Below are 72,089 nucleotides of genomic sequence, written 5' to 3'. Positions count from 1 at the left end.
TAAGTAAATACAAAATAATTTTAGTAAGGGAAAGGCACTACCAACTTTGGGGATCATGAGAGACTTCCTAAAGAAGATATAGTCATCCTTTCCATATCACAGGAGGTGGAAAGGGGGTGGTTAGAGGTGCGGTGCCCCGTGATCTGGAAAATTCCTACAAAAGCTTTTGGCCCTTCCTTCACACCAGAAAAGTCTGAATTTTTTCATTTTCTTTTATGGGGTGTTTACAGTATTAAAAGATACAATATATTGATATTGTACAATACTATACATATGTTTTATGCATTTCTGAGTTTCTAAACTTTTTCTGTGTCATCTGCAGCTTCTGCAAGACTCCCCCAAGATTCCCATTTAATTTCTTACACTGACCTGCCATGTACTGAAACCACAATGGGGAAAGTCGCAATGCAGAAGGGAGAACTGTAGTACCTTAGTAGATGGTTGAAGGAGGCTAGGGATTCTTAGAAGCAGCAGTGGGTAGGAGGTGCCTCCCAGACAAGGGAGTTGACTGGTTGCTGTCCATTCTCAAAGAGGACTGAAATGACATCACTCTATTGGGGTCAAGGTACAACGTGTCCGACTGTGGTTGATCAGACTGATATGAGCTTGGAAGACTCTACCACAGGTTGAGCACAAATAGTCCACATGAACATTTGGAGTGGAGATGTCTAAATTTGCACAAGGGGAACAGCCCATGCAAAGGTAGGAAGGTAGGAGATTGAATTTTATCGATGGGGATTGAAAAGGGAATTTCTGAATACGTAACCCAGGTTTCCAGTCAACCCTGAAGTGTTTTGCACAATTTCCTAATTGGAGACAATGATGACTTCATGATATTTATGCCATCTCCTTTTTCTAGATTTTTTTTATTCCTCCAAATGAATTTTGTTATTTTGCCCAGTTCTATAAAGTGACCTGGGGCAGCCAGGTGGTGCAGTGGATAGAGTTCTAGGCCTGGAGTCAAGAAGACTCATCTTTGTGAGTTCCAGTCTGGTCTCAGACACTTACTCAGACACCGGGGCAAGTCATTTAACCCTATTTGCCTCAGTTCCTCATCTGTAAAATGAGCTACAGAAGGAAATAGCAAACTACTCCAATATCTCTGCCAAGAAAACCCCAAATGGGGTCAAGGAGAGTTGGACATGACTGAAAAATTATGTAAACTGAAGTCACTACATCTTGAAATTAATTTAGGTGATATTATCATTTTTATCATATCTGTATTGGTCAATCATGACAATAAATATTGAATATATTACTGTTTGTTTTCAATTCATTTCTGTGAAGAGTATTTTAAAGTGGTATTTCTATAAGTCCTGAGTGTGTCTTTACAGCCATTTTTTTTGCTAATTTTGTCAGTTTTGAATGAAATTTATTTTTCATTTCCTCCTAGTTTTTGTTAGTGCTGTGTAGAAATACTGATAATTGCCCGTGATAACTCAGGTTGTTTTATATTTTGTATTTTAGGTGGTTCCTAGTACAGACAAATTGTGACCACTGGATCCCATGTCCTCCCCGTGATCACCGAAGGTGTGCTTCTGTGACGCTTTTGATGTGGTTTTGGTTTTTTTTGTTTTTTTGGTTAAAACAATGTTCTCCTCTCTCAGATCCCTGGGGTGGTTCATGGTGTCAGGTAAGAAAATCCTCCAGGGTTATGTATCTATTTTCCTTTGATAATGACTTAACCAACTTAAAAATGACATAGAAATGTCCCCCTGAGTGCCTCAGGAGCATTGTCTTGGTGGGTTTGCTGACAGTGGTTGTAAAGAATTTGTGGGCAGTATTCCTTGGAAGTTGGATAATACTTTGTGTTATATCAAACATCTCCCATGTACATTTTTTGTCTTTATGATGTTAGACCATCCATCTAGGGACACTTTATATTTCTCCATTATTATTTATCACTAATAATTCTAGGCCTATTTAGAAAACTCATTTTGGACTCAGTGTCTGTCTATTACAATGAATGGGGAAAATTAACTGGCATTACAGTTGTGATTTAGAACTTGTAATGGTATCTCAGGGATTTCTAAAATGCTAGCTGACTTCTATTGGTTTCCCCCCAGAACACCTGCCATAAAGGCTATGAATGAAACTGGCCAGGCAAATATCAACTTGGATAAACTTTATGAGGTAAGTGGTACTTTGTTTCCATTGAAATGCTCAGCTTTTGCACAAACTATTTGGGATGTTTTGAAAGAGATAGAAATTAATTACAAGAATTGGAAAGAATTTGCAGACCAAATGTGATTCTAAGAGAGGGGCAAATGAAATCGTTAGGTTGGGATTTTTGAGTTTCCTTTTTAAGAAAAATGACTAAGATTTTCGGAGTTTCTTTTTGTATCTTCAATCATAAAAAAAGACCCATCTATATTTCATTCTCTTCTATTCCTACTATTGAACATTTCTCTAAATTTTGTCAATTTGCCCATTGGTGTTTTGGAACTTTTTTTTAATAATTTAAGTAATGGGACATATTTTTATTTTTAATGCAGATTTTGACCACATGTCCCATTCTGAATCAGTAAGTACCATATAATGGAAATACGTTTTGTGTGATTGCACATGTATCTGTTTGCTGCCTGAGGGAAGGGAGGGGGAAAGATGGGAGGGAGAGAATTTGAAACTCCAAATTTAAAAAAAAAATGAGTTAAAGTTAGAAATTGTTTTTTACATGTAATTTGGGAAAAAAAAAGAAAAAAATTAAAAAAGAAAATAAGTATCATACAAGTGAAACCAGTTTGTTTCTTCACCTCTAGGGTAGGGAACATACTCATCTTCTCCTAAGTGAGCACCAGAGATTTGCAGAAAAACAAACAATGAATCTGTGTTTGGTATCAGTGGACGTGACTTACATTTCAACAATTCAACAAGAATGTATTGAGTGTCTTCTTCGTGAAGGAAATGTGACATAGTAGATAGGGAGCCAGCTTACAAGTCACAAAGACTTGAATTCAAGTCTTGCCTTTGACACATATTGGCTGTTTCATCCTGGGCAAGTCACTGAAGCTCTTAGCACTTTAAGCCCCGCCTCAGTAGCAGGACTTACCTCATTTTGGAGTTCCACATACCAATGAAATCAAAGGTCCATTTAGAAATGGGCAAGGCAAGAGAGCTTCTAAGGGGACAGAGACAAATCTGAAACACGTCCTGCCCTGGGAGAACTTTCATTTTATTGGCAGATACATACACAGAGAAGTCAACATAAAAGATGGACAAAGAAAATTTGAAGTAATTTCTGGGGTGGGAAGGCACATTTTTTGTTCAGACCAAACTAAGTTCCTTGTTCCCACGGATGACCTTCTGTCCTCTGCTCCCTATGGGTGGAATACTTTCCTTCCTTCCCTCCACCTGTTGGGGTCACAAGCTTTCTTTAAGACCTTTCTCAGGTGCCACCTGAGTACAGGAGGTTTTTCCTCATCCCCTGTTCATTCCCCACCTCCACCTCAGGATAGGGGGCTTGGCTTGAGCCCACCAGTGCAGAGAGAGGAGACCTTGGCCCTACTCTCCCAACGTGTCCAGCGCATCTCTCCTCAGTCCTTTGCCCTTGGGTACTGCACGTCTGTCCTCTGACCCCCACCTATCACCAATCTTCTTCTGTCTGTGTCCAGACCCCATGTGTCTGCCCCCAGATGTGTTCTTCCTCCCTGTTCTGGCCAGGCCCCATGTGTTTCTCCTCCTGCTCTGTCCCCAGGTCCAACATGTCCTCGAACTATGTGCTGGCTTCCTCCCTCCATGGGCTCCCTCCTTCCATGGGCTCCCTCCCTCCATGGGGTCCTTCCCTCCCTCTTTCCCTCCCTTCTGAGGGCAGATACACAGTAAGTAAAAATTATTTTATGTAGAGAGAGGACTGTGGAATGGTCCCACTTATGTAAAGTGAGAACTGTCTATATATAAAAAACTTGCAAAGCACATGACAAATATGATCTCGTCTGATCTTTACAACCACCCTGGGAACTAGATGCTATTTTTATCTCCACTTTATAAATGAGGAAAACTGAGGCAAAGGTTAAGTGACCTGCCCAGATAGTAAGTGTCTGATGTGGGATTTGAACTCACATCTTTCTAACCCCAGCTCAGGTGCTCTATCCAATAAGTGCAATTGGTCTCTCTCTTTTCACTTGATCAAGGAAGATAATTTACGTCTATAACTCTACTTCTTTTTTTTTCTTTTCAGAAAAACAGTTTATACAACAGTAATGAGTGCAGCAGACCCAGACAAGTATGCAACTAGAATCAGAAATCCAACTGAAATATGTGAGTAAATGCAGGAAAGAATTCAGCCAAACTATGAAGATTTTGTTGGAAGAAGTATCAGCTGGTCCATTGACTTGGTTTTGCCCCTTCAAGGAGAGAACGTTGTAAAAGTAATGACCTTGTTTGTGGCGGCTTTCATTATTTTGTAATTGCTGAACAGTTGGATTTTGGTCATAAAAATAGGTCACAATCAGGATGTTAAGCTTCCCGCTCTTTGGGTATTATTAGGATAGAAAGCTGACCCTTGCAGATGATTAAGCGAGGGGAAATGCGTCTTTCTTGCCTCCCCTGTCTGGTTCTTCAAAATCTAGCTCAGCTTGAATTTTGGATAATCAAATATTAAAAAGTGTGTCTACGAAATATGTTGCTGCTTAACGAACCACAGAAAGGCTAACGACGATGGTGTTTGATCAAAGCGAATTAACTCCAAAAGTTCTTTTACTTTCCCTTTCCTAATAATGGAAATAAAATTTGTAATTTCAACAAAAATTGAGTCTCCAAAAGTGAATGAAGCAAATGGGACCCATCTTCTTTTTTGTGAAAGGATCTGTCTACAATAGAATTTTCATCTGGGTTTGATGAGAGTGTCACAGGTAAAGGACATAATGGGAGATGGAATGCAGTTGGGCAAAAAATAAGCAAGATTGGCCAACTTCTTCAACATTTATCCTTCTACCCCCTGTCCCAATGGGTTCACCTTGAAAAACAACTATTTTCATGATTATCACCATGGCCCAACACTACAAGTTTTTCTCTTGTGATTATGAAGAAATAATAATAATCATAATTGGCATTTCCTTAGTACATTAAGGCTTAGAAAACACAAATATATCATTTCATTTAAACTTTATAATAGTCTGGTGAGATAGGCACATCAGGAAATTGAGGCTCAAAAAGGTCCAGGGTCATGCAACTAATAAATCTCTGAAGCATGATTTGAACTCAGATCTTCCAGACTTCAGTTTCAGGGTTCAATCCATTATACCATGCTGCCTCTTCATTCCTTAGACTCCTCATCTCTAAAATGAGCTGGTGAAGAAGTAAATTGCTTTGGGAAGGTTATGATGGAAAGTGATGTACTTCAAGGAAAATTGGAAGCATGGAATCTGCCACTTATACCCTGGATAATCTTTTGTGTGTGTGTGTGTGTGTGTGAGGCAATCGGGGTTAAGTGACTTGCCCCAAGTCACACACAGCTACTAAGCGTTATGTGTCTGAGGCCGGCTTTGAACTCGGGTCCTCCTGACTCCAGGGCTGGTGTTCTATCCACTGCGCCACCTAGCTGCTCCCCATATGCAAAAACTCCTTTTATGGGCATTTTCTGTGTAATTGACCATTCTGATTGTTTCTATTTCTATTAATTTCATTAATTTTAAATTTAATTTAACAACAAATTTAAAATTAATGAAATTTAATTAATTTCTATTTATTTCAGAATTCTGTTGTAACTCAATCCACATTTTAAAATATCACTGGCATATACTAGGCTTGTTGACTACTGCTTTTGGAAAACAACTCATAACCCAATGATCATATCAACCAATATTAGCAGTAATAATAATGAAAGGAGCCATTTATGTAGCACTTAAAAGCTTAACAATATGTTGTTACACATATTGTCGATTCTACCACGCTTGAATAAAGATCGTTCATTGTAGCTTTCTTATTTTCATTTCATATATCAGAAGCTCAGAACAGTCCCTAAAGAACATTCCTTCATTATAGAAATTTCCATCGACTCAAATAAAAATGTTTGCCAAAAATTATAAAGCAGATATGTGAGAAGACACCCTTACCCCACTCCTCTGCAAGGGTGGGAGGCTTGAGGCTATGGAACCTTGCTTGTATTTTCAGAGAATTTCAATTTATTTGCTTTTGCTTGGGTTTTTCCTCTTCTTCCTTTTTTTCCTGAAAAAATATTATTTGCTATATAGGATAGCTCTCTGGAAGGGGGGATACTAGGAAAAATTCTGGTGAGGTTAAAAAAACCCCACAAGATATGAATAATTTATTTTCTAAAAAAAGAAATATTTGCTGAATTGGTTTTGTCAAATTGAACCCCTAAAGGATGATACCAGGAAGCTATTTGGCTCCTTTGATAAATTTGTGAATGTCCCATGTATCCCCAATACTCCAGCTAGGTCTGGGATCTGATCAATGTCGGTACTTCAATATTGATACAGATTACACCTCATCCATATCTGCCCATCCTCTTTCATTTCCTCCCACAAGTTGATCACAGGGTAGCCACTCAATATGCTAGGAATATGCTTGCATTTTCCTTTGAATATCAAGGCAGAGAAACATTTGTTGGCAAGGTTTTTCCTTCTTATATCCATGCACACAATTTTCTACACACACACACACACCACACACACACACACACACACACACACACACACACACACACACAACACAAGCACAGATAAACACAGAGCTGATGGACTTTTGCAGAGCATCAGCCAAAATGCTTATTAAGTTCGCTAAACTTCACAACAAGCTTGTTGCTATTCCCAATTTGGTCACTAGATGTCGCCAGAGACCGTTCTATATACACAGAAACAGACAAGTAGACACAGGTCTGTGATAGGTCTCCTAAGAAATTTTTTTTTAAACTATAATTTGGTTGCCCCCTTTTTCCTCAACTACGAAGATGAGATGCCTTACCCTTTAATGGAAATCATCCTTCCTGATTTAATATCAAGAGTTCCCTTGAGGAAGGAATTCTTTAAGGTTCAAGCGCCCAGAAGTCCTCTCAGAGAAAGTAAATTCTCTTAGGTTTAAGACTTCCCAGAAAGAGGGATAATCCCTATATATAATCCCTATTGCCATAAACCAAGAACCCCTTTGAAGAAGGAAAGATTTCTCAAAGGGTTTGAGGCCCTCTTCAGCATAAACTAAGAACACTTCTTGAAGAAGGAAATCTTCAAAGATTTAAGTAACATAGGGGCATTGTCCGGGCTTTACATGGCCAATTATTTCCAAATTATCACATTGAACACAAAACAATACCCCAAGGCAACTGAACAAAATTGCAGCTTCCTCAACAATGCAGGGAAGGGCTTACCTTTAGCTCAGAAAATATTGGGGCTGAGAGGGAGAGTCAAGTTTCTACTTGTACTCCTTCATGGAAAAGCCCCAGTGAGTGCCGTTGGGGTTTGTCCATGGGGGGCTATTTCAGAGACTACTGTCCCCCCTCCATCCCTTCATGGGTCACTCATTTTTACCTTTGAAAATTAAGGCAAACTGAGAAACAAGGCTCTGGGCATGATCAATTTATTAATTAGGCTAGCAGTAACCAATAAGTTGGACTGTGTCAATGACCAAAGACCACGAGGAAGGGCTTAGGAGCCTTTCTGTAGTTTTAGGAAGTACAGGAAAACAAAGAACAGAAGTGGGTAGGTGGGGAAGATAATGCAATTGGTTAAAGGACCGTGGGGGTGGGGACAACATAATTGGTTTCATCAACGAAAGCAGGCTAGCATCCAGGTGGGGCTAGTAATGATCCCTCTCTGTTTGTAAGGGATGCTTGATTGATTTATGGGACTTATCTGTATCCTGTTAGTGGACCAGAGATAGCAGACTCCCTGGCTCCTAGGAGGGTTTGTTAGAAAATAAGACCTTCCTTAATTGTATAAGGACAGGCAAAGATTGACAATATGCCATGCAGTAATATACCAGGACAGCTTGTAGGCTTTTAAAGATAACTAACAGTTGCCCTGGAATTTTCCCAGGAGCTGAAGGTATGGGAGGTAACAGTTTTCCCTGTTAATTATAACTTTAAACTAACTCAGAGGGAAAGCTAAATTCCTGAGCTCAGCTTAAGGGGATAGAAAGGAATCAAAGTAGTATTCATTTAATTTTCTCAAATTGTCATTCAAAGAGCAATGACGAAGGGCTGAGGAGACATAAAAAGATTGTGATACTCTACAAGCATGTTACTATACAAGGGTGCACTCACCACAGCAACTGCAATGAACAGAATGCTAGACCTAATCAGGAAGATTTGGATGAAAATCTAGCCTGAGATGTGTAATTAGCTGTGTGAGCCTGGGCAAGTCACTAAGCCTCTGTTTGCCTCAGTTTCTTCACCTGTAAAATGTGAATTATAGTAGCACCCACTTCTCAGGGTTATTAAGGATAAAATGAGATATTTGTAAAACTCTTTGCAAACCTTAAAGTGACATATAAATGCTAGATGCTATTATTATTAATAGTGCTGGAATAAGAGTGAGGAAAACCTGAGTTTAAATCCAACCTCAGCCACTTACTAGCTGTATAGCCACAGACAAGCCACTAACCTCCCTGTGCCTTAGTTTCATCTGTAAAATGGGGACGACAATAGTCACATCTCTGAGGATTATTATGAGGACAAAATTGAATAATGTTTGTAAAGTGCTTTGTAAGCCATAAAGTGCTATATAAATACTAGCTATGATTATTATTCCAAATCTTCTCTTCTCTCTGCAAGCCTCCCATACCTCCTGTTTTCTCACTGTCTTAGCAGCAGATCTTCCCTCATTTTTTTCTAAAAAAAAATCATTTACCCTGCACTCCCTTTTCTTCCCTAATCTACATCTTAAAAACCCTTTACATCATCTCCCATTTTCTCTTTGTCTCTAGTCTCTGATGAAGTGGTGGCTCCTTTGACCAAAGCCAATCCCCACTAGCATTCTACCCCATCTTCAGTGGATTGACCTCAAACTCATTACAGCTCTCTAGTCTTCATTCTCTCTCCATTCTCTCCTCATTCCCTGGTGCCTACAAATGCCCAAGTCTTTCCCAGCCTTAAAAAGTCTTCATTTGACACTACAATCCCTTGAAGCCACTATCTTATATCTCTCCTTCCTTTCACAGCTAACCTCCTTGAGTAAGTTGTCTACACCAGGTGCCTCTAATTACTTTCCTTTCACTGTCTTCTAAACCCTCTGCAATCTGGCTTTAAACCTCATCATTCCATTGAAGCCACTCTTTCCAGAATTACCTGTAGTCTCTCAGATGTCAAATCCTATGACCTTTTCTCATTTCTCATCTTCTTGACCTCCTTGCACAGAATTTGGCAACCGTTAATTACCTTTTCCTCCTAGATACTTCTCTCCTTTGGATTTTTGTGATGCTGATATCTCTTGGTTCTCTGCCTTATCTGTATTGTCATCCATATCCTGCCCCTAACTGTGGGTGACCCAAAGCTCTATCTACTCCCTCTTTTTTCAGAATTTTAATTTTTTTTATTATGAATTTGACAAACATGAAAATTTCCCTATGCAAAGTACAGAAAAGAAGATTGAATACGAAACCATACAATTTATTAAAATATTTGAATTTACTGTTATTCCAAACTTAAGGAACATCTATAAAGAATATTTCCATATGCAAAGTTGTGCAGAAATAGATGATTACATATAATACCCAAATATCTATTACATACATCCTGCTTTTTAAAAAGTACAAATTCAATACACTTCTTTCTGAGCTCTCCTGCTTGCCTGTGTTTCTTTTGAATTTCCTTCTGTTCTCTTCTATACATTAAAAAAATGCTTCACTGACCCTCTTCTTTCTTTTCTTCTTTTTGGACAACATTTTCACTAACTTTCATCTCCTCTCCAAATCTCCCACCTCACATAAAGGAAAATACAGTTAATCTTATAGCAAATAACCATACAGCTTTAAAAATGTCTAACTCCCCAAATGGTAAATGATTGAAGGATATAAACAGGCAGTTTTCAGATGAAGAAATTAAAGCTATCTGTACTCATATAAAAATGCTCTAAATCAGTATTGATTAGAGAAATGCAATTCAAAACAACTCTGAGGTGCTACTTGATACCTATCAGACTGGCTAAAATGACAGAACAGGAAAATGATAAATGTTGGAGACAATGTGGGAAAATTGGAACACTAATGCATCATTGGTGGAGTTGTGAACTGATCCAACCTTTCTGGAGAGCAATTTGGAACTATACCCAAAGGGCTATGAAACTGTGCATACCCTTTGACCTAGCAATACCACTTCTAGGTCTGTATGCCAAAGAGATCATAAAAATGGGAAAAGGACCCACGTGTACAAAAATATTTATAGCACCTCTTTTTGAGGTGGCCCAGAATTGGAAGTTAAGGGGATGCCCATCATTTGAGGAATGACTGAACAAGTTGTGGTATATGCATGTAATGAACACTATTATGCTATAAGAAATGATGAGCAGGTGGACTTCAGAAAAACCTGGAAGGAATTACATGAACTGATGCTGAATGAAGTAACCAGAACCAGGAAAACATTGTACATAGTAACAGCCATATTGTGTGATGACTGACTTTGATAGACTTAGCTCTTCTCAGCAATACAATGATCTAAGACAATTCCAAAAGACTCATGCTGTCCACATCTGGAGAAAGAACTATGGAGTCTGAATGCAGATCAAAGTGTACTATTCTCTCTCTCTCTGTTTCTTCTTTCTTGTGGTTTTCCCTTTTGGTTCTAATTCTTCTTTACAACATGACTAATGTGGAAACGTGTTTAATATGATTGAACATATATAGTGTATATCAGACTGCATGCCGTCTTGGGGAGGGGGGAGGAGAAGAAGGGGGAGAAAATTTAGAACTCAAAATTTTATAGAAGTAAATGTCGAAAAATAAAACAAAAGAAAGAAATGAAGGAAAGAAGGAAGGAAAAACCTGGAAGGACTTACGTGAGCCAATGAAAAGTGAAATGTACTATGTACAAAGTAATAGCAATATTGTAATATGATCAGCTATAAATGACTTAGCTATTCTCACAATGCAGTGATCCAAGACAACTCTGAAGAACTTATGACAAAAAATGCTATCCATGCCCAGAGAAAGACCTGAAGGTGTCTGAATACAGATTGAAGCATACTTAAAATTTTTTTTCTTGAGGTTTCTTTGTTTTCTTTCTTTCTTATTTTGGTCTATGTTTTCTTTCACAACATAACTAATGTGGAAATATGTTTTACATGACTACACGTGTACAAGCTATAATGAATTGTTTGCCTTTTCAATGAGAGTGGTGGGGAAGGAAGGAAGAAGGGAGAGAATTTGGAACTCAAAGTTATAAAAACGAATGTTTAAAATTGTATTTACATGTAATTGGGGAAAAATAAAATACTAAGTAAATTTTTAAAAAGAAAAAAAGTCTAACAAATTTAATACGTAACATACGATTTAAGGCAGCAGGGACAAACCTAATGCCAACAGTCTCCCAAGTGTGGCCAGGTCCAGATTAAAATGGAATTAGGAAATATTTGACAAAATAAATAAAAATACCATGAAACATTAGTATACTGCAAGATGCATATTAGGGGAAATGGGGAAATGATTTATTGATTTTATTCCAATAAATATTAATTAGTTTAGTGTGATTACACAGGGATAGTGATTATTAGTATTATATTTGTCTGTCAATATACATTTAGTCAGTCTAGTCAACTAATATTAGTACAGGAATTACATATTAACACATATTTTACATATATTATATTTAGGGATAATTAGATATTATTAGATAATTATTAGATAATTAGATAATTATTATAGGCCCCAAACTTTAAACTACAAGATTGTAAGTTCATTTGCTTAATCGCAGGAAGCTAGCTAGAGGACCTCCTTTCTTCCTGATGAGTAGGTAACTAGGCCCAGTGTGGCAAAGATGACCTAATGATATGGAATGTCCTCTGGCTATTTTTGATTGTCCTCCACCTTTATTGTCCCTTTGCTAGGGAAATGGGTCTATGGGCACTTGGCCAACAAGGCTAAGAGCACTTGACCAATGAGTGACCCTATCTTCACATTGCTAGAGCTGCTTACAACTCTCTTTTGTCCGACATGGGGCTAGAGAAAGACCATCAGCTTTGCCCATTTTTGGACAACCTCTACCAGTCACTGACTGTAAACATGAACTGAAGATTCTGGAGGGTCAAGATATAGGTCTATCAACCAATGAGACTGTATTTTACTTTACCTCTTCTGTATCATTTGGGTATCAAACACTATAAGACTAAAGTTCTGGAGATAGGAGGCATCTCAGATTATGAGGAAGATGTGAGATCCCATTCACTGAAGAGGGGATCCTGTCCTTTTAATAAATGGTTATTGGCTCGGAGCTCTACTTCGGTTGTTTTTATTGCAGATTGGACATTTTTATCTCACATCTGAGTTCTCTCTTTGTATCTTCTTCAAGGATATCCTTTATATGTGTATACATTCTTCCCATAGAATTTTTATATAAATGGGGACATAAGAATATAGGTTGTTTGCCAGTCACTTTATCTTGGTAATAATAAGATCTGAATTTTTTTCTGTATCTTTTATATCTTCCTTTCTATTAGATTCCTTAAGAATTGGTACCTCGGCACCCTCAAAGCTGTGTCACTTGTGTATACGTGCCTAGTGTATACTTGAGTCTATTTTAGCTACTCTTCCAATTTTTCTTTTTCAATGTCATTTCTACTTCCTCAGGTGATACGTCCAGGATGATGGGTCCAACATGTGGTGACTCCATTGGTTGGTGGTGAAAAGAGTTTGTTTTTTTAAAAAGTCTTCTAAATCTTGTGCATTTCTCATCTGCGCATTGTTTTCCTTCCAGTTACATTGCTTAATGTCTTGGGATGAGTTCTTGTCTTTGTTATATATATGCTGCTTTCTTTAAACTTATTTTTCCCTTGACTGCTTATGAAGCAAAGTCCCACACAGTTTTTGCTATCTTCCTCCACACAAGTTTATATTTTTCACCAATTTTTTTTCTTGGTTGCTGTTTCTGTTGGCTTGGCAAGAAGAGCAAGTCTTTACTGATTAGGATGATTTCTAGCTTTTTTTGTTTTTTTTTGTTATGCCCATTATGGCAATTGATTTACATCAGTTAAGCTTCTTTAGGCAATTATTATAATCAATGTTGATAATTGACTTTGTGCTCCATCATGACTCAAAATCATGTGATGATGGAATTAATTAGTAATCAAACATATATTAGGCACTTACAATGTGCCAGTCACTGTATTGACCTTGGAGATACAAAAACAAGATACAAATACAAAAACAATCCTTGACCTCAGGGAGCTTAAATTCTATAAGGGGAGACAGTATGTACATTTATAAGTGTGTACAAAATATATGCAAAATATATACAAGGTAATTTTGGTGAGGAGGGCAATGTCAGTTTGGTGAGAGATCAAGAAAGGCATCTTGTGCTGAACTTTTAAAAAAAATTTAACATTTTATTTTTTCCCCAATTACATGTAAAAACAATTTTAACATTATTTTGAATTTCAAATTCTTTCTCTCTTTCTCTTCCCTCAACCCCCATTGAGAAGGCAAACAATTTGATACAGGTTATATGTGTGTAGTCATGCAAAACATTTCCATGTTAATCATGTTGTGAAAGAAAACACAGACAGAAAAAAAACCCCAAGAGAAATAAAGTAAAGAAAAAGTATGCTTTGATCTATATTTAGACTCTATCAATTCTTTGGAGATGGATAGCATTTGTCATCATTAAGTCCTTCAGAACTGTCTTGGATCACTGTATTGTTGAGAATAGCTGAGTCATTCACAGTAGATCATCATGCAATATTGATATTACTGTATACAATGTTCTCCTGGTTCTGCTCATTTCACTTGGTGTTATTTCCTGTTAGTCTTTCCAGGTTTTTCTGAGAGCATTCTGCCCATCATTCTGTAGAGTACAATCATATTCCATCACAATCATATATGACAACTTGTTCAGCCATTCCCCAGTTGACAGACATCCCCTCAATTTCCAATTCTTTGCCACCACTAAAAGAGTTGCTATAAATATTTTTGTACATGTAGTTCTTTTCCTTTTATTTTAAATCTTTTTGAAATACAAATCTAGTAGTGGTATTGCTGGGTTAAAGGGTATGCATGGTTTTATAGCCCTTTGTCCATAGTTCCAAATTACTTTCCAGAATGGTTGGATCAATTCATAACTCCACCAACAGTGCATTAGTGTCTCAATTTTCCCAACATACCCTCCAACATTTGTCATTTTCCTTTTCTGTCCTATTAGCAAATCTAATAAGTATGAGTTAGTACCTCAGAATTGTTTTAATTTGGATTTTTCCAGTTAATAGTCAGAGCATTTTTTTTTTCATATGGTATAGATAGCTTTGATTATTTCATCTGAAAACTTTTAATTTTTTGATCATTTATCAGTTGGGAAATGGCTCTTTTTTTTATAAATTTGATTCTGTTCTCTATATGTTTCAGAAATGAGGTTTTTATCAGAGAAACTTGCTACAAATTTTTTTTTCAGTTATGATTATTAACTATGTATTTCCCTCCATCCTATTTCCCTCCTGTTTCCTGCTCTCTCCTTTCACTCTGTCCTTTCTCAGAAATGTTTTGCTTCTGATTTTTACCTTCCTTAATCCTCCTTCCCTTCCATCAGCCCCCTCCCTTCTCTTATCCTCTTCCCCTCCTACTTTTCTACATGATAAGATAGATTCCCTCTTTGAGCCAATTCTGATGACAGTACTTCCCCCATCTTCCCCTCCACTATAAAAGTTCTTTTATACCTCTTTTATGTCAGATAATTTACTCTTTTTTAAGTTATCTTTTCCCCTCCTCCCAGTGCATTCCTCTTTCTCACCCCTTAATTTTATTTTTTTTAGAAAATCATCCCATCATATTCAACTTACACCCATGCCCTCTATTTATGTATACTATGTTTCTAGAGTCTTCTGTGTATTTATTGTTTTACAGCAGAATGCTCAACACAGCTCATCATAACTGCCAAATAGTCAGCTGTGCAAAATATTATATATAGTGCTTAAGTTCAAGTGGGAGACATGATTTTTTAAAAATAAATACTTAAACACAAATTTATGCTTCTACAAAAGAGCATTTAAACTAGATAGCCTAAGTTGATCTGCCTCCTTGGACCCACAGTAACTGTTATTTCCCCAAAACCAATAGAATCAACATACTGAATCATCATCAGTTCCACTGTGTGAATAATGGATCACAATAAATGAATCCCTTTTTCCAAGAGCATTTCCTGGCTCCCCTATGAACATGATCTCACCTGGATAAAAATTTCTTGAAGGTCAATGGTCCAAAATGCTAAGTATGGTTGAGTATTCTACATGATCTATATTCACTGGTTCCTTTTTAGTTAGGATGTACTTAGATTACTTTTTTCAATTCATCATACAGGACAAGCATGAAAGCTCCACCCGTGCCTCAAGGAACATTGGACCAGGCACCCTTGAAGAAAGCTTTGGCACCCTCATCTTTAGCAATCTTCCTCAAGTAGTCAATTGTCCCAGTGTACCTGATATCGGCTCCTTTGCACCCAGACTGCATCATCATTTGCCGCCTTACTGTATCAAAGGGACTGCTACACCAGTCACTGTTTGGGTATTCATTCAACTTATCACAATGTGAGTGTTCTTCAAATCGAAGAGCATATCTTTTGCTGTGTCATAGATTCCAAAGTAAGCTGCTCTATAGATAATGATACCCTGCACTGAGACTTTGAAACACTGATACAAGCCATGAATTCCATCAGACTTGGTGATTTTCACAAGGCACTCTCCCAAGCCTTTGAATTCTCTCTCAGGGCCAGATTTCCCTACATCAGCAGCAAAGTGGGTTCTCACAAAAGGGTAGAGAAAGCAGACAGAAGTGCTCCAGCTGCACTACCAGAGGCAAGACTGCCAGCAAAATACCTCCAAAACAGCATGTGCTTGTCCACTCTGCCCCAAAACACCTGCTTATGCTTTTCCTTAAAGACAAAGTTAAGGGTCTGAGTGGGGAAATATCTGATGACATTGGCTAAGGTACCCTGCCAGAAGGAAAGGACCCCTTGTTCCTTTGGAATTCAGACTACACAATCCATTATGCCTCTGTACTGTTTATCTGCAGTAATTTGTTTCCTTGCGTGCTGCACCTGAAATAGCAGCTTAACTCTCTCAATTGGGGCCACCACAGTCTTGGAGATAGCATCGGCGATGCCACTGGCTAGCAAGTCCTTGGTGAAGGAGATAGCCGTCATGGTTATGGAGGGAGAAGATGTTGGAGTTGGAGAAAGGAAGCCGGTGAGAGAGGGCCAAAAGCTGGGGGACTCGTTGCCTGCACAGCCCCTTGCTACAGCTCAGAATGAAAGGCTGTGTATACTACTTTTGACTGCCTTGATGATGAGAATGTTTTTAGGAGTTAGAAGTATCATCTTCCCATGTAGGAATGTGAACAGTTTAACCTTATTGAATCCCTTATGATTTCTCTTTCCTGTTTACCTTTTTATGCTTCTTTTGAGTCTTGTATTTGAAGATCAAATATTCTATTCAGCTCTGGCCTTTTCATCAGGAATGCTTGAAAGTCCTCTATTTCACTGAATTGCCATTTTTCCACCTGAAGGATTATACTCAGTTTTGCTGGGTAGGTGATTCTTGGTTGTATTCCAAGCTCTTTTGCCCTCTGGAATACCATTCTTCTGATACTTTAATGCAGAAACTGCTAAATCTTGTGTTATCCTGCTGTGGTTCTATGATACGTGAACTGTTTTTTTTTTCTTTCTGGCTGCTTGTAATATTTTCTCCTTGACCTGGGAGCTCTGGAATTTGGCTCTGATATTCCTGGGAGTTTTCATTTTGGGATCTCTTTTAGGAGGTGATTGGTGTATTCTTTGGACTTTTATTCAACCCTCTATTTCTAGAACATGAGGGCAGTTTTTCTGGATTATTTCTTGAAAGATGATATCTAGACTCTTTTTTTGATCATGGCTTTTAGGTAGTCCAACAGTTCTTAAATTATCTCTCCTCAATCTATTTTCCAGGTCAATTGTTTTTCCAACGAGATATTTTCTTAAATTTTTTCATTCTTTTGATTTTATTTTATTGTTTCTTGATGTCTCATAAGGTCATTAGCTTCCACTTACCCAATTCTAATTTTTAAGGCATTATTTTCTTCAGTGAGCTTTTGTACCTCTTTTTCCACTTGGCCAATTCTGCTTTTCAAGGCATTCTTCTCTTCATTGGATTTTTTGTGCCTCTTTTACCATTTGGCCTATTCTGGTTCTTAAGGTATTATTTTTCTGCAGCATTTTTTGTGTCTCTTTTACCATGCTGTTGATTTTTAAAAAATCATTATCTTGAATCACTCTCATTTTTCTTCACAATTTTTCTACTACCCCTCCCACTTGATTTTTTAAATCCTTTTTGAGCTTTTCCATGGCCTGAGACCAATTCATATTTTTCTTTGAGGCTTTGGATGTAGCAGTTTTGACTTTGTTTTCTTTTGAGTTTGCATTTTTGTCTTTCTTATCACCATACTAACTTTTTATAATCACGATCTTTTTCTGCTGTATTCTCATTTTTCCAGCCTATTTCTTGACTTTTAACTCTATGCTCTGCTTCTGGAAAGGGCACTGTTCCAAGCTTCAGGTTTTTCTTTGTGCAACTGTTTTCAGAGATAATTCTAGGAACCTGTAAGTTTTTGGTATTTCCAAGGTGGTATGATCTAGGGAGAGGTGTGTTTACTACTCTCCTGGCCTGTAAGTGACCACAGGCACTCTTTTCGGCCCTGGAACTGTGACCAGGATCCCAGCTCATCTGCAGTAGCAAGCTCTGGGGTGCTAGTGCTTCTTCTCACGTGACCCAGTTCCAAGTATGGGCAAAGCAACAAAGTCCTGCCCCTTCTGCCAGTAAAGAGATCCTTGTATCTCCTTCTGACCAGTTGTCTGACCCTCTTTTACTGTCTGTGGGATGAGAGGTCTGGAAACCACCACTGCCACCACTGATCAGTCACTCCCAATGTCTACTGCTGGTTTGCTGGAATGTGGCCTGGCTGAAGTATGCTCCACTAAGTTGTCTTATGCTGGAAAAAATTTTCACCCCATCCTTTTGTGGGTTCTGCCACCCCAGAATTTATTTTATAACATTATTTAAAGGTATTTGGAGGGGGGAGTTCAGGGCAGTCCCTGCCTTTTCTCTGCTAAATTGGCTTTGCCCACCTTGAGCTGAACTTTGAAGGAAACTAGTGATTCTAACAGGTTGAGGTAAGGGGAGAACACATTCCAGGCTTTGCAAAGGCACAGAGATAAGAAAGGAAGGTTTTTCTTTATGAGATAGCAAGATGACCAATTTAGCTAGACCCTCAAGTTCCTGAAGGGAATGATATGATAAAGAGCTAACGGCTTTATTATTGCCTTTTGTTTTTACACAATAGTCATTTGTGGGGGAAAACCCTCCCTCCACCAATCGCAGGTCCTTAATGCATATTTGTTATTGTTGAATTTGCTTAAATGTAGCAGCTTAAAGGGATAGGCTGAATATTAAGGAGAATTAAAGCAGGATTTATCCTAATTGAGATCTTTATAGGAGCTTATCCTATATAGGACAGTATTGCCTTAGTAAGAATTGTTGTTTGTCCTTCATTTTTGAAGAGTACTAGGAAGAAATGATGTGTGGAAGGTCTAATTCTGAACTGCACAGATTGATTAAGATCAAGTCAGTCCAGGATTTCAAGGAAAAAAGGCATAGTTCTACAAATATTTGATTTGACTATAGAGTTTAATGGTCCAGTTCACACTATTAGGCGTGTTCACATATCCAAAGGGTGCAAGAACATGCGCTCACCTGCTTTGCTGCCCCAGGGTTTCAGCCTTCATTCTAGTCCTAAGAGATGAAGCAATGTCTACCATAACTCCAGGGCACAACCCTTCCATAGAAAGGCAGGGAGATTCTGAGCGGTTCACCATGTCAGTGCTGATGCTGTTTTATATTCAATAAGACAATGCAGCTGGGAGCCCTTTACAAAGGTATCAGTCTAGTCTGATTGGGCACTTCTAAACACAACAATTATGAGCCAACCACCTAGGTGTAAATACAGGAGCTGGTAACATCCTTTGGTAGTTATATTGTCATTCTGGGTGTTTCTGTTTGTGGGTACCCCCACATCCCTTGAGAGGAAGGGGCATTAACAAGACTCCTAGAACTCCCAGAATAGACAGGGATGAGGAAAGCCTCTTAATTTTGTAAAATTGAATTATATATAACCTTTTAATGCTCCAGGAAACTCTTTAAGATTGTAAATTATAGAACAATTGGAGATTTACCTTGATAGAGAAGATGTTCACTTTCATCAGAACCTCTCTATATCCATGAAATCACAAGTCCAGATTCCTTCCTTCCTTCCTTCCTTCCTTCCTTCCTTCCTTCCTTCCTTCCTTCCTTCCTTCCTTCCTTCCTTCCTTCCTTCCTTCCTTCCTTCCTTCCTTCCTTCCTTCCTTCCTTCCTTCCTTCTACCTTCTTTCTTTCACACAGTAGAACCTTGGGCCAAATCTCGCTGGACTTTAGTTTCCATCTCTGTAAATTGAGTGGAGCTGGCCTCAGAGACAGGAAAACCTGGGTTTGAATTTTGCTTCTGACACATATAGCTGTGTGATCACTAGCAAGTCATTTAACTTCAGGGCCTAAGGAAATTCTTTAAGAAACTAAATTATAGGTGATTTGCCTATCTGTTTTCCATAGCAGGAATTTCTCTACTAATGAAATCAAAGACCCTGACTCGCCTCTCTCAATGAAGGGGTTAGATGTCTCTGTAACAATAAGCACAAAATCACAGAATCTGAGAGTTGGAGGAGATCTCAGCAGACATGTAGTCCAACTCTCGCATGAAAGGCATCCCAGTTCTAACATACCCAATGATAGGACATCCAGTCTCTACTCAAGGACCTACAAGGAAGGGTAACCTACCACCTCTTCAGACAGCCCATTGTGTTTTTTGGATAGTTCTAATTTTTAAAACGTTTTTTTCCTGACATCAATCCCGAATTTTCATCTTTGTAGCTTCCACACATTGGTCCTGGCTCTTCCCTATGGGGTCAGATGGAACAAGTCTAGTTCCCTCCTTCACATGACAGCCTTTCAAATACTAGAACACAGCTATATTTTCCTCCATGAATCTTTCCTGGAGGCTAAACATTTCCAGATCCTTCAGCTCATCTCTATATGTCATGGATACAATGTCCTTCATCATCCTGGTTGCCTCCCTCTGGACACAGCGGGGAGAAAAGACTTCTGGTACCAGGATTGTGAGTTATTCCTTTGCCACCCATTTTCTCTGCACATGTTGCTCATTACCACTGTACTCTAAGTCTCTCCTGTTCTTCCCATGAACGCTCTGTGCATTTGTAGGAAAGTGAACATGTCTAATTTAGCTTGTATACATCTTGTTTGTACACATTTACTTGTACATAGTTATTTTCATATTGTTTCCTTCATTATGCTGTGACCTCATGAGAATCTATCCCATCTCTTGTCTTTCTTTCTATCCTCAGCAATTAGCACAGTGCCTTGTTAGGTGTTTAATAAATGCTTATTGACTGACTGTTCTTGATCTGCTATTTGAACAAATGCCTTCGCTAAAAGCCAATTAATTACATTAGCTGATTGTTAATAGAAAGCACACTGGTAGGGGCCCATGAGCTACCATATAAGAAGTATAGCCGAACAAGTTTACTCCTAAAGCTCGAAGTAGCAGTTACAACTCTGGGGTCCCCAGGCTACAGGTGCAAGAGTAAGTTGGGGGAACCTCTTTTAGGCAACTCTTACAAGATTCTTTATTAAAAGCTTGCTACAATCTAGGTAAATCTATATCCACAGCATTCTCCTCATCTACCCAGTTCCAGTTCCAGAATCCTGTCAAAAAGGAAAAGGAGGTGAAACCTGCCTTTTTGTGGTTGAGGGTTGGAGTTTGGAGGCAGAAGATGTGAGAGTACATAAATAACAGCCCATCCAAAGGGAATTTTGACCTCTTATGAATTAAGAGTTTAGCTCCTTCAGGTCAGAGAATCTGACTCTCATTTTTGTTTTTGTATCTTCATCACCTAACACAGTCCTTGTTGCATTATTAATTATTTATTTATCCATGCCTTTAATTGATCGCTGAGCGAGATTTACAGGCCAGAAGACTATGGGGGTTTCCTTATCCTCCTACCCACCTCACCTGTATTCCCAGATCTTTGCTGCCTCCCTTCCCACACTTTTTTCCCTCACAAATCAAAGCCAGAGTGGAGTTTTGATGAGGGTTTAAGGTAGTGATTTTCAGTATAACCACATGGCAGAAAACAGAATATTGTAGTAGAGATAACTAGTCAGCACTAATCTGGCTGCTAGAAACTACACTTCTCCCTACTGAGGAGCTTCAGCCCTATGGGACACTTGGTCCAGGAGAAACAGAGTTGTGCGACCTTCTATCTCTGGTTTCATCACCACATTCTTGCCACACAGCAAAGAATATTGTTTAGTTCCCTGTGATCTTGTGGGGCTCACATGGCCCCATTTGACAGCTCACTTAGTAACTATGTCCCTTAACCAGGGGCAAGGTGGGAGGTTGACCGGAACCTGTAACACCAAGAACTTGTAGAAGCACATTAGACTTTAGAAAGAATTTTGGACATTCTGGCCCAATGTCCTCATTTTCTAGATGAACAAGCAGACACCCAGAGAGGCTTAATTACCCAAAATCATACAAGGGGCAAGTGGTAGAGGATTCAAACATCACTCTTCTCACTCACATCCAAAGCTTTTTTCACTATACCATGAGTCTTCTTAGTAATTATTATTATTACTAATTATTATAGTAATTATTGTAGTTACTTATAATGATAGCATTTATGTAATGTTTTAAGGTTTGCGAACCACTCTACAAATATCATCTCATTTAATCCTCACAACCATCTGGGAGGTAGGTGCTATTATTATCAGCCCTATTTTACAGAGGACAAAACTGAGGCAGAGGGCAAGTGACTTGCCCAGAGTCACACAGCTAGTATGCGTCTGAGACAGAATTAGAACTTCTGGACTCCCAAGTCCAGCACTGGATGCAAAAATGAACGCATCCCCTGGCTGTCCTTGTAGAATTCAGAAAGAAATATCAATTTCAATACAGAAGGAAATTCTATTTGAATTATTGCTTATAGAACAACAACAAAAAATTCCCACCAGTTCTCAGTTCTCCTCTTCTACCTGGCAAGCAGTTGAGGGTGGGGAGGGGAGGGGTTGGTTAATAATCAGCTCATCTATTGCTTCCATTTTCCCCTGGAAGATTGCTTTCTATTTGAAGATTAATGGGAAGGAACAGTCCTTACTGATTGCTAGCAAATATTCACTCTTTTGCATGTTTTGTAACCATCGCTGCTCTAACTCTGTGGTCCCAACACTTGTTAGTTAAGTGAGGATTCCTTCTGCCCTCATGCCAAGCTGGGCTCCCCCCCCCCCCCCGTCTTTTCAGTCTTGTCAGCACTTTGCTATTTCTGGGCTAAGGAGCTCAGTCTTAAGAGACATGTCTCTGAGTCAGTAATAAAGGTTCTTAACCTGGGAAAGCAGAAAGACTTAGAACTGAGTAAGGGAGGGGAGTTGGAGACAAGAGCAAACCTGGATGAGAATTAGCCTTGGCCATGAAATAGGGAGCCCCCTATTCTGCATCCCCCATTCAAATCTTCCTAGGAAATCTAATCTCTTTCAGAGCTGCTTGTGTCTGGTGTCACATGGGGGATCCCTTAAAGCCTCTCAGGACAATTGTAAATAAATCTGAGATTTACACTTGGCCTAGGGCAGAAGGGGATTCCAGGCCATAACATCAATGAGTGTTTTCCCCAAATAGCTGCAGCGAGGACTAATAGTTCGTTTCATTATTATGATTATTTAAAGAGCTGTAGTATTTGGAAAATCCACCTACCCCAGGGATTGTCAGCCTGGCTCAACCTGGATGTTGATCATGATTGGGCTTCTGGCAAGGAATTTCCATCAAAATAAACCTCCCGTTAGATAACGCTCAGCAAGGTAAGGTCACTCCTTTTTTCTAAAACAGGGTTTTTTTTTTACCTTTGTTACATCATGGATCCGTTTGGCAATCTGATGAAATTGATGGGCCCCTTCTCAGATTAATGTCTATATATATAATTGAAGGGAATGCTGATTTTAGTTAAAAGATAAGAAAATAAACATGTACTTTAAAATTTTTATTTTAATATCATATTAATCAATATCCATATTAATATTTCAATATAAATATAATTTTAGGATAATAAAATAAATGTGAATTATAATTTTAATTTTATATTAATATTTTAAAATAAACATATAATTTTAGGGTGACAAAATAAACATGGAATATTTTTTCACAAATAAGTTCCCAACTCCCTCCTCTCCTGCAATCTATCTATAGACCACGTACTTCAGGTTAAGGACCTCTGCTCTAAAGAAATAAGATGTCCCCTTTTGGCAATCTGTTGAAGCCTATGGGTCCTGTTCTCAAAATGACACTTTTTAAATAATTGAAGGAAATGCTAACTTTCAACAAGAGGGTAGTAAAATAAACATAACATTTTTTTTTCCCATCAGAGTTCACAACCCCCCTGCAATTTATGTACAGACCATGTACTAGAGGTTAAAGACCCCTGCTCTAAAGAAACAAGATAAGGAGATACGGGGAATTTTCTATAGCAGTCAAAGGCTTTCCTTAATTCTTCTAGGCCTACAAGTTATCAAGAGAAGAGTGAACCTGTGACCCATGACCTATTAGATTTGAATCCCCAGCACTTAGCCTGGTACACGATATTTAATTAATGAATGCTAATTGACTTGACTTTCTGAAGTCTTTTCCAAATCTGAAATGGTAGGACTTGCTGAGTATCTCCAATAAAGCAGTTCTGCTGGCTCAGTTCTGACTATTTCTGCCATTACCTCAAGTTCAGCCTCTAGTGTCATATACTCTCTTACAGTTGGGGACTGTTTGTATATTTTTTAAAATGGGTTGGACTTTTCTGAAAGTTAAAACTCAAAAAGGATTATGTGGGGTGGCCATTTTATATCATGTGACTGTTGTTTTTGGTTTATTTCTTTATGAATCGGAAGTATTCACCAAAGCTCCTTGGATATGGCAGTTTTTTATTTATTGCTTACATACAATTCATTCTTTGCAGCCTAGCTATACTGAACAAGTCCGAATTTAAGGTGTGAAACGATGGTTAATAAATCTTTCCCTAGTTCAAACAAACAAACGAACAAACAAACAGGAAAGGATCAAATTCCTGGTCTTGATGGATTCATGGGAGAATTCCGCCCAACTTTAAAAGAACAATTAATGTCAATACTACACAAATTAGTCTCAAAAATTAAGAAAGGTGGCAGCTAGGTGGCGCAGTGTATAGAGCACTGGCCCTGGATTCAGGAGGATCTGAGTTCAAATTCTGCCTCAGACACGTAACACTTACTAGCCATGTGACCTTGGGCAACTCACTTAACCCCATTGCCTAGCCAAAAAACCCAAGCAAACAAACAAACAAACAAAAACCACACACACAAAAAAAACCCAACCAAAAAAAATTAAGAAAGAAAATACCCTGTCAGATTCTTTTTTTTTGGAGACAAATATAGTCCTAGTACTTAAACCATGGAAAGATAAAGGAAAGAACTACAGACTAATATCATAAATGGATATAAATTCAAAAATTTTAAATAAAATCTGTCAGATGACAGTGACTCATCCAAGAAATCATTTCTTATAACCAACTTGGATTTATACCAGCGCTAATGCAAGGATGGTTCAATAACTGGAAAACAATCAACTTAATTAATCATATTGAAAATAATCAAGAAGTTTTTATCAAGTGCCCAGGATATGCCAGGCACTGGGGATGAAATATGCCCATCCATCCAAGAGTTATAGTCTACCAGGGGCAAAGGGGAAAGGTAGTAAGCATTTATGTATTGCCTGCTGTGTGCCAGTCACTGTGCTAAACATGTTACCATTTTATTTCACTTGATCCTCAAAACAATGGAGGTAGGTGCTGTTATTATCTCCATTTTGTAGCTTAAAAAAAACTGAGACATTGAGGTTAAGTGACTTACCTAAGGTCACAGAGCTAAATTGAACTCAGATCCTCCTGACTCCAGGCCCAGCCCCTATCCACTTTGCAACCTGGGGGAAACAACAAAACACACACACACACACACACACACACATATACAATGTGTACATGCATATATGGATATATACACATACAATGTATACATTCATACATAATGTCTATATATGAATAGATATAAATAGATACAAGGTAATTTCTATGGGAAGATGCTAGAATCGGAGAGAAACAGGAAAGATTTCATGTAGAAAGGAGGTTTATTCTGAGTTTTAAAGGAAATTAGGGATTCTAAAAGATGGAGGAAAGGAATGAATGCATTCTAAACAATGGGGAGAAAGAGTGCAAAAAGGAATGGACCACTATGGATGAGGAAAAGTAAGAAGCCTAGTCTGGTTGGAATATAGAGTATGAAGGGAAGTAAGGTGTACTAAAGCTATATCGGGAGATTGAAGCCAGATTGTGAAGAGCTTTAAATGTTATATAAAGGACTTCATATTGATTCTAAAGGTAATAGGGTGCCACTGAAGTTTGTTGATTAGGAGAATGACATGATCAGACTCACACTTCAGAAAAATTAATGGATAAAATTGGATAAAATTAAAGGATAGATTGGAGATAGAAGAGAATTGAGGCCAGGAAGCAAATTAGGAGGCTATTGTAATGGTCAGGCACGAGGTGATGAGGGACTGAATGAGCAAGGCGGCTGTGTGAGTGGGGAGAAGGAACTGAGGATGGATGTGAGAAATGTTGTGAATGTGGAATTGACAAGATTTGACAACTGGTTGCATGCATAGAGTGAGGGAGAGTGAAGAGATTGCAAACCCAGATGCATAGAAAGATGGTGGTGCTCTTGACAGAAATATGGCAAGTTAGGAAGAGGGGTGGGTTTGGGGGAGTAAAGAAGATGAATGTTGTTTTGCACATGTCGAGTATGAACTGGGATGTCTAGTTCAAAATGTCCAGCAGGCAATTGCAGTGCATAAGATTGGTAATAAGGAGAGAGACCAACGCTGGCTATATAAATCTGAGGGTGGTGCACGTTGCCTAGAGAGAAAAATTAATGCCATGAGAGCTGAAGAGATTATCAATAGAGAGGACGCAGAGGGAAAAGAGGAGAGCACCTAGGACAGTGCCTCATTGAACACCTACAGTAAGGGAGCACGGTGTGGATGATGGTCCGTCAACTGACTGAGAAGACGTGGTCAGACAGGGAGCAGGAGAACCAAAGGGAGGCATGTAGTGAAAATACAGAGAGGGGGAGCGTCTAGGAAAAGAGGATGACCAATAGTGTCAAATGCCACCAAGAGGTCAAGAAAGATGAAGACTGAGCTAAAGGCCCATGATTTTGCAAAGAAGAGATCATTAATAACTTTGCACATAGAAGTTTTAGTTAAGCAATGAGGCTGGAAGACAGATGGCAAGGGCTTGAGAGGCAAATGAGAAGATAAGAAAGCATCCTTTCTAGGAGTTTGGTAGAACAAGAGAGATACAGGACAATAACTTGAGGAGACTAGAATTTTAAATTTTTTAAAATTTTAATTTTTTGCTTTTTATATTTTTTAGTGTTTTTTTTTTAAAGAACTAGAGAGATTTGGGCCTGTGTGGATACTGCAGGGAAGAAACCAGTGGTTAGAGAGAGACTGAAGGCTAGAGAGAAAGAGGGCAATATTTGAGAAAAGATTGAAGGATGGAGACAAGGACAGAGGAGATCTCTTTATTTATTTCTTATTTTTAGGCGATTGGGGTTAAGTGACTTGCCCAGGGTCACACAGCTAGTTAAGTGTCAAGTGTTTGCTCTGAGGCTGGATTTGAACTCAAGTCCTCCTGATTTCAGGGCAGGTGCTCTATCCACTGAGCCACCTAGCTGTCCTGACATCTTTTTTTTTCTTTTAACAGAAATTGGAGTTGTACAATGGAGAGGACAGAAGAAGATCACAGTGAATATTTGCTATTTTGTTAGTAAAATATAGGGTGGGATCCTTAGTTGAGAGGGGGAGGGGAAGGGATGGTATGTGAGACTTGAGGAGCAAAGATTTGGAATAACTGCTTTGGTGAACGGGATAGAGGCTTATTTAGGGAGAAATACAAGGATTGCCTGGCTACAATGAGGGCCCAATTGAGATTACAAAAAGGAGCTTTTGGGCAGCTAGGTGGTGCAGTGGATAGAGCACCGGCCCTGGATTCAGGAGGACCTGAGTTCAAATGTGCCCTCAGACACATAACACTCACTAGCTGTGTGACCCTGGGCAAGTCACTTAACCCCATTGCCTAGCCAAAAAAACAAAAACAAAAAAAGCCAAAAAAGGAACTTTGCAGTGAGCCTAATCAGCACGATCGTGTCATTTCTTCCAGCTCTGCTCAGTAGCACATGAGTAGGAGCAGAGGACACAGATAGTGGGAGTGACCCAGGATTGGGGTTTAGCAAAGCATGGGCTGCAATAGGACAAGGGGATGAGGGAATCAATTTTAGAGAAATGTAGAGTTGAAGTAGTTAACTCAAATACCAAGATTTGGAAGGAAGAAAAGTATAGCCAGACCAGGGGTGGTGTCCTGGGAAAGTGCTGAGGGGTGGAAGAACTGGTGGTCATAGTGAGGATGAAAAATAGGTTTAGAGTTCAAATCTAGCTTTAGACATTTACTAGCTGCATGACCCTAGGCAAGTCACTTAGCCTTGATTGGGAGAAGGAGGAGGAGGAAGAGGAGGAGGAGGAGGAGAAAAAGAAGAAGACGAGGCAGCTAGGAGGCACAGTGGATAGAGTGCTGGCCTTGGAGTCAGGAGGACTTGAGTTCAAATCTGGCCTCAGACACTTGACTCTTACAAGCTGTGTGACTCTGGGCAAGCCTCTTAACCCTGATTGCCTCACCAAAAAGAAAAAAAGAAAAAAGATGTTTAGAGATGGAATACTAGGAAGTTAACACAGGATAAAAATAATATGCGAGTTCTTGGTCATAGAAGTAGCAAACTTGTAGGTAATGGTAATATCAAGGGGGTGACTGAGGTGAAGAGGAAGAAGACTCGGGAGTTCAATAAACTGAGCAAATGAGACTTTAGAATGATGGAGGAAACATCATTGTGTATGCTGACGTTTCCTAATGTGAAGGCAGAAGTGGAGAAGACTGAGGACCAGACATCGAACTCACTAAGAATAACCCCAGGGGTCTAGCTTGGCTGACAAATGTGGGGAGCACGAACCTAAGGGGAAGAGAGCTTGCAGAGGTGATGCTCAGGAAGGGCAGTGTGAAGGAAGGGTTATTTTGACTTTTCTTCCAGAACCACTGTGTGTGTAGGTGGAGGAGGAAGGGGATGAGAGAAGGCGTAACCAGTATGGGAAAGGGTGGCCAGGCATGTAGCGTTAGTGGGGGGAGCCAGCTATCTATGAGTGCCAGAAGATCTAACGCTCGTGAAAAAACAAGGTCTAAAATGAAGAGGAAGTATGTTAATTGTGGAATATGAGTTCCAGAGAGCACAGTGAAAGGGACAGGCAGAGTGAGAGAGGCACATTGGACAGGTTGAGCTGAAGTGAATGGGCAGGAAAAAATAGGAAGTAGGCAGCTAGGTGGCACAGTGGATAGAGAGCTGAATCTGGACTCTGGAAGACCTTAGTTCAAATGCAGCCTGATACTTACTAGCCTGGCAAGTCACTTAACCTCTTCTGGCATTAAGTGGGAATAATAATAGCACTAACTTCCCCAATTGTTGTGAGGATTAAAAAAAAATAAGATGTGTAGAGTATTTCATAAACTTTAAAGTATTGTTAACTATTTTGGAGCAGAGGAGTAGCTTACTTGTAGGCAGCTAGAAATTCTACATAATTGGAATTAAAAGATCAAGGTGGAGGTGGGGATTTCTCTAGTCTGGGCAGAATAGGAATGGATGGGAGCAGCAACACTGAGGATCGCATGTAGAATGTCCTCACTCAGACTTGTAGGTGTGTACATGAACAAATAGAAGGAAATATAAAATGCACACATGCAAAATATATAAAATGGATACAAGGCAATTTGGCGGATGGGGAGGTCCTATGCTACAGGGACCAAAGCCAAGAGGAGTCACTATGTCTGAGAGAGAAGGAGAGAGAGCGAGAGAGCGAGAGACAGAGAGAGACAGAGAGAGAGAGACAGAGACAGAGTGAGACAGAGACAGAGAGAGACAGAGGCAGAGAGACAGAAACAGAGACAGTGAGAGAGAGACAGTGGAAGTGGGGGGGGAGGATACAGAGGGAGATAGAGAGAATCAGAGACAGTGAGACATGTAGTAAGAGGGAGAGAGGGAGGAAAAAAGGAAAGGGGAGAATATAGAGGCAGAGAGAGAGATAGACAGAGAGGCAGCGACAGAGACAGTGAGAGGAAGAGAGTGTGGAAAGAGGATACAGAGACAGAGACACAGAATCTGAATCAAAGAGAGAGAGAGAGAGATGGAAAGATAAAGGCAGAGAAATGGAGACAGGGACACAGAGACAGTCACAGAGAGGAGACAGAGAAGAGAGGGAGAGAGACAGAGAGACAGAGAGACAGAGACATCTACATTTTGTGAAGATAGAGCGCATGGAGCAGATACTGTGGCTCTCACCATCTTGTGCCAATAAGCATTACCTTTTAGTGGATGAGCGGGGGACACGAATTTGTTTTTGAATTAATGTGGTAAAATATCACTAAAAACTCTTCTCAACTGTTTTGTTTCAACTCTGCTTTATTCCCCCCCAAGGCAGATTCTGGCAGAAGCCATTCAGCCTTGATCTTGTTTGTCTTCGACCAGAAGGAAACTGTTTGGAGATGGGAAGTGGCAGCTCCACTCCACACCATTTTGTTCTCCAGAAGGCAGAGAGCGGTATGCATTTTCCATCTATCTATCTATCTATCTATCTATCTATCTATCTATCTATCTATCTATCTATCTATCTATCATCTATAGAGATAAGGAGTCAGGCTTAGAGCCAGGAAGACTCAGGTTCGAGTCCTAACACTGATGGAGACTGGCCGAGACCCTAGGCAGGTCACTTACTGCCTCTAAGACTACGTAAATTGCAAAACAAGGGCAGATCTGCATTGGGGGAAGGAATTTCCCCACTCCAATTTCTGGAGAAATTCCCTGAAGTTCTAGGAAGGCAAGCCGGGAACAGAACATGCTGAACATGAAGAGAAGCTCACTGGCTCCTGTCCATGTTGGCTTCTTCCCAGTCTTTCTTTCTCTCCAGAGACCTTTCACTGGACAGAGACTGAGACCATGTGCGTCTCCTCTCAGAGCCAGAAGCCAGAAGCCCAGTTCTTCTCTCCAAACTTTGGCCAGGTCTGTGCCTGGGCCCCCTCGGGCCAACACAGAGCATAGAGTAAGAGTCAGGGGAGTTTTGGGCAATTGCAAGGTTTGATCCCTGGCTTACAATAGGATTATCAAGAAAAACAATGAAATCAAATACAGGAATGTATTTACATACATATATATATGCACACACATATACATGTGTATACATATATATACACACTCCTGTGTGTGTCTCTATGTATATATGTATATATGTATGCATGTGTATGTATATATATATATATATATATTATGTGTGTATGTGTGTGTATGTTTATGGATCCTAGGTTAACCCATCCTGCTCTAGAATACTTTTTTTAAAAATTAATTTTTAGGTGAGGCAATCAGGGTTAAGTGACTTGCCCAGGGTCACACAGCTAGTATAGAATACTTTCTTTAATAAATCCACAGACAACCTTTTTAGATGGGTAGTGTTCTTTATTTGGCCTTGTTAACATTCCTGGCAAACTAAAAGGTCTCTGCTTTGTTTCTTTTGATTTTGTTTTGTCTTCTCTTACCTCCTGGAATTGTATGATTACCTTCTAAAATAATCATACTTAAATGTCAAACCTTTCCAAGAATTTTTTTTTCTCCTAATCATCAGGTTTTCTGCCCACTGAGTCGTCATCTGTTTTAATTTTCTTCTATTGGAGTAGAGACACTGATTCTCTTACCTTTCTCCTGGAGATCAACAGTTTAGCAGAGCGTGGTGAAAAATTAAATTTACACTCAGTTGTTTCCATAGCAACCGTCTCAGATCCCTTTGTTCTCAGATGCAGACTGCCTTCTTTTTATTCATTCAGTATTTTTGTTGATGTCTTCTGTCACTTTCCCTCTGCCTGGTTTAGACTCTCATCATATTTTGTCTGGACTATTGTTAATAGCCTTCTACCTGGACACCCCTGCCTTATGGCTTGATCTCCACTCCACTCCATCCTCCACTCAGCAGCCAGGTACAAGTCTATCCATAGCATGCTCTATAAAATCCTCTGGTGTTTAAAGCTCTACATAATCTGGACTCTTCTCCCCACCCCCCTTTTAATTGCTTCTTCATAATTTGCTTTCCTTTTAGTGATCATTTTGTTATCAGTAATTACTGGCAGCTAGATGGCATCATAGCGCACAGAGCATCAAGCCTAGAAGCAGAAAGAATCATCTTGAGTTCAAATCCAGCATTAGACACTTACCAGCTGTGTGACTCTAGGCAAGTCACTTCACCCTGTTTGCCTCAGTTTTCTCACCTGTAAAATGAGCTGGAGAAGAAATTGGCAAACCGCTCCATTATTTTAGCCAAGTAAACCCCAAATGCAGTCTTAAGATATGATTCAACAACAATACATAATAGGCACTGTGCTAAGCTCTGGGGCTACAGAGAAAGGCAAAAACATTACCTGCCCTCCAGGAGCTCACATTCTAAGGAAGGACATAATATTTTAATATTTTGATCCACTTGATCTAATTTTCTAGTTCTTTTTAAACCAGTATCAAATAGTTGTGATAATGTCTGATAATGCTACATCCCATTAATTTTTGCTCATTATTTTCCTTGAGATGCTAGAACTTTTGCTCTTCCAAATGAATTTTGTTGTTCTTTGGCCTACTTTTAAAGAGTATCCTCTCAGTCATTTGATTGGTATAGCACTAAATTAGTAAATTAATTGTAGAGTGATATTTCCAATTTTATTTTTTCTCAATTACATATAAACAAACATTTTTAACATTCATTTTTGAAAACTTTGAATTCCTATCTCTCCCTCCCCTTTCCCCTCTTTTGAGAAGGTAAGCAATTTGATATAGATTATATATGTGCAGTAATGCAAAACAATTCCATGTTAGCCATGTTGCAAAAGAAAATGCAGACCAAAACCCAAAATAATAAAGTAAGAAAAAGAATGCTTCAATTCCCACTCAGACACCATCAGTTCTTTCTGTTGCACTGGATAGCGCTTTTTATCTTAAGTCCTTTGGAATCATCTTGGATCTTGGTATCGTTGAGAATAGTTAGGTCATTCACAGTTGATCATTGCACAGTGTCGCTGTTACTGCATACAATAGTTTTCTGGTTCTGCTCATTTCACTTTGCATCAGTTCATGTAAATCTTCCCAGGTTTTTCTGAAAGCATCCTACCTGGCATTTCTTATAGCATGATAGCATTCCATCACAATTATATACGACAACTTGTTCAGCCATTTCCCAACTGATTGGCATCCCCTCAATTTCCAATTCTTTGCCACTACAAAAAGAGCTGCTGTAAATATATTTGTATATAAAGGTCCTTCTTTTTTTTATTTGATCTCTTTTGGATACAGACCTAGTAGTGGTGTTGCTGGATTAAAGGGTATGCAGTTTTATAACCCTTTGAACATAGTTTCAAATTGTTCTCTAGAATAGTTGGATCAGTGCTCCAATTTTCCCACATCCTCTCCAACATTTATCATTTTGTTTTCTGTCATATCAGCCAATCTGATAGGTTTGGGGTGGTACCTCAGAGTTGTTTTAATATGCATTTTTCTAATCAATAGTGATTTAGAGCATTTTTTCATATGACTATAGATGGCTTTGATTTCTTCTTCTGAAAACTGCCTGTTCATATTCTTTGACCCTTTATCAATTGGGGAATGACTCATATTCTTATAAATTTGACTCAGTCACATAGTTGAGAAATGAGACTTTTATCAGAGACTTGCTGTAAATTTCTTTTTCTCAGTCTGCTGCTTAACTTCCAATCTCGGCTGCACTGGTTTCTTCCAAACCTTTTAAATTTGACGTAATTAAAATGACCTGTAATGTACCCTCTCTCTTGTTTGGTCATAAATTATTCCCTCATCCATAGATCTCTGACAGGTCAAATATTCTATGCTCTCCTAATTTGCCTATGACATCACCCGTTATTTGTAAACCATGTATCTATTTTGACCTTGTCTCGGTACAATGTGATTATACCTAATTTCTGCCTAAAACTACTTTTCGGTTTTCCCAGAATTTTTTGTCAAATAGTGGTTTCTTGTCCCCAAATCTTGGATCTTTGGGTTTATCAAACATTAGATTACTATGGTTATTTGCTACTGTGTTTTGTGTACCTAATCTTGGATTACCGTTTTCATTATGTTTGCATGCGTGAACCATGAGCAGTGACTATCTCTTTAATTATTTGTCTCTCTTTCCTCGTTATTTTTCTTTCTTTCCAGTTTTCCATCTCTATTACTACCCTCTAATTCACCTCCTACAAAAGAAAGTTCCCTTCTGTAACTAATAAGTATAAGCAAGCAAAACAAATTGACTCATTGATCATGTCTGAAAACGTTTGTCTTGTTCTGCACCTCTAGTCTATGTCATCCTTCAGCCAGGATGCTGAGCTTGCAAATAGCCAAGACATTCATTAGAATTCTGCAATTTTCTTTTACATTATAGTATAAATTGTTCTCCTGGTGCTGCTCACTTTACTCTACATCAAGTAATAGAAGTCTTCCTAGGTTCTTTTTGAATCTGCCATATTCATCATTTTTTATGATGCAGTAATCTTCCATTACATTCACATTCTATAATTTTGGTGGGCACCCACTTTGTTTCCAATTCTTTTCCTGTAATAAAAAGTACTTCTACAAATATGTGTGTGCACAGCGGTCCTTTTTGTTTTTGAGCTCTTTGGGGGGTATAGGCCTAGGAAGTGCTACTGTTGGCTTAACAAGTTGAGTAACTTTGGTGAGATAGTTCCAAGTTATATTCCAAAATGATTAGACCAAATTATTGCTCCCACAAGGGGGTATTAATGTGTCTTGCCCCTCCCAGCCCCTCTAATAATTACCATTTCCATCTTTTGTTATTTTTTTTGTGCCAATCTAATGAATGCATGTGAGATGGAACTTTAGGGTTAGTTTAATTTGCATTTTTCTTATTGTAAGTGATTTGGATGGAGTCATACATAGCTGGAAGACTCCCCTTTCAAAGGAAACAGCAGCAAAAGCAAAAACAATGTAATAAGTAGCATTAATACAGTGCTTTAAGGTTTGCAAAGTACATTATCTATCCATCCATCCATCTATCTATCCATCCATCTCTCTCTCTCTGTCTGTCTATCTATCCATCCATCTATCCACCCATCTATCCATCTATCTATCTATCTATCTATCTATCTATCTATCTATCTGTCTGTCTGTCTGTCTGTCCTCTATCTATCTATCCACGTGTATATGTAATCCTCACAGCAACCAGCAGAGAATATTTTGCATGTTTCAAGGAATGATCCCTCTAAGTAAGTTCACCTATATTACACTTTTTCTCCCATTAAATATTTGGTTATCCTTAGTAAATAAGCTAGGATATGTTATGAAGTGAAAAATAGGTGAAAGTGTAAATGTCACAATTGTCTGAATTGCTCTTGAGGATGTTTGGCTCTGATAAAGTGTGAATTGGTATTTTTTAATCAACTTCCATAGTAACCACCTCAAAATGCTACGAGTACATGTATTTGTAAATATATGTTTTCTGAGTTTATGTTGGATCCAGAGAGTATCCAGTGGGGCCTGCTATAATAATAGCTGACGTTTATATAGTGCTAAAAGAAATAAAGGAGTTTGCTCAAGGTCGTGAAGCTAGTAAGTGGTGGCATCTAGTCTTGGACCTGGGTCTTAGCACACAACATCCTAGGCCTCTTTCCACTGAACTACAGTGGTTTTCTATCAATCTCTTCCGAAATACATTCAATTAAACTTCTCCTTTTACCATCAAAATGGACAATGCAACCGCTGTCACACCTTGTCCCACTGAGCAGCAATAATTCTCCAATGTATGGTTTTCTGGCCCTGTCACAGCCTTCAAGGCAGCAGTCCTGATCCAGAGATGGTACCGCCGCTACATTGCCCGCCTGGAAATGAGGAGACGATGCACATGGAGCATCTTCCAATCCATAGAGTATGCAGGGCAGCAAGATCAGGTCAAGGTACAGTGGCTGGGAGACATTTGAAAGGCTCCTTTTTGGCCAGATTTTTCAATGTGAAGCTAGGGGCTTAGTCACTCTTGGGTTTGGATGTCATTTCCAAGTCAACCTTTTCTTCTCTTCTTTAGCAGCTCCATGATTTCTTCAGCTACCTTGTAGATCACTTCACACCAAGTAGCCACAATGAAAGTGAGTATGACCCTCCTATGGAACTTCCCCTAGCATGCAGACCTCATAAATCAGGGGTTTAGAGGTAAGGGATTGTGCATGTTTAGAGGGGAGAGATTGCATATAAAGATGTGAAGGGAAATCTAGGGGGAGGAGGTGAGGAGACTCCAAGCCACGAATTCATTTGAATTCCCTCCTGTCATTTCTCTTCTTTCTCCATTTGGCCAGAATCCATCCAATTTCTGCCTTAAGTTAGACAGCTCATGATTTTCTGAAGATTGCAGTATAGTACTTACCTAGATTTGTTTCCATGGAGATATCCACACACAGACACTGTTTCATTCCCCTCATCCTGAATTGCACTGTTCTTCTTTCTCTCCTTTGGAGTTCTCTTCTCTGCTTTGAAGTCTCCCCATTGATAGGGCATATTGATGAAGCCAGAAGATAGAGACTTTTCATGTTGTCCTCCCCTCCCACTGTCCCATGGTCTAAAATCACCTCTCTTCCCTCTACCCTACCAAAGCTCCCATGCCTTTGATGAGTTTCAGGTGGGTGTTAAGAGACACAGCAGATTTAGTCTACAAAATAAGAATATTAAACCTCTGAGGTTTCTTATAATTCTAAAGTTCTGACTCTCACTTGCATCTGTATCCCAGGAAGATTCAACAGAACTTTTTCTCTCTTGATTAGGGAGCTTCCTTAGCTGTATGTTCACAGAGAAGAGACTCCTTAAGGATCCTGAGATGGAAAAATATTGTGACTATGAATCCATAGAGGTGCCAGACTGTTACACTGGACCCCATCTGTCCTTTCCTCTCCTTCCTGATCATGCAACTGCCTTAGTGGAAGCTTTCAAACAGAAAAAAGTAAGCATATCAAGTGAATATGGACAATGATGCTCAGATCACGAAGACCCTGATGCCTTTTTGTGTAGGAAGACACCAAATTGAAGTAAACACCCCCAGATTTTCACTTGTGTATTGAAGACGTCAGCTCAGGGGATCACAGTTCATTCTCTATTCAGCCAGTGTTTCTCTAAGATAAAACTGAAAAGGTTACATCAATTAATACAACATATATATCACATACATGTATATGTATCTATGGATTTGTGGACATGTATACATATACACTTATGCATACATATATACACACAAGTATGTATGTGTATATAGGAATTATAGATTTGTACATATAAAATTACATATTAATTAGACTATGTATATATATATACACACATGTATGTGTTTATATACATTGTATGGCATGTGTGAATGTATCTGATACATCTAGACATGTATCTAGTATATACATATATACTACGTATACATGGTAGTATATACATAATATGTATTCAAGTACAGAATGCACACACATATACATGTATGTATATACCTACCTTCATTCATGTGCACACAGTCCACATATATATATATGCACATACATGAGATACATGCTCACATCCTACATGGTTTGAATAGTGTGGCATATTAGAAAAAGCATTGAATCGGAGTCAGAGGACCTGAGTTCAAAAATCCTATCTTTGCAACTTCCTGTATGACCTTGGCAAGTGACTTCCTATCTCTGGGTGCCATTTTCTTAACTTGATGATAAGAGGGTATAATAGTAGGAGAGGAGAAAGCACTGGGGCCAAATGGTTCAAAGATCCAGAAGGGAATGAAATGTACAGATTTTAGGGTGGAAAGGAGTGTTGGGGCACCAGGTTTCAACTAGGACTCAAGGTCTTTTACAATCGTGACTCTTTGGAAATAGCCAAATAGTAAATCCCAGATCTTTCTTTACTCAGAAACACCCCTTTTGTTTTTTGTCCTCTTTCCCAACCTGCTTTTTCTCCCAGTAGCAGCTGCATGCCCGTTATGTCTTAAATATTCTTCACGAGGCCAGGAGCCATCTCATGCAACTGCCAAACATCAACCGCCTTTCAACCGGTTACAGCGAGGAGATCACAGTGTGTGGTAAGGAAGAGCTTGGGTATACCAAGAAAGTCTTTGTTGTTTGGAAGCACCAGAAGGGAGGACCTACACTGTACACTAAGCAGAAAAAGCCCTAACCCAGGGGCAGGGGGCTGAGGAATTGAGAGCTGAGGGCATTATGTACTTAGAACCAAAGGGAAAACTGCTCAGCCCTGCTTCTGTGAAAAGATACCTGTAGCAGGCCTTGGGGATGAATCCAGATGGTCTTCTCACCTAGAGGTGAATTCAGGTGATCCTGTCACCTAGAGAAACAGAAACATTGACCTGTTAACTGCAGGGTCCTCCAATGTGAGGGAGCAATCAGAGGTCATCAATTTAGTAAAACTGAGGTGACTTTTTTTTCATAGTTCATTTAAGGTCTTAAAATTACAGCTCAAGTTACAGAATGTTGAGTATAAATCCAAACATTTAATTTTAATTGAGCTATAAAATGTTTTTATTATTACTTTATGAATAAATTACATAATGGATTCATATTTTAAAATTTAAAAAAAGGTACATGTAGCCTGGGTCCAGAAGTATGCTAACAAATGTTTAACAACCAGCTCTCCAGGAAGAAAAATGTGTATAAGACGTATTTTTATGTTTAATCTGTATTAACATTTTCTCCATCGTTTTCTTAAGTCTAGAAAATGAACAAAGCCATAAATCAAGCCCTGTTTTGTAACATCTGCTCATTTTCAAGGAGCAAATGCTCACAACTGGTTCTGCAGGTTGATTCAAGCTGGCTTTAGCACATTCCTGCCTGCAGGTCCCCCAATATCATGTACCACCACCAATATCTCTTTTATCAGATCAACCAAAGGACACCCTACCTTAAGGGAAAAGACATTTAAATAAATGAACTGCTCACAGTTGTTCGCTGCTACTGCCACCTGTTGGTTCCCTGTTGAAATGCAATGGCCTCCTTGGGGATGGCATCTCAGCTTCGGGAGCCATCTTAATTCTTTGTCTCAGTCAGCCAGCCACCCAGAGACACCCCTAAGCATTAACTCTACCCTTTAGACCCCTTTTCTTCTGCCTCAATGACAACTCCTTGGATTCACTCTTCTTTTAGAGTGAAAAATTCCTTTCAACTCCCAACTGGAATCTTCACAGTTTTCTCATCAATGAAGTCACTGTTATCTCCACAAACATTTACTTCATGCAGTTCTCTCTCAGAAAAAAATATTACATTCATTACCTCCACTTGTTGCTATTACTACGACACCAAAAAATGCTATTCATTTCTTACTTATGGAGAATCTAAGAAACCAATAGGTCAGGGTTTTCCCTCAGGGAAGGTATGTGTATTTATCTTTTTTTCTATTTAGAGTAAACATCAGAGAGAGTAACAAATACCAGTTGGAACTGATTATTTTTTCTCTGCCTTCGTTAGGAGATTTACATGGCCAGCTGGACGACTTAATATTTATATTTTACAAGGTATGAATGTTAAGTAAAATATGTAGATTATCTATTTTTAAAAATGATTAACTGTAGTTAGAAAATGATTTTATCTTATTAGATGGTCTTACAAAGACCCTGTAGTAGTAACTTAAAATCTCAGGATCTCAGAGGTGGAAGGGGATGTAGAGGCAGCTAGGTGGTGTACTGGGTAAAGTAAGAGACTTGGAGTCAGGCTAGACCTGAGTTCAAATCCTACCTCAGACACTTACTGACTGTGTGACCCTGGGGAAGTCACTTAATCTCTGCCTGCTTCAGTTTTCTCATCTATAAAATGAAGATAATAATAGAACTTCCCTCACAATGTTCTTGTGAGGATCAAATGAGTTAATCTATGTAAAGTATGTTGCACACTTTAAAGTACTACACAAATGCTGGTTGCTTCTCCTCCTTCCTTCTTCTTCTTCTCCTCCTCCTCCTCCTCTATTTAATCCAAACTATATCTGAACGACATCCTCCCAACTGGAGTTCTTAATGTTTACTGTGTCATGGACACCTTTGGTAGTCTAACCAACCTTTTGGACCCTTTCTCAGAATAATGATTTTAAATGCATCAAATGAAATGCATAGTGTTATAAAGGAAACCAACAATATTGAAATATAGTTATCAAAATATTTCCTCAAGAAACAAGTTACAGACGCCAAGTTAAGAGCCCCTGCTAAACCATACCTGACAAGTGGTCATGTAACATTTACTTGAAGTGTCTAGTGACAGATGTTCTCCCTTCCCCATGATGGAATCCATTAAGGCAGTCCATTCTACTTTTGAATAGTTCTGTTTGTTAGGAAGTTTGGCCATATATGAAACCCAAATTGACTTCTTTGGAAACTTACAGAAGGAACATAGCTGTACCATATAAACTTTCAGGATTATTTTAGTATGATATTCTATGATTTTTAGCTTATATAAAGTGATAGGTGAACAAATAGAAGGGTTTACTGTGCAGCAATCAATTTTCTCCTTTTCTGGTAAATAATAATACAGCGATTCTAAACTTTCTAGAGAAATGAAGTTACTTAAAGCTTCTTCCATAATGTAATACCACAGGGAGCTTATAATTGTATAGTATGCCTTTCTAAGATTCATATAAAATAATTCATAATGTAATATAGCAAGTGCAGTTATCCCTTTCACATCATGGGGCTAGGGATATGGCACCCCTGTGATCTGGAAAATCCATGTAAACGTTTTTGGCCCTCTCTTTATACCAGAGAAGAAGTCTGAATTATTATGGTATTAAAAGATGAAGTGTATTGATATTATGCAAGACTACACATATATTTTATGCATTTTGGAGTTTCTACACTTTTTATGTGTCATCTGATGGTCTTTGTGTGTGGTCTGTGGCTTCTCCAAAAAAAATTCCCGTTTAATTCCTTATGTGGACCTGTGGTCTATCAAAACCATGGTGGGGAAAGTTGCAATGTGGAAGGGATAACCATATACAATAATAGGTCTGCCATGGATCTGCATGATACTTTCCTTGTCATAATGAATGAATGAATAAAAAATTTGTTAGGTGCTTATGATGCAAAGCTAGTGATAAAATTAGAAAGGTCAGGGGCAATAGCTGTGTGACCCTGGGCAAGTTATTTAACCCCATTGCCTAACCAAAAAAAAAAAAAAAGAAAGGTCAGGCAGTCCCAGCTCAGGAAAGATGACACATAGAGAAGATTTCAGCTGCAAGTCATATGGAAAGGTCTCATGGTCTGTAGGGTACAGCAGCAAAGCAGATGTTAATGGCCATGTCTACTTTTAAAATATCGGTTTCTAATGTTGAACCAGCTGACAGTGCCATGGACTTTGGTGGTAAGAACTTTATTTTCTCACCTTCATTCACTGCGGCAAGTGTTGTAAAGGAAGTTTATAGGTTGTGTCTCCATGAGAGTGGATGATGATGTCTGTGGGGGCAAGATGTCTTCTAGAAGGTATTTCTAGTCCAGGGGCTCTTAGAATTACCCATTTGTTGCAAATAGGTCAGGCAATTGGTTTTGGTGTTGGTGATCTCCTTTTCCATTAGGGTTGCTCCCCTCGGTGATGGCCAGGGCTGACCATTAGTCTAGGGGCACTGCAATTCCTAGGGCTTCTGGACACTGGATCGTGGGTTGTCTCCACTGGCATCTCAGGGGAAGTGGTGGCCAAGGCATGTGATGGTGGTAATTTGTCCCACCTGGCACCTGCCACCTCCTGTCTTTCCCTCAGATTGTCTTGCTGCTTCAGGTAAGCTGGCTTGCCTGTCCTGTGAGTGACAGTTGGTTAGCATTTGGTGGTGGGATTGGTGCACCCTTTCTCCTTTGGACAAGGGCTGCAGGGGACAGGTTGAGAATAGGTATTGTTATTCCCAGGGCTTACCTGTCTGTCTGTGGAATTGGTTAATGATCAGTTTTGCTGGCTATGAGATTGGCAGCCACTTCTCAAAGGTTTGTTCAACTCAATGAAGTTGGAGTCAAAAGCAATAGATTCAAATCTTGAGTCTCTTCTTGTCCAACTCATCTCTTCTCTCTGGGATGCAAGTTTCTCCTCTGTAAAATGAGGAGGTTGGACCATATAAACTCTATGGCTTTTCCTAGCTCTAATATGCTAGGATTCTATTATCTTATTACCTTAACCTTAGTAAAAAAAGATGTCAAAGGGAAGGGGAATTTCTTTCTTTCTGATACCATCTTCCCTAATCTGGTGTCATCAGTAGGCATTCTGGTAGCTCAAAATCATTGAGAAAAAGTACTTACCAAGTATGTATTTGTACATAGCTGTACTCTATGTTGTTGGCTAGGGTTTTTGTGGTGGAAGGGAAGGTGGTTCCATCCAGAAGGTACATAACTTGGCAATTCAATTCCATTCAATTAAACATTATTTCTTAAAATTTATTACATTTATTTTAAATTATATTAAATTCACTTATTTTAAATTTATTAAAATAAAATAAATCCATTTGATATGTATTAAGTTGATTATTTAAAATTTATTTATTGAAATAAAAAATTGTTTATTAACTACCTACTACATGGGCAGCTATGTAGCATAGTAGATAAAGCACTAGGTCTGGAGTCAGGAAGACCTGAGTTCAAACTGAGGCTCAGATACTTACTAGCTGTGTGACCTTGGATGAGTCACTTAACCCTGTTCACATCAGGTTCCTTATCTATGAAATGAGTTGGAGAAGGAGATGGCAAACCACTCCAGTATCTTTGCCAAGAAAACCCCAAATGGGGTCATGAAGAGTCAGACACGATTGAAATGACTGAACATCAAAATAACAACACATGGCAAACCCTATGAGATAGGCCTTGGGGATACATAGACAAAAAAAGGAAACCATACTTGTCCTTGAGGAGATTACAATCTCTGGAAATAGCTTCTGCCCCTTCATTACATGGTCCAGTCTTGAGGTTAAAACTAAGATGCGTATTTCAGCAGACTCATTCACTTCCTGTCCTTCCCTGAAGAATGTCCCTCTCACCTTTTCCCCCAACTTCCGATTTGTTTCAGGAGTGAACATATGCAAATTCATTGCAAGTCTGAATTTGTGTGCGCATATGCATACATCTACATGTAAGCATACAAATATCAGTATATATATGTCATATATGTGTATGCATATACATACACACACACAAAACATGAGCATTTGTATAGTGCATTCAGGTTTGCAGAGTGCTTGACAAACATTATTTCATTTGATCCTCACCCAACCCTGGGAGGGAGGTGCTATTTTTATCCCCATTTTACGAGAGAAACCTTTCCCAATCCCTCTTAATTTGAGTGCTTTCCCTTTATTGAGCATTTCCAGTTTATCCTGTATATAGCTGGTTTGGTTTGCATGTGGTTTTCCTCATTTGATTGTGAGCTCCTCAAAAGCAGGGTCATATGATTGTGACGGAATACTACCACGCTATAAGAAATGATGAGCTCAATGATCTTAGAAAAACATGGCTAGACTTGCACAAAATAATGAAGAGTGAAATGAGCAGAACCAAGAGAACATTGTAATTGTATACACTAACAGTAATATTTTTTTTTGAGGCAATCGTGGTTAAATGGCTTGCCCACAATCATACAGCTAGTAAGAGTCCAGTGTCTGAGGCTGGATTTGAACTCAGGTCCTCCTGACTCCAAGGCCACAGTTCTATCCACTGCACCACCTAGCTGCCCCTGCAATATTGTTTTAAGAACAACTTTGAGTGACTAAGTCATTTTGACTATCATAAATGCCCAAATCAACTATAAAGGGTATATGAAGAAATATGCAATCTGCATCCAGAGAAAGAACTGATAAGTAGAAGTATGTACAGAATAATTTTACATATATACCTATTTGGGTCTAATGGTAGCCAACTCCAGGAAAAAAATTACATGATAAATTTATTATATATTTAAAAGGAATAGCAAATTATACATAATAGATTTGCAGTTTTCTGTGCAATCGTCTTTTTATTGTACTATATTATGGAAATGCTTTTATTCCATAAATTTAAAAAATCATAAAAATAGTGAATAAATGCTCGTTGGATTAAAAAAAAAAGCAGTGACTCTCTCTTACTTGTCTTGTATCTCCAGTGCTTACCACCATCACTCACATATAATAGTCACTTCATAAATGTGGATATAACATTTCCTTTCTCTGCTTCTCAGTAAACTAAAACCTGTTGCTTCCAAAATTTCAGAACTATCTGCTGATATTTTCCCCCCTCTCATTTTCCTATCAGAATACCAGCAGCCACATAGTTTTTTGTTTTTTGTTTTTTGTTTTTTTTTGTCTCAAGTAGAGCTTGTGCTGTGTCTGGGCTTTGGGATTCACCTGTAAAATGCTCCTATTTCTTTTAACCTTGCTTTTCTGTTCCTTGCCTATTTCTGATTATCCTTTGGCTCTGTTTTCCTGCCGCACAGAATGGTCTTCCATCCCCTGAGAGATCCTATGTGTTCAATGGTGACTTTGTGGATAGAGGCAAAGACTCAATTGAGATTTTGATGATTCTCTTTGCCTTCATGTTGGTTTATCCAAAGGAGTTCCATCTAAACCGAGGAAATCATGAGGATCATATAGTCAATTTACGGTATGCTGACAACATATACCTAGGTCTTAGATATGTGCTTGGGCCTGTTGTAAAAAGTTGATTTTTACGAATCCTTTATTTCCTCCTCTATATATCCTTTCTATTTATTTATTTTAATTAATTAATTTATTTTTAATTTTCAGCAATCACTTCCATAAACTTTTGAGTTTTAAATTTTCTCCCCCTCCCTCCCAAAGACAGTGTGCAATCTGATATAGGCTCTACATATACATTCTCATTAAACATATTTTCACATTAGTCATGTTGTAAAGAAGAATTAGAACCAATAGGAAGAACCACAAGAGAGAGGAAACAAAACAAAACAGAAGGAAAAAAAAAAGAGCAAATAGTATGCTTCAATCTACATTCAGACTCCATAGTTCTTTCGTTGGATGTGGATAGCATTTTCCCTCATGAGTCTTTTGGAGATGTCTTAATCCTTGCATTGCTGGGAAGAGGCAAATCTGTCAAAGTCAGTCTCATTGCCCATTGTGGCTGTTACTGTGTACAATGTTTTCCTGGTTCTGCTCACTTCACTCAGCATCAGCCCATACAAGTCTTTCTAGGTTTTTCTGAAGTCCATACATATCCTTTTCTAAAAAATTATTTTATTCTAAATTTCACAAACACAAAAAACCCCAAACATTTCTATATGCAAAATAGAACAGAAAAAGGATTATATAAGAAACTATGAATTTCTATTATGTACAGTTTTTTTTTCTTTTCAATATTATGTCATAAACTCAATTAGTAACTTTCAAGGCTGTATTACTTGGTTTTGTTTCCTTCAGAACTTTCTTCTGTTCTATTCTGTGTATTTCAGAAAATGCTTCAATAGTCCTCTGTTCTTTCTTTCTTTCTTTCTTTCTTTCTTTCTTTCTTTCTTTCTTTCTTTCTTTCTTTCTTTCTTTCTTTTTAAGCTTTCCTATCCTATTCCCCCCTCCATGAAAGAAAGAAAAATACAGTCTTTGTAACAAATGAGCATAGTGAAACAGAACAAATCCGCACAATAGACATGTATGTCTCATTCTTTACCATGAGTCCATCACCACTCTGAACAGAGGTGGGTAATATGCAGGGGTCCTCTGGTAAATGTTAACAACTGTTGAGGTGGGGGAATGTATGTACAATACACTTTTAAATTTAATCTGCATCATTAAAATTTTTTCTACCGCTTTCTTATAAATGTAAAAACTATCAGCAAAACACTGAATCAAGCCCTGATTCATGGCATTTGCCAATTTAGAAGGTATAAATACTCGCACTGAAAATTTAACTCTAAAGAACCAGCTTGAATAGGCTATAGGAGACCCTTAACATGTGCTTCACCATTGTCCTTTGGAGTCATGACTGGTCATTGCATTGATCAGAGTTCTAAAGTCTTTCCAAGTAGTTTTTCTTGACAATGTTGCTGTTATCATATAAATTGTTCTTCTGGTTCTGCTCACTTCACTGTGCATCAGTTCATACAAATTTCCCAAGTCTTACTGAAATCTTTTAAAAATTCCTTTAAAAAGGAAAACATTTCTCCAAATTACTGATTAGAGAAATGGGAATTAAAACAACTTCAAGGTTTTACTTTATAGTTATCAAATTAGTAGAGATGATAGAAAACAGAAATAATGTCAGAAGAGCTGTGGAAAGTTTGTACAGTACAGATATAAACTGATCTCACCATTTTGGAAAATAATTTGAAATTGTGTGAAAAGGATTACCAAACCCCATTCATGCCTCCCCACACAATAATTTCTGTGGAAGTCAAATACAAAAATAAAAGTGTCTCACACATACCAAAATATTCACAGCTGCCCTTTTTGTCAGTAGAAACACTGGAAATGAAGTAGGTGTCCACACTCTGGGAAGTGGTTGAACAAGTTGTGATTTGTGAATGTAGTGTGATATTATTGTGCTAGAAGAAATGGAGTGTAGGTGAAGTTCAAAGAAACATGGGAAGGCTTGTATCAACTGATGCAGAGTGAAGAAAATCAAACCAGGAGAATAATGGCACAATGAATACAATAATATAAAGCAATAGTTCTCAAAATGTGGTCTGGAGATCCGTGAAGGTCCCAGAGACCCATTCCAAATGTCCACAAGTTCAAAACTGTTTTTGTAATAATACCAAGATATTTTAATTTCTAATATGGTAAACATCGGCAGATATAACCAATATAAACAAAAGCTCTTTGTTTATGTCCTCAATAATTTTTTAGAGTAAAAAGAGGTCCGAAGACTAAAAAGTTTGAGAACCAATTGATGTAAAAGAAAATAAATTAAAAAAGGCATCAAATAGGGATAAAATGCAATGATGAATGTTGGTCCTAGAAGATGACTGATGAAAATGTTGGTGAAAGTTTTCTCAGTAAAGAAGTAGGGGACCAAATGTGGCATGAAAAAGCAGACATGGCTACTGTATTGGTTGGTTTTGCTTGGCTGTTTATATTACAAAGGAGGGTTGTGGAGTTGTGGAAGGTGTATTAGAATATTTTCATAAATAAAAGACAAGGACATCGCTAAAACGTCAAAATAATATAAAACTACTCTTGCTTTTAAATCTAGATATGGCTTTACCAAGGAAGTGATGCACAAATATAAGGTACACTGTTTCTCAAACCTAAACCTTCTGTTATGTAGAATAGATTGGGTGCATTCCTCAAAGTTCATTACTTCATTCATTCATTTCTTCAGGTAAATGGCAAGAAAATACTGAAGATGCTTCAAGAGGTTTTTTGTTGGCTTCCGTTGGCCACCCTTATTGATGGGAAAGTCCTGATAACTCATGGTGGGATTTCAGACAAGACAAACCTAGAACTTTTGGAAAAACTGGAAAGGCACAAGGTATTCAGTGTAATCAATCACTATAGATTTTTCTGTGATGCCAGATTTATATCACTACTAAAAATAACTATCGTTTAATTATTACTGGCCATATAGAAAGATTTTTAACTGAAAGGCCTACTTTGTCCAAATAATTCAGGCCCAAACCACTTCATGCCTATTCTCTTCTTCACTTTGTCAGTGAAGAACTGGACCATGAGAGTCTCGGTTTTTTGTTTTTTTGTTTTTTTACCTATGTCTGCCACTCCAAGAGTCTTAAGTTAATGGTAGAATGAGTTCCATTGGAGCTGAGCACACGTAATAATAATGATAGCTTTTGAGGTTTGCAAAGCACATTAGATATCATCTCATTGGATCTTCAACACCTCTAAAGTAGGTGCTTATTATTATCTCCATTTTTCTGATGAGGAAACTGAGGCAAAGGCAGGTTAAGTGACTTGTCAAGGATCACAAAGCTAGTTAAGTTTTACCACTTACTGGTAAGTGATTCTTGCAACAATTGTTCTCAAAAATATTCTCAAGATCAAAACCCGATTTTATTATATAATCCAATCCTAACAGCCAAAATATATGGGTTTTGTTTCCTGAGCAAAGCACCAGGAATCTGGGGTGCTTCATAGAAGGAGTACTGACTCTGATTTTGGCCAAGCCAGAGAGCTGTCTAATCTAAACCAAAGAGGCTGACATAGCATTTCCAGTGTTGGATTTGAGTTTCACTGAGGTTGTAAAACAAGATTGACCTTTCCCTAATTTTCCCTGACCCAACACTCAGGAAGATAAATGTGGAATAGAGCACTTCATGTCTTGACTGGCCCCAAGAGAATGGACTTTGGGTAACAAAGTGGAATAGTTGTGGTTAAAGGGGAGTCACAGCCCAAGATACACGAAGAAAGGATATTAGAGCCTTGGGGAAAGGTTAAGTCTTTATAGGTACCTCCCAAATGAGACGCAGTGTAGTGGAAAGAGTACTGAATTTGGATTTCAGACGGGTTTGAATCCTGGCTCTACCATGTGTGACCTTGAGAAAGTCACTTAACTTCTAAAGATCTGTTTCCTAATCTATAAATTAATGGATTGGATAAGATGCTTCTAAAGTCCCTTCTAGTTCTAAATCCTATAATGGGAAAAGGTGGGGAAACGGGAAAGAAGGGGTATTGAAAAAATTTGTCATATATATGACATAAAAATTTTTCAATGTTCTAGTTCTCATCAATTTTTTAAAAGTTCTAATTCCTCCAATATTAGAGACTACAATTATGGAAGAATATAAGGTAGGAGGCTTACTTTAGTCAACAGAGAAGTTGACTCAAGAAAGACAATGTCCTTCTCCAGCAACATCTAAAAATTATTTGCTCCCCCTATATATGCACAATTCTTTAGTTAATCCTAAGAATTCAGGCTTAATCAAGCAATCAAGAAGCATTTATTAAACACTGCTAAATGCCAAGCATTGTGCTGGGTGTTACAGATGCAAAGACAAACATGAAGTTGCCTCTGCCCACTAAGAGTTTACATTCCATCAGGGGAATCAGGATGTGCATAGGCATAAAGTGAATATACACCAAATACCGAAAGGTAACTTTGAGAAAGAGAACAACAGGAACCAGGAGGATCAGGTTAAGTGACTTGCTCAGGGTCACATAGCTATTAAGTGATAAATAATTCTTACTACAAGTGCTATCAAAAATATGTTTTAAAAGAGTTCATTCATGGAATTCCAATGGCAAACAAGGCATTCGAAGAAGAAGAGATGAGGAGGGAATGTACTCCAGGTATTGGGGACAGTCAGTGCAAAAGCATAGTGATGAGAGATGAGGTTTCTTGTGTGAAGAACAGTAAGAAGGCCACTTTGGCTGGACCAAATGTGGGCAGGCAAATCATCTATAATGAAATTGAAAAGGCAGTTTGGGTCTAGCTTGTGAAATACTTTAAATGCCAGACAGATGAGTTCATATTTTATCCTAAAGAAAGCCAGCGGAATTTATTTTTCTTTCTAAATAAAACTTTTTATCCAAATCAAATATTCAGAGATTGAAAAATTAGTTGCATACTTACATATCATATTTAGACAAATGTCATTTCTCTAAATTAAGCTGCAGAGAAATCTCCTCTGTTTTTATGGGTGGTAAGAAGCTGTCTCATTTAAACAATATGAAATTAACAAGAAAGATGAAATACATATCTCTTAACGTGCCCGCTATACCTTTGGATGCATATCCTTCAGCTTTGCGACACTTTACTCTAAGAGCCACTCATTCATTTATTCATTCATTCATTCATTCATTCATTCATTTTCTCTATAGATATGGAAACAGAGACAGATAGAAATATCAATTATACAGAGACAGTGGAGTTTCTTGAGTAGTAGAAGGGTATGGTCAGATACGTACTTTAGGAAAATCATTTTGGCATCTCTGCGGAGGATTGGAGAGGAGAGAAACTCAAGAAAGGCTGTCGCAATAATTATTTTGCATATTAATAATAGACAGGTATTATTACATATTTATCAGTGCAGCTTTCAGTACTGCTTGAAACATACATATTGTCCTAGAGACAAATCAGTTTTCCAGTGCTTCTTATTTGATACACATACCTGAAAAGCCATCATGAATTACAGGGGAAGTGTTTGGTCAATGAATGAATGAAGGAAGGAAGGAAGGAATGAATGAATAGCTCATACTGCCCACACCATGAATAAACTCTTATTACCGAATTAGAGTTTAACAGCATTTCTCTGCAGTTCCTGTATCACCTGGCAAACATCACAGGGGTATGCTGCACAGTTTGTCTTTGCTTATAGGAACACATCTTTCTACACTTTTTTGTTTGTTTTTGTTTTTTTGCTAGGCAATGGGGTTAAGAGACTTGCCCAGGGTCACACAGCGACTAAGTGTCAATGGTCTGAGGTTGGATTTGAACTCAGGTCCTCCTGACTCCAGGGCCAGAGCTCTATCCATTGTACCACCTAGCTGCCCCCGTTTCTATACTTTTTGTAGATACTTTTATGAATGCATTTACTGTAGCAGGTAGTTTCACGGAAAGATTGTACTCAATTCATGGTATTCAAACCAACCTCTAAAAATATTTCAAATTAAACCAATTATCAATTTAAAAAAACTCACTGACACACAACTGTCAGTAAATACGTTTTTTTTAAATTTCTACATTTAGACATGGCAGTAAAATAATTATTTCAAATAAGGGACTGAAAGGGCAATGCACTACCCTTTGACCCAGTGATACTGCTGCTAGGTCTCTATCCCAAGGACATCCAACAAATGGAAAAGGACCTATTTGTACAAAAAATATTTATAGCAGCTCTTTTTGTGGTGGCTAAAAATGGGAAATTAAAGGAATGCCTATCAATTGGGGAATGGCTAAGCAAGCTATGGTATATGATTGTAATGGAATATTATTATGCTGTAAGAAATGAAAAGCAAGATGCTCTCAAAAAAACCTAGGAAGACTTACATGAACTGATACATAGTGAAGTGAGCAGAACCAGGAGAACACTGTACATAGTAATAGTAATTTTGTTCAATGAAGAACTGGGAATGACTTAGCTATTCTCAGCAATACAATGATCTGAGACAATCCCAAAGGATTAATGATGAAACATACTATTTTACTCCAGAGAAAGAACCGATATTAATTGAATACAGATGGACACATGCTATTTTTCATTTTCTTTCTTTTTCTCTTGTCTTCTTGTACAAAATGACTAATGTGGACATTTTTTACATAATTGCAAAAAAAAAAAGAAAATAGTAAAAATAAAAAGAAGGGCAATGCACAACTCATAAATAGTTGGGATGGAGTATACATAGTTGGTTATCGTCTTCCATGAAGGGAGAGTTAGGCTCCTAAGGTTCAGAACCTCGTCCACTAATTGATAAGGTTCTGAATTAGGGTGGTGGCCATGTGAATAGAGACAAGGGATTGGATGCTAAAAAATAGTATGGGTGTAGAAATGACAACACCTGACTACTGGATGGATGGGTGGGATGAGGTAGAATAAGGAATCAGGGTGATAATGACAGAGTTATGAATCTGGGAAAGAGGGGGGGGGTTGGTGGTATTCTTAATCGAAATGAGGAAGTTCAGAAAAGGGGTAGGTTTGGAGAGGGAAAATAATGAGTTCTGTTTTGGACATGTTTTAAATGTCTAGTAGGCACTTAGAGAGGTGGGAGTGCAGCTTGGGATAGAAACTGAGGCTGAATATAAGAATTTGGGAGACATCCATATAACAAGAATAATTCAACGAATAGGACCTGATGAGGTCACCAAGAGAGAAAGTATATAGAAAGAAGAGAGTCTAGGACAGAATGCTGGAGACCACCCACAATTGGTGGCTGCACCGTCCAAGGTCAGATATAAAGCTGGAGCTCTCCTATAAGCCAATAGTTCTAAAACCTGGAGTCCACAGACCGTCAAGAAGTCTATGACTAAATTGTGTCATGTCTGTGAACTTGGATGGGAAAAAATGATATCTTTATTTTTACAAACCTCTAACTGAAATTTATAATTTCTTTTAATGATCTGTTTTTGAGATAATATTTTATTTTTTCCAATTACATGTAAACACAGTTTTTAACCTTGATTTTTAAAAAATTTGAATTTCAAATTTTCTCCCTCCTTCCTCACTTCCCCCATCCTTAAGATGGTGAGCAATTTTATATAGGTTATATGTGCAATCATGTAAAATGTATTTCCATATGTGCAATAACATAAAACATATTTCCATATTAGTCATGTTGTTCTTCAATGATTAAAAACATCATTCTTTTTTTTTTTTGGCTAGGCAGTGGGATTAAGTGACTTGCCCAGGGTCACACAGGTAGTAAGTGTTATGTGTCTGAGGCTGGATTTGAACTCAGGTCCTCCTGAATCCAGGGCCGATGCTCTATCCACTGTGCCACCTAGCTGCCCCCAAAACATCATTCTTTGAAGAGTGTCACTAGACTTCACCAGAGGGGTCCATGACACAAAAGTGGTTAAGAATCCATACTCTAAAATGTCACACTTCTACTCTGCCAGGGTCTTCCCTCTCAAATCTCAAATGTTCCATTTACTTCTCCCATTTTCTGCTCACATGTGTCTCTTCTGGTCACTTTTAGATTATTTCCACCATGAAGTATACAAAGAAACCAGAGAAAGAGAAACTGGTGGAGGAAGGCAGAAGCAGCTCGCCATGGTTTCCCCTCAAAAGCCGCTCTGTGCCCTCTTCACCCTTACGTCTCAGCCCTCAGAAGGGAAGCAGGTCGGCCAGCATCCCCTGCAGCTTCATACCTAATCGGAAGGAGATCTCCAAGAGGGTCCGGAAGTCGGTGCAATTGGAGTTGGAGAAGTGCTGGCAGCAGGTGGGCTTCTCAGAATTCAAGATCCAGGAGGAGCTGCCGTTCTTCCCACCAGAATCAGAACTAGACCCTTGTGACCTCCAAGGAGTGGATTATGAGGAGTGGAAGCAGGTGAGCAGTGAGACAGAGGACTGAGCCCTTCCTGCCTTTTTATAAAGAAAGAATGAAATGTATTGGACATCAAGGATTATGTTTTGGCCATATACATACATACATACATACATACATACGTGTATCTATCTATATCTATATCTATATCTATATCTATATCTATATCTATATCTATATCTATATCTATATCTATATCTATATCTATATCTATATCTATATCTATATCTATATCTATATCTATATCTCCAGCACTTAGCCTGGTACATAGTGAGCACTTACCAGTAAGTCGAGTCAACAAGCATTTATTAAATGCCTACTATGTGTCAGGAACTGTGATAAATGTTGGGTATACAAAAAAAGGCAAAAGATAGTTAGTCCCTGCTCCTAGTCTAATAGAGCACACAACATGTACGCAAGAGATAGACTGGATAACTTGGAGGTCTTCTTGGATGAAAAGTACTGGTAGCTTTCCTATGTTCCAATTAAGGTCAACAGTCATTGACCAAGCATTTACTTTGTGTCAGGCATTCTGTGAAGTGCTGGGGATACAATGAAAGGCAAAAGACAGCCTGTGCACTCTGTCTAAAGGGGGGGGGGTGTGAAGCAACATGAAAATAGTTATATACAAACAAAATTTATACAGGATAAATTAGAGATTATCAACAAAGTATTTGAGGATAGAATGGAAGAGTGGCTAATTCAGGAGAATTTGTAACTAGAGTGGGGTGACTGGACTTTAGTGTTTATATAACTTATATTTATCAATATTTACTATATTACAATGTGACTAATGTAAAAATATGTTTAACATGATTTTACATGTATAACCTATATCAGATTGCTTGCAATGTTGGGGAGAGGGGAGGGAAGGATAGAATTTGGAACTCAAAACTTAAAAAAATGTTAAAAATGGTTTTTACATGTAATTAGAGGGAGATAAAATATTTTTTTAAAAAACGAAATACTGTACACTTTAAATCAAAGTGACCTGGGACACTTGAAAGTGATAGCAGGTTAGAGGAATTAGGGAGGGAAAGGTAGTGCCAGAGGATGGAGTGCCTTTACATGAATATCAAAAACAAACAAACAAACAAACAAAAACCCCCAAACAACTCCTAAAAGATAAGACAAATAATCAGGGGGTTATTAGCTTACTTCTTAATTCTACCTTTCAGTAGAGATATTACTAAAGTAAGCTGAAAGGCTTAAAAAGGAAAAGATCATAGGATTATAAACTTAAAGCTGAACAGATCCTTACAGGTCATTCAATGCAACCTTTTTATTTCACAGATGAGGAAACTGAGGACCAGAAAGATTAAATAATTTGCCTAAGGAAATGGAAACAATTACAATTAGGAGCTTGGCTATTGACTTTAAAAATATATATGCATGTTAATGTTTTATTTTCCCCCAATTACATGTAAAAAATTTGTAACATTCATTTTTTAAAATTTTGAGTTCCAAATTCCCTCCCACCCTCCATCCCTTTTCCCCTCATTGAGAAGGCGAGCAACTTGACATAGATTATACATGTGTAGTCATGCAAAATGTATGTCTGTATTAATCACATTGCGAAAGAATAACAAAATAACAAGAAAAATGAAGTTTAAAGAGAAGCATGTAGTCAGACTCCACCAATTCTTTCTCTGGAGGTGGATGACATTTTTTAACATAAGTTCTTCAGGATTATCTCAGATCATTGCATTTCTGAAAAGAGCCAAGTCATTCACAGTTGATCATAGTACAATATTGTTACTGTGTACAATATTCTCCTGGTTCTGCTTATTTCACTTTGTGTCAATTCACATTTGTCTTTCTAGGTTTTCCTGAGAGCATTCTGCTCGTCATTTCTTATAGTACAATAGTATTCCATCTCAATCATATGCCACAACCTGTTCAGCCATTGGCTATTAACTTTTAATCAAAAATGGAACCACCCAAGTGTAGCCCCTATGAGGAGGCCAGGTGGGGTTTTGGCTGTGGCTGTATCTGAACATACACACTGACATCTGCCTCTCATCAACTTTTATTTTTGTTAATTCTCCCTTATTAGCAATCTAGGGCCCAACACCTCATAATAGTTCAGAAATTCTCACTGTCATTGGTCCACTCCCCTTCAGCCTGAGCTAAGGAGAATCTCCTTTCCCTTTGGTGGAACGTTCAACAAAACCATCATATCTAATGACCTTCCTGTTCTCTGCATTTATGGATAAGTATGAAGGAATGCCCCAAGGACAAGAATGATTTCTGGTGGATTTCAGGTCGCAGATATTCTGTGGAGTGATCCCATGCCCCAGGAGGGCTGCAAGGCCAACACTGTCCGAGGAGAGGGCTGCTACTTTGGGCCCAATGTGACGGAACAAATGCTCCAAAAGCACAGCCTACAGTTTCTGATCCGCTCCCATGAGTGCAAGCCAGAAGGTTACGAGTTCTGCCACAATCGAAAGGTGGGCACCTTTGTGGTTGTTTGTTCTTTGTTCTGGAAGAGGACCAAGGACGTCATGAGGGTGAGGTGTTGACTTGCCTGTGAATTGGACTGAAGCGAGACAGAGTTGCACGGTCTTCAGCCTCACCCTCTCCTCCAGGGTCCTGTAGGTACGTACCTAGCGCGTAGGTACAAGAGCCCAAGACTCTTGTAGAGCAGAGCAAGGGGGAGGAGAGTTCGGTAGCTTCCCCTCAACAACAAAGAGCAACCAGGGTCCCAAGAGTGAGTGGGAGAGCGAATGGGAAAGTAAAGCTAAGTGTCCATCCTTTCTCTCCTGCTTTTCTTTAGGTGCTAACCATCTTCTCTGCTTCTAACTATTATGAAGTTGGCAGCAATAGAGGTGCCTATGTTAAGCTGGGGAGGGATCTGATCCCGCACATTGTACAGTATCAGGCTAACAAGGCCACCCACACACTGACCATGCGACAAAGGTGAGGCTTGTCATCAGCTGATTGTCTGTCATAGAAGCAGCTGAATGTTGTGTGAGACACGATGTGGTGGTGTCTGTATCTATCTGCATTCTATGCTGGATTTCCGAACCTAGATAGGTTAGTGCTTAACTTCTCTCTTGTTTCAGCCTTTGGGATAGTCTCTACATACCCATACACGGCCAGCTAGGTGGCTCAGTGGATAGGCTTAGAGTCAGGAAGACCTGAGTTCAAATCAGGCCTCAGACACTTACTAGCTGTGTGACCCTGAGCAAGTCACTTAACCTTGTTTGCCTCAGTTTCCTCATCTGTAAAATGAGAAGGAAATGACAAACCACTCCAGTATCTTTGCCAAGAAAACCCCAAATGGGGTCACAGAGTCAGATGTGACTGAAACGACTGAACAAGAACTATATATCCAGCATCATCTCTGCAGAAATCTTTTGTATTTGAGGCTACCAGGGGTGAGCAACCTCCAAGATGCAGACCTGGCAGAGACCCAGGTGTGCGGGCCACTAGACAGAGTATTCTGAAGTCCTGATGTCCTTTCCCTTTACTTCCTTAATAAGTGATCTGGGCCTTCTGATTAGAAACTCCATTACACTCAGAATGTCCAATCTGAATAATTTGGAGAACAGCTTATGTTACATAGATTTACTAATGGTACTGAGCCTGTCCAGGACAGGAATGAAATGAGTCACTTGTGGACCATAAAATATAATAAAAGTGAATTTGCTTGCAAGAAGAGTTTAAAAAGGATACAATTACTAATTTTTAATTCATGGACACTGCTCACCTCCATCTCCACATTCACTCTGACGACATGAGGTCACAAGGACATCCTATGGGATACTGTGAATTCTTTTTAAAATAGTATTTTATTATTTTTCCCAATTACATGTAAAAGCAATTTTTAACGTTTGTTTTTTAAATTTTTGAGTGCCAAATTCTCTTCCTCCCTTCCTCCTCTCTCCTCTCCCTGAGATGGTAAGCCAATTTGATATAGGTCATACATGTGAAATAATGCAAAACATATTATAAAAGAAAACACAGACAAAAAATACCACAAAAGATAAAGTGAAAAATCGTCTGCTTTGATCTGCATTCAGACTCTATCAGACTCCATTTTTCTGGAGGTGAGCAGCATTTTTCGAGTGCTTTAGAATTGTCTTGGATCACAGTATTCCTGATTCACAGCTGATCACGGTACAATACTGCTTGTGTACAATATTCATGATTCTGCTCACTTCATTTTGTGTCAGTTCATTTAATTCTTTCTAGTTGTTTCTGAAATCATTGTGCCCATCATTTCTCACAGCACAACAGTATTCTGCTGCAATCACATAACACAACTTCTTCAGCCATTTCCCAATTGAAGGACATCCTCTCAATTTCCAATACTTTGCCACCACAAAAACTACTGTTATAATTTTTAAAAATACAAATAGGTCTTTCCCCCCTTTCTCTGATCCCTTTGAGATACAAACCTAGTAGTGGTATTGCTGGGTCAAAGGGTATGCACAGTTTAGTTGCCCTTTGGGCATAGTTCCAAATTGCTCTCCAGAATGGTTGGATTAGTTCACAACTCCACCAACAGGGACAGGCTTCAACAATTAACTTAAGCATACGCAATATTTCAATTTCAAAAGATCCTCCTCATGGTCAAGGATGTTATATTTCTGCTATTGATACAGCGTGCGTGTGTGTATTTCTTTTTAGAGTTTGATTAGACCACAATTCTGGTATTAGGAACAGATTTGACTAGGAATAATTTAATTTAATTTTTGAATCTACAGGCACTTACTACAAACCAGAATGACCAAGATTTAACCACTTACCAAAAACCTGAGGAAATCCCATAACAATTACTTATGACTAAGGGCAAAATTGAGATTTCTGCCAGATTGAGTAACAGGGACATTTCCTGGCTATTTAAGAATTATGGCAGACCAAACCAGACCATACTAGGACTATTGAGGAATGTCAGGAGGTTAGCTAAGACAGCACAGTAATTACAAATGACAGACTAGACAAATACATAAAATGGCAAAGGGAAAAAAAAGTTTTGCAGCCTTTAAACCTCATCTTGTGCTGAAGAATCACCTATTATTAATTTTTTCTTACACCTTGGAAAGACAGAAACTTGCTTAGATCAGAAAGCAATTTGAAAATAAGCAAATTTAATTTTGAGAAAAGGCTGTTACCTTACCATGATATTTTCTTCTATGAATGATTTAACAGAAGTTAATTGTTCAGGAAAATTAGAAACTAAGTCACCTAAAAGAAAAATGTAATTTTACAGGAATTAGGATGGAAAGATAAGGGCATATACATCAGAAAAGGGGAAATAGGAACCCCTGCCAGCTGAGGCAACTGAGGCTGACCCAGTGATTTACCCAAGGTCATATACCTTGCAAGTGTGTGAGACAGAATTCGAACTCTGGTCTCCCTGATTCCAGGTCTTACATTCTGAATATTGTACCACCTAGAGGAATATATGGTAAACTAAGGAAGAAATGCTTCACACCTCCTCTCAAAGATTAAATCATATCCGTATCAAAAGTAACTTTTACATGCAGAATATTTTTGGGTGAAAATAAAATTTCCTTTATTTTGTTCTAAAATTTCTGTGCTTCCTTTTTATCTCCCTCATCCTTCCAACTCCTCAGACCATCATTTATTAGTTCCATTGACATATTTCAAACTCCAAAGTATTTCACTAACAAATCACTCTGGGAAATGCTGCAGTAGAGTCTTGTGGCTATTTCCCCCTCAAAAACTTGAGTCCTTGGAAGTTTGGAATGTATTTGTAATGCTCAGGAGTCAGGGGCATGCTGGTAAATGTTTAACAACTGACTCTCTAGGAAAAAAGCAAGACCAAAGGGTAACAATGAGGCTCTTAAGTTTAATTTGTATCATTAACGTTTTCTCAATCATTTTCTCCAGTCTAGACAATCAACAAAACAATAGATCAAGCCCTGGTTTGTAGCAACTAGTGCTTTCTGAGGTGCAAATTCCTTCAATGACAATTTAACAATCAGCTCTTTCAATTGGGTACAAGCTGGCTCCAGCATACTCCTGCCAGGCCGGGAAACTGTCCAGTACTTGTCATAAGCTCATCTTTGAAAATGTTCCCTTTTGTCTCATCCGCATCTAGGATTAGCAGAGTCGAGGAGTCAGCTCTGAGAGCACTTCGAGAGAAACTGTTTGCTCATTCCTCATCACTCCTTGGAGCATTTAAGAGCTATGATCTTGATGGAACTAGTGAGTGAACCCAAAAGCAGCCAAAGCTACGAAATTAGAGTTATCTATCTATCTATCTATCTATCTATCTATCTATATCTATCTATCTATCTATCTATCTATCTACCTATCTATCTATCTATTTATCTGTCTGTCTGTCTGTCTATGTCTGTCTATCTACAATATCTATATAAGTCTATCTGTCTGTATGTCTATCTACCGTATCTATCCATCCATCTATCTGTGTGTCTGTTTATGTGTCTATCTATCTATTCTCTCTCTCTCTCTCTCTCTCTCTCTCTTTCCCTCCCTCCCCCTTTCTCTCCTGCTTGGGATGTTATGGCTAGCAGAATGCAAACCATGAAGCTCTCTTTAGGCTGAGGAGGGCTGACTCAGGGCCAATGGGCATTGACAGAATAAGGGAGCTGCCCTCACTGGCCTTCTCCAATTCCCCAGTTTGCTGTTCCTTCTCTTTTTTCTCTATTTACAATTCTCAACTTACACCAGCATGGGAACTAGGCCAAACAAAAAAGAAAAACTCATTGGTAATGTGGTGCTGAGGCAAGTGAACTTGGAACCAGAGGACCTCAGCTGGAACCTTGGGCAAGTCACTTTCTGATCCTTGGTTTCCTCATCTGTAAACTGGGGAGGGGGGTCTCCAAAGGCCTTGTCAGCCTTCGCTTTATGAGCCTATGATCCTCAGTCTGGCATTTAAAATCCCTCATAGTCTGGCTTCACCTTATATTTCCAGGATTATTATTATGTTATACTATTATATTATCATGTTATGTATTCAATTTACATGTTGATATTTCATATCTCTCTCTCCTCCCACATCCCAGCTCCTATACTTATTACCCATGTAGCCCATGAGAAAATCATTCAACCTTTTGGAGCCTCGATTTCCTTATTTGCGAGATGGGGATAATTGAGACTCTGTACTTACTTAAGTGGATAGCAAGGCCCTCCATCAGGCATGATCCAAAGCAGGCTTGGCAGGCACCCATGTAGGAGACTGCGACGTGAGGGAGGTGGAATGAATGACTTTGAAGGCTCCCTTAAGCTCTAAGTCTATGATTCTAAATGGCTTAGATGGCAGAGATGAGATGACATTCAAACTCAGGACTTGGGACTCCAACTCTCTATCCACTGGAGCAAGAGTTTTCAAAGAGTAGTCCACAGACACCTGGAGGTCTCAGAGACCCTTTCAAGGAGATCCAAGAGATAAAAACTATTTTCATGGTTTTAATTTCTAATATGGTTAAACATTGATAGACATAACATCATAAAGAGAAACTCTTTGGGGTCCTCATAATACTTTAGAGTGCAAACATACCCCCCCGCAATACATTTGTTTATAACACAAGGATATAGACACTATTTCAGTACATGCTTACAGAGAAGATTTTTATATGACATCAGTATGTTCAAGCTTCAGTCTTTCTGTCCATGCAGATTTCATCACTTTGAGTGACTGGTCAGCTGCGGTGGAGTCCGTGCTACATCTGGGCTTGCCATGGCGGGTGCTGAGGCCACAACTGGTGACTCACACCACTAATAACATGTTAGAGTACACATCCTGGCTGGATGATTTAGCTAAGGAGCAACTGAGTCACGAGGTAAGATTTCCTACCTTCCCTCTCCCCACCGCTTCCAAGTCCTTCATATGTGTTATCTTTATCCATTAGAAGATAAGCACTTTGAGGGCAGGGGCCATTTTGCTTGCATGTACTTGTGTCCCCAATGCTTAGCACAGTGCCTGGCACATAGTAAGCACTTAATGAATGCCATATCTACATCTCTCTATAATCTATCCATCATCCTTATCTATTATCTATCTATCCATCATCTTTATCTAGCTATCTTCTTATCATATCATATCATATCATATCATATCATATCATATCATATCATATCATATCATCATATCATATCATCTCTCTCTCTCTCTCTCTCATCAATCTACTCTCAGATATTGTAGTTAGCAAAATGTATTGTGAAGCTATCTTAAAAAGAGCCAGGTAATGTGCCCAATCTAGAACTCATTATCTCTCTTCCCAAATCCTCCCCTCTTCCCACCTTTCTTATTACTGTTGAGGGCACCATCATCTTCCCAAACAACCAAACTCACAATTTTGTCCCCTCTGTCACTTCTCCAACACACCAATCAATAAACATTTATTAAGTATCTGCCATATGCCAGACACTGGGCTAAGTACTTAAGGATACAAATAGAGGCAAAAAAATCCCTGCCTTCAAGGAGTTTACAATCTAATTGGAGAGACAATGTGCAAACAAGTATATACAAAGTAAGCTATATACAAGATAAATGGGAAATAATTAACTGAGGGAAGATGCTGGAATTATGAGGGGCTGGGCAAAGATTATCCAATCATATCTCTTCTCCACTCACACACAGCTGCCACTCTGATGCAGCCCCTCATCACCTCTCACCTTGACTGTTGCAGAAACTTCCCAGTTGGTCTTCCTGCCTCAAGTGTTTTCTCATCTTCCACTCAGCTGACAAAGTGCTTTTCTTAAATGCAGATCTGACCTCCAGTGGCTTCTGGGGCAGCTCAAAGGTGTCTGCAGGACACCTTTCCCAATATTTTTCCCCTCTCTGCAGTGCCTTCCTTATGAGGTTATCTCCTATTTAAATCATATGTATCTCACATGTACATAGTTATTTGTATGTTATCTCCCCCATTAGATTGTGAGCTCCTTGAGAACAGGCCCTATGTTTCTTGCCTTTCTTTATACCCCCGAACTCTGAGCACAGACTCTGATATATAATCAATGTTTATTGACCAACTGACAATCCCATGTAACAAAGAATAAAAAGGGTGTGGGGGCACTTTAGCAAAATTAAATAATGTATCGACCAACTGTAATGGTATATACTTCATTTTACACCCATAGGACCCCTGCCTCCAACCCAGCCTCTGCAAAAGAGTGAGGGAAGTAAGACGTACTCATATATTTAGAACAAGATGATACATACATTTTGCATGAAATTATTTGTGGAAACAAGGTAATAGTGAGGAATCTTCAGCATTTTTTCCCCTCAGAGAGGAAATTATCATGGGCACTGATCACCAGGCTCTTTCATTTCTTTTTTAAAATAGATTTTTATTTTTGGTTTTGACATTCACTAGATTTCTTCATGTCCTTTCCCTTTCCCCTCCCAGTGTGTCATCCCTCATAATAAAGAATTTTTTCTTCTATTTCCAAGTCCTACAATCACTATGATTACATTATAATTTTTAAAAATTCAAGATACTCCTTAAAATTAGACCCCAAAGGAAAGTGATTTGTGTCTTGCAGAACATTCAATCCAGTTTGCTAGAAGTGCTCTACAGAAACCGGTCCAACCTGGAGACCATATTCCGGATCATAGACAGTGATCATTCAGGTAAACGTGTAATTTATTCAATGCACTTCTAGAAAATGACCTGAATTTTATGGGGAAAGCTTTTCCTGTAGAATCCACTATCTAAGCTAACAGAGGATACTTAGATGGTTTGTACTATCTCCTTCCTTTGAGGTCTTCAAAAATTGACTAAAGTACCATCATCCATTAGAGATAGCTTATTATGGTCCTAACTGGAACTTCTTAAAGTTCTTGTAATCCTGGGCTGCTATGCCCAGATTGGTATACAAGAAGCATATTTGTTTGTAGTATTCCAGGGTAATGGCCAGCTGGAAAGAGTTTGACATCTTCCCCCTAATTTCCCCCTTTTCATATTGAAAATCAGTTTTGCATTGAAAATTAGAAGCATACGAATTAATACAGTCATGAAGTACTCACCTCAAACCCATCATACTAGTGAAAAAGGGAAAATTACTTGTGGAGGGGCTTAGGAAGACAGAAATACTAATTAGATAGCAATTCAAATACTAATTTGATCAATTGAAATCAGAAAACAACTTGATACAAATTTACCCACAAATACACACAGCATCACTGGAAAGAATGAATTCATCTATCTATCTATATCCATATCCATCTATATCTATATCTGTATCTCACATGGAAGGGTGAACATGGGGTATGTTGGAGCCAGTATAAATTGACTGGTAAGAAGTGATTGTTACAATTTAAGTGTAAGCATTTACACTTCAGAAATCTGTCAACACTACAAATTGGGGCTTAATTTAGTGTTGTGTTGGTTTTTTCAGACTTAAGAAAGTGATGGAGAAAATGCAAATAATACAGATTGCCCATAAAAGTGTGCCAAGTATACCTTTTTTTTTAGAGCCAATTAAACAAACACTGCACACATATGTGTCAAAGGTGCATGCAGTGGGAACATGCTTAGCATACAAGTGGAAGCCCAAGTGCTAAGAGCCTGCATCTGACCCTGTCAAGTCACTAATGTTTCCTTGTGATGTCATTAGGCTGCTGTTGTTAGACCTGCTTCCCTATGGTCTCACAGTCCCCATCATTCCTTGTGGAAACTACTATTGAGAACATGTGTAGTTACTGCCAGACATTCTTCTGCTGCACATTTACCAGTTTCTGACTCTGCTGAAATACTTGGATGGCTCTTCAAACAAGAGACAGGATTTCTATGCTCTTTTAGTTTAATGCCCATGGTTTTTCTTTGTTTTGTTTTGTTTTGTTTGTTTATTTATTTAGCAAAACTGTTCTTTTAGCAAAAGTAGATGATCAACACCATCCCCTTTCCCCCATTGGAAACTCCTGTCTCATTCCTTCAGTCTTAGATACTAAGATATGTCTTTCCTCTACAGGGCTCATCTCATTTGATGAATTCAGACAAATTTGGAAGCTTTTCAGTTCTCACATGAACATTGACATTAGTGATGAAAGCATCTGTGACCTGGCTCGGAGTATCGACTTCAACAAAGATGGAAACATAGACATCAATGAGTTCCTTGAGGCCTTCCGCCTGGTTGAACAGTCATACTTGGAGGACAAAGACTTAGAACTGAAGAACTCAGAGACTAGTCACAGCAGTTGTAGTAGCCATGGAATCCATTGACCATGGCATCCACCAATCAAAGTGCCTTAGAAGATTAGCCAGACTACCGAGATCTTTTCTGATTCACCATGTACCTCTAGTTTCCTCACTACCTACATCCTCATCACCCCGCAAAAAATCCCAGGGTTTGTTGGAAAATTTGAAGAGCAAATAGATTAGGGAAGAGTATGGAATTGGAAGGTTTTGTACAGGTTCCTTATTACATTGTCAGCTTCTTCTATTAGGAGGTCAGTTTTTAAAAGGGAATGATCAAATAAATGAATGATCAATCCATGCCAATGTAATTAGTCCAATGGAATAAATAAAAATTTTTATTCTGGTGTATGGAAGACTATTACCTAGGCTCATTCCTTTCTTCTTATCAAATGAGAAAATATTTGTAAAGTGCTTAGCACAGTGCCTGGCACATGGTAAGCGCTTAATAAATGCTTCTTCCCTTACCCCTACTGCTTCCCCTTCCTTAGGAGAATGGAATTTTTCAAATTCTGCTTTAAATAAAAAGGAGAGAGTCGAGCCAAGATGGTGGAGAAAAGGCAGTGACTTGCCTGAGTTCTCTTCAAAACCCCTCTGAACATCTTTAAATAATTCTATAAAACAAGTCCTGGAGCAGCAGAATCCACAAAAGGACAGAGTGAAATAATTTTCCAGCCAAAGACACCTTATAAGGTTGGCAGGAAAGGTCTGTCGCTCCTGGTTAAGAGTGGAGTGCAGTCCAGTGCAGGCAGGGCCAGCACAGACCCAGCCCCAGCAAACCAGGAGCAGGCCTTGGGAGCCACTGAATCAGTAGCAGCAGCAGCTGCCTCCAGACCTCTCAACCCAGAGATGTTAAAGAGGTTGAACAACTGGTGTCTTTGCTAGCACTGAGGCAAGACTCTGTCACTTCGCCTGTATTCAGATCCAGGTCACAGTCCTGGGTGGCAGTTCAAGGGTGAGGAGGGACACTAGAACAGTGGAGCAGGGACCCTCCTCCCAGGTCCAGGGCAGAGAAGAGAGCTTGTGGTCGCTCACAAACCAGAGCACGGGCCAGGAGAGGAGTAAACACACCCCTCCTTAGATCCTGACTCCTTGGAAGACCCAAAAACTTAGAGGTCCCTAGAAGTAGCTCTGAAAACAGCTGCCCCAAACCCCTGAAGCTCGGGACAGTGCACCCTCCACCACAGAAGCAGAGCCCTACTTTAACAAAGGGTTAAAAGTCAAGAAATAGACTGGGAAAATGAGCAAACAGCGGAAAAAAATTGTAACCACATAAAGTTACTATGGTGACAAAGAAGATCAAAACACACTCAGAAGATAACAAAGTCAAAGCTCTTACATCCAAAGACTCCAAGAAAAATATGAATTGGTCTCAGGCCATGGAAGAGCTCAAAAAGGATTTTGAAAATCAAGTATGAGAGGTAGAGGAAAAATTGGGAAGAGAAATGAGAGTGATGCAAGAAAAACATGACAAATGAGTTAATAGCTTGGTAAAGGAGACACAAAAAATATTGAAGAAAATAATACCTTAACAAACAGACTAGGCCAAATGTAAAAGAGGTACAAAAAGCCAATGAGGAAAAAAATGCCTTAAAAAGCAGAATTGGCCAAATGGAAAAAGAGGCACAAAACTTCAATGAAGAAAATAAAAAGTAGAATTGGGCAAATGGAAAAAGAGGTACAAAAGCTCACTGATGAAAATAATTCCTGAAAAATTATAATTGAGCAAATAGAAGCTAATGATTTTATGAGAAATCAAGAAACAATAAAACAAAACCAAAAGAATGAAAAAATAGAAGACAATGTGAAATATCTTATTAGAAAAACAACTGACCTGGAAGATGGATCCAGGAGAGAGAATTTTAAAATTATTGGACTACCTAAAAGCCATGATCAAAAAAAGAGCCTAGGTATCATCTTTCAAGAAATCATCCAGGAAAACTGTACTGATATTCTAGAACCAGTGGGTAAAATTGAAATTGAAAAAAATCTACTGATCACCTCCTGAAAGAGATCCCAATAGGAAAACTCCCAGGAATATTATAGCCAAATTCCAGAGTTCCCAGGTCAAGGAGAAAATATTGCAAGCATCCAGAAACAATTCAAGTACCATGAAGCCACACTCAGGATAACACAAGATTTAGCAGCTTCTACATTAAAGGATCGGAGGGCTCAGAATATGATATTCCAGAGGTCAAAGGAGCTAGGATTACAACCAAGAATCACCTACCCAGCGAAACTGAGTATAATCCTTCAAGGGAAAAAATAGACATTCAATGACATAGAAGACCTTGAAGCATTCTTGATGTAAAGATCAGAGCTGAAGAAAAAGTTTGACTTTCAAATACAAGACTCAAGAGAAGCATAAAAAGGTAAACAGGAAAGGGAAATCATAAGGGACTTAATAAGGTCAAATTGTTTACATTCCTACATGTGAAGATGACATTTGTAACTCATAAGAACTTTCTCATTATTAGGGCAGTTAGAAGGAGTATATATAGACAGATAGCACAGGTGTGAGTTGACTATGAAGGGATGATATTAAAAAAATAAAATTAAGGAGTGAAAGAGGAATGTATTGGGAGAAAGGAAGAGTTAAAATGGGGTAAATTATCTCACATAAAAGAGGCAAGAAAAAGCTTTTACAGTGAAAGGGAAGGGGGAGGTGAGAGGGAGTGAGTGAATCTTACTCTCATCAGAATTGGTTCAAAGAGAGAATAACATACACACTTAATTGGGTATAAAAATCTATCTTATTCTATAGAAAACTATGAGTGGAAGGGCATAAGAGAAGGGGGTTGGTGATAGAAGGGAGGGCAGATTGGGGGAGGGATAGCATGAAAGGAGAGGGAGAATAGAATAAATGAGGCAGGGAATAGGATGGAGGGAAATACAGTCAGCAATAGTAACTGTGAAAAAAATTTTGAAACAGGTTTCTCTGATAAAGGCCTCATTTCTCAAACACATGGAGAACTGAGTCAAATTTATAAAAATAAGAGCCATTCCCCAGTTGATAACTGATGAAAAGACAGTTTTCAGATGAAATAATCAAAGCTCTCTATAGCCCGAAGAAGAAGTGCTCTAACTCATTATTGATTGGAGAAACGAAAATTGAAACAATTCTGAGGTATTATCTCATACCTATTAGATTGGCTAATAGGACAGAAAAGGAAAATAACAAATTTTGGAGGGGATGTGGGAAAAATGAGACATTAATGCACTGTTGGTGGAGCTGTTAACTGATTCAACCATCATGGAAAGTAATTTGGAACCTTGCCTAAAGGGCTATAAAACGATGGATACTCTTTGACCTTGCAATATCACTACTAGGTCTTTATTCCCAAAAAGATTAAAATAAAAAAGGAAAAGGACCTATATATACACAAAACTATTTATAGCAGTTCTTTTCTGGTGGCAAAGAATTGGAAATTGAGGGGATGCCCATCAATTGGGGAATGGCTGAACAAATTGTGGCACATGATTATGATGGAATACTACTATGCTATAAGAAATGTTGAGCAGGATGCTCTCAGAAAAACTTGGAAAGACTTGCAAAGTGAAATGTACTGTGTACAAAGTAACAGCAATATTGAAAGATGATCAGCTATGAATAAGTTAGGTATTCTCAGCAATATAATGATCCAAGACAACTCTGAAGGACTTATGATGAAAAATGCTATCCATCCCCAGAGAAAGAATTGATGGTGTCTAAATACAGATTGAAGCACACTTTTTTACTTTATTTTTCTTAAGGGTTTTTTTGTCTATGTTTTCTTTCACAAAATGACAAATATGGAAATGTTTCTCATGACTACACATGTATAACTTATATAGAATTGCTTGCCTTCTCAAGGTGGGTGGGGTGGGGTTTTAATAATGAATGTTAAAAATTGTTTTTACATGTAACTGGAGAAAAATAAAATACTAAATAAATTCAAAAATAAATGAAAGTATATGTAAACATACTAAAAAGGAAAATATAACATAAAAATTCTCTTGCAAATCACTCACAGGTCATTCCTTGCACCTCAGTTATTATTTCTAGCATACATTAATACTGCATACATTATCAGAGGTGTTATTTTAATGGATGAAAACAACTATTAATTCCTATCACCCATGCATCTTTCTCTTACACTATTTATCACAGCTGGAATACACTTCCCTTCCCAACTTCATCTCACTTCCCACCCTCCAATTCAACCCGATATAATCTTACTCATTTCTTAGGGCTCAGCTCTGATTCTCCCTCCTCCATGAAGCTTTTTCCCATCCCTCTATCAGTTGTGATCCTTCTCCACTTGGACTTTGCATAGCATTGATTCTATGTCTCTTTGAGCTATCATTTGCTATAACAATAATGTTTTGTTATTTCATCTCACTTTACTGATATACCTTTCAGTCCCTAAGTAAATGGTGTAATGAATGGTTGTGAGCAAAAACATTCATCACCTCCTGGCCAACTTTCAAATGTGATGAGCCTTAGAAGTAGCTAGGTGGCACACATAGTGGATAGAGTCCTGGGCCTTCAGTTAGGAAGTCCTGAGTTCAAATTTGACCTTACTAGCTGTATGACCTTGAACAAGTCACTTAAATTTTATCTGACTCAGTTTCCTCAACTGTAAGATGGAAATAATAATAGCATCCATTTCCCAGGGTTGTGTTAAATTATTTGTCACAACAAGGTGATAATGTGACCCTGAGCAAATTACTTAACCTCTGTCTTCCTTACTTTCCTCAACTGTAAAATAGTTGTGAATATTAAATGAGATATTTGTAAAGTGTCTTGCAAATCTTCAAGAGCTTTGTACGTGCTAGCTGTTATGATAAAAGAGACAATAGAATATCCTCCTATATTGGGAGATCTGTGTGTGGATCTCCAGTCACTGAAAATGTGACTGAAGATCAAAGAAGGGAGAAAGACAAGTAAAATTGTGGTGGGATAATGTGACAAACTGCCTGGTCTAGAGATGGAAATGGATAATAAGTTCTGGATCAGACCCAAAACTTAGCAAAGAGGGTGATTCAATTCAAGAAACAGGATTATTAGGAAATTCACTCCCCAGACATCTTGGCTGGATGGGGGTAGGAAGTGGGGTTCTTGTTCATCCTTTGTTCTTGATGAAGACCAACGCCACCATGTTGGTGATGACTTGCACCTGAATTGGATTTAAATGAGGCAGAGCTGTGCAAAGTCATCAGCCTTGCCCCCTCCTCCAGAGTCATCAAAGTCCAATGGCAGGAAAAAAGTCACGACAGCTGGCGATGGCCCAGGATGCAGTGGGTGACCTCGGCCTTTCTAACTTAAGATCTTTCCCAGGCCTCAGTTTATTTGAGGCAATGCCCATTCAATGATTTGAGAAGAGCAGCGGATTAGCTTTGATGGGCTTTTTTTTGGAGAATGTAGAGCAAGAGATGAGGGTGCTTATTCTGTACCTGATTCTGGTCTATAAGGAGTCCAAGGAGAAAATAAAGGAAATCTTGGGAAGAAGTGACCATGAGATCTTGGTGGACATAACTGATATACTCTAGCCTAGACCAGGGACCCTTAACAGTTTCTGAAACACTTCCATGGGGCCCATGAAGTCAGAGCTGAGAGGTGATGTAGCATAACGGATAGAGAACTAACTTTGAAGCCATCATAATCTGGGTTCAGGTCCTATCTCTGGCACATACTATCTATAACCCTTGCCTGGTCACTAACTCTTTTTTTGTCACTAACTCAATGCTCTAGGTAATGATGACTATAAATTGTAGAGAAGGTGCTGATCTGAGTTGGTACCTATACGTATCCCTAACCGACTAATAGAGCAATAGAATATTGCAGACATTGCAGACATATATATTTGGATTTAAACAAAGTATTTGGTGAAGTCTTGTGATGAGAGAGAGACAGAAAGAGAGGAGAGGAGAGGAGAGGAGAGGAGAGGAGAGGAGAGGAGAGGAGAGGAGAGGAGAGGAGAGGAGAGGAGAGAAATCTAAGTTGAGTTTTGGTGTCACTCCAGCATATAAACAGATGCTTTCCTCATGCTGCTGGCCATGGTGGAACATTATCCAGTTGTAAATAATGTAAGGCAGGGTTCCTAACTTTTTTGCATCTTGGATCACTTTGGCAGGCTGGGGAGACCTCCAAAGCCCTTCTTAAGTGATTTTTTTGAAGTGTATAACATAAAATACATAAGATTACAAAGGAAACCAATTATATTAAACCAGATGCCAATTATATTGAAGTAGAATTCTCTCTGTATATATATATACACACACATATACATATATAATATTACATATTTTCTCTATATATAATATTAATATAATATATAAATAAATGTATACATATATTTAAAGCAAGTTGAAGGACCCCAGTTTACAATGTGAGGAATCTGGAAGATATGTTAACTATCAGAAAAATGGGCATGTGACCTCAAGAAACTGAGCATTGCACATGAGGTTGAACCCTGTGTGGATCTGAAAGCCTTTCTATTCTTCTGCCATTAGAACCTTCTGCCTGATCTCCAGGCTCCATTTCTCTGCTCACTTTTTAAATTCGGTTGGCCTTGGTACTGATCAGATATGTTTTATGTGGGCCCCACTCCCTAACCCTCTGAGCCCTTTGCTTTATATGTATTTGTGGGAGAATGTGCCTCAGGTTTTGGAGGGCTTTCTTGTAGAATTTGTCTTTTCCATACCATCTTAGGACATTTTTTTCCTAAGGACTAAATGAAGTTTAGCTATCAGCACCAAGCAGGAGCTCCTGAGGGACAGAACCAGAAACCCAGCCCCTCTTGGTTACGTCTAGAATCTGAGAGTAGCGGTCTGCTGCTGCCTGGGGAACTGGCTTGCCCATGAGAATGGGATTTGGGATAGTAGCCCTAAAAGGGGATGTTACATATACGTGTGTATATGTTGTTTCTCTCTTTAAAAATGTAGGTTCCTTGAGGACAGGAATTGTTTGCCTTTTGTCTTTCTATCTCTAGTACCTGGAATATAGTAGACACTTAATAAATGCTTGTTAATTGATTAGCGTGTACCAGTTCCACTGATACAAACTGAGAACTTTATGCACTGTAGTAGATTGGTTTAGCAGTTGTTACAGCCAAAAATAAACAAATAAATGTATTTTTTAAAATGGGGCAGCTAGTGGATAGAGCACCAGTCCTGGAGATAGGAGGATCTGAATTCAAATCCAGACCCAGACACTTATTAGCTGTGTGATCCTGGGTAAGTCAATTAACTCTGATTGCCTTCCCCCCACAAAAAAAGATAGATAGTCAAATAGACAAATTAATGGATTAACAAATCAGTGGATAGATTAATGAATAAATGAATGAATGAAAGTTCCACCTTGCGTCTAACATTCTGTTAATGAGTATTTTTGAACTTAGCTAAATTGGCTATCAGATCACAGACCTAGAGCTAGAAGGTCCCTTATAGGACATCTATTTTCACATTTTTCATATGAAGAAACTGAGGTCCAGGTAGATTGATTTGCCTAAGGTTATATGAAGGCAGGATTAGAAGCCAACTCCAAAGCCATCCCGACCTTTACAGCAATCTAACTTAAACTTGACAGGGGATGTGCTCTGTTAGCGTATTTTTATTGTCCTCCAAATCAGCGATTTGCTTCAAACAGGACTTTATAGAAGGGAAGATAAAATTTAACGTCATACAAAAAAGAGCCACTAGATGTCGCTCCAATGAAAAGAAATGTCCATTGTCTTAACGAAATGAACAAGACCAAAATGGCCACCAGCCAACAAGTGTTTATTTAAAGACTGGGTAGCAACAGAACTTGCAAGTGGTCAACTGCACCTTCACTTGTCAAGGCTGAGTAACAAACAGTGAAGAATGCAGACAGTAACAATGACCAGACAAGGACAGCAGAAAGAACGGGCCCAGGTGGAGCACTGGCCCTGGAGTCAGGAGAATCTGAGTTCAAATCCAGCTTCAGACACATAACACTTACTAGCTGTGTGATCCTGGGCAAGTCACTTAACCCCATTGCCTAACCAAAAACAAAAACAAAACCCAACAAGTGAATGTTATTTTGGGGGCAGCTACCAATACTAATCTTGTCAATCCAGTCTTGGATCCCACAGAAGGAGCATGTCAGGGACCAAAAATTAGGACTCAAGCTTTCCACAATGCATGGAACATCCAAGTGGACTGAACCATTTTCTTTACTCATCTCCTACATTTCCCTTCCTTCAGGCGCCAGCCAGACCAATTACCTTATGTACCTTATGCACACGCCATTAAAAAAATATTTTACAGTTTTTCAACTCGAGAATTCTGCCACCCATCTTATCGTCTTCCTTATCATGTTGATCCTCTCTTTCAAATGCAACTCAAGTGTGCCGAAGCTTCACCCCTGAGTTGCTGGCCAGAACTATGCCTGTGATTCCTTCTGGGTCTCACCCAAAAGATGTCCGTTCATAGAACATAATTGTGAAAGGGGCCATTGTTCTCAGCCACAAGATTTGGAGAAGGTATTTCTGGGACAAGACATGATTCTAATGATCCTTATACTTTACCCTCTACAATGTGCACACTGGACCTCCTTACAACCTGGCCTCCGGTTCATAACCCT

At 38.7% G+C, this 72,089-nt stretch overlaps 2 protein-coding genes and 1 pseudogene across 2 annotated transcripts in view; 2 read left to right on the top strand and 1 right to left on the bottom strand.

The window, feature by feature from the left end:
* Positions 1 to 5,044, top strand: part of LOC110209855 (N-acylethanolamine-hydrolyzing acid amidase-like) — a 21,247-nt gene extending 16,203 nt beyond the window's left edge. Inside the window, exons 7-10 of the mRNA XM_020988584.2 lie at positions 1,468 to 1,530; positions 2,067 to 2,133; positions 2,496 to 2,524; positions 4,178 to 5,044. Of these exons, the coding sequence (XP_020844243.1) occupies positions 1,468 to 1,530; positions 2,067 to 2,133; positions 2,496 to 2,524; positions 4,178 to 4,265 (247 nt within the window). The 3' untranslated portion in view covers positions 4,266 to 5,044. The remainder of the gene's footprint in view (positions 1 to 1,467; positions 1,531 to 2,066; positions 2,134 to 2,495; positions 2,525 to 4,177) is intronic.
* Positions 5,045 to 15,417: 10,373 nt separating this feature from the next.
* On the bottom strand, positions 15,418 to 18,991 carry LOC110209658 (ADP/ATP translocase 3 pseudogene; annotated as a pseudogene).
* A 10,947-nt stretch (positions 18,992 to 29,938) lies between these two features.
* PPEF2 (protein phosphatase with EF-hand domain 2) lies at positions 29,939 to 63,853 on the top strand. The gene is made up of 16 exons (XM_020988589.2): positions 29,939 to 29,993; positions 35,277 to 35,404; positions 35,533 to 35,590; positions 36,260 to 36,435; positions 37,431 to 37,545; positions 38,942 to 38,988; positions 43,898 to 44,064; positions 46,624 to 46,660; positions 46,753 to 46,902; positions 52,020 to 52,370; positions 54,632 to 54,817; positions 55,144 to 55,286; positions 58,441 to 58,547; positions 59,982 to 60,145; positions 61,851 to 61,938; positions 63,279 to 63,853. Exons 1-16 carry the CDS (start codon positions 29,939 to 29,941, stop codon positions 63,527 to 63,529), a joined length of 2,223 nt encoding a protein of 740 aa, XP_020844248.1. The 3' UTR covers positions 63,530 to 63,853.
* Positions 63,854 to 72,089: the final 8,236 nt, after the last annotated feature.

This window comes from Phascolarctos cinereus, unplaced genomic scaffold (genome assembly GCF_003287225.1).
Source record: "Phascolarctos cinereus isolate Bilbo 61053 unplaced genomic scaffold, phaCin_HiC Scaffold_9;HRSCAF=440, whole genome shotgun sequence".
Lineage (NCBI taxonomy): Eukaryota > Metazoa > Chordata > Mammalia > Diprotodontia > Phascolarctidae > Phascolarctos > Phascolarctos cinereus.
The sequence above is the reverse complement of the archived record's forward strand: the minus strand, read 5'-3'. Positions and strand labels throughout refer to the sequence as shown.

Bases quoted from the DNA above. Each gene is read 5' to 3' on its own strand.
- PPEF2 (XM_020988589.2), top strand. From the start codon at position 29,939: ATGGGAAGTGGCAGCTCCACTCCACACCATTTTGTTCTCCAGAAGGCA. The intron at 35,591-36,259 runs GTGAGTATGACC...TCTCTTGATTAG, and splicing joins ACCAAGTAGCCACAATGAAA to GGAGCTTCCTTAGCTGTATG. The intron at 54,818-55,143 runs GTGGGCACCTTT...GCTTTTCTTTAG, and splicing joins AGTTCTGCCACAATCGAAAG to GTGCTAACCATCTTCTCTGC.